The 51,163-nt window shown below is 38.9% G+C and overlaps 3 protein-coding genes across 7 annotated transcripts; all 3 read left to right on the top strand.

Annotated features, from left to right (window-relative positions):
* Positions 1–29,898: 29,898 nt before the first annotated feature.
* Positions 29,899–32,475, top strand: zgc:174906 (uncharacterized protein LOC571548 homolog). The gene is made up of 4 exons (XM_042492289.1): positions 29,899–30,047; positions 31,121–31,448; positions 31,542–31,622; positions 31,709–32,475. Exons 2-4 carry the CDS (start codon positions 31,133–31,135, stop codon positions 31,987–31,989), a joined length of 678 nt encoding a protein of 225 aa, XP_042348223.1. The 5' UTR covers positions 29,899–30,047; positions 31,121–31,132; the 3' UTR covers positions 31,990–32,475.
* Positions 32,476–32,852: 377 nt separating this feature from the next.
* csad (cysteine sulfinic acid decarboxylase) lies at positions 32,853–38,851 on the top strand. Of its 4 annotated transcripts, none has more exons than XM_042491573.1 (15): positions 32,853–32,964; positions 33,698–33,772; positions 33,864–34,003; positions 34,087–34,213; positions 34,292–34,382; positions 35,853–36,075; positions 36,167–36,246; positions 36,555–36,609; positions 36,795–36,911; positions 36,989–37,053; positions 37,160–37,241; positions 37,337–37,536; positions 37,924–37,975; positions 38,239–38,328; positions 38,503–38,851. In XM_042491573.1, the coding sequence occupies exons 2-15, from the start codon at positions 33,748–33,750 to the stop codon at positions 38,674–38,676; spliced, it is 1,521 nt and encodes a 506-aa protein (XP_042347507.1). In that variant the 5' UTR covers positions 32,853–32,964; positions 33,698–33,747; the 3' UTR covers positions 38,677–38,851. The 4 variants fall into 4 exon arrangements, with proteins under 4 accessions (XP_042347507.1, XP_042347506.1, XP_042347509.1 ...); XM_042491572.1 differs by having other exon boundaries at positions 33,861–34,003; XM_042491575.1 differs by lacking the exon at positions 33,698–33,772.
* A 766-nt stretch (positions 38,852–39,617) lies between these two features.
* Positions 39,618–46,483, top strand: znf740b (zinc finger protein 740b). Of its 2 annotated transcripts, XM_042491271.1 has the most exons (7): positions 39,618–39,704; positions 41,750–41,900; positions 42,079–42,312; positions 43,772–43,900; positions 43,978–44,110; positions 44,630–44,748; positions 44,891–46,482. In XM_042491271.1, the coding sequence occupies exons 2-7, from the start codon at positions 41,856–41,858 to the stop codon at positions 45,035–45,037; spliced, it is 807 nt and encodes a 268-aa protein (XP_042347205.1). In that variant the 5' UTR covers positions 39,618–39,704; positions 41,750–41,855; the 3' UTR covers positions 45,038–46,482. The 2 variants fall into 2 exon arrangements, with proteins under 2 accessions (XP_042347205.1, XP_042347206.1); XM_042491272.1 differs by lacking the exon at positions 41,750–41,900 and having other exon boundaries at positions 44,891–46,483.
* The last annotated feature ends 4,680 nt before the right edge of the window (positions 46,484–51,163 follow it).

Below are 51,163 nucleotides of genomic sequence, written 5' to 3'. Positions count from 1 at the left end.
ATATTCAAAAAGCATTTGAGGGGCTTGAAGTATTCCTTTAAAACCTGTAAATAGCTCTAGAAATCAAACACAACATGACAGACTGAGTGTATCCTTATTCACTAAATAAATTTTTTTTTTTTTAAATCATAACTTAGCAACTTAATAAAATCAGCACATTACCTGTGTTTTTATTTTCTATTGTACTCAACTTTAAGTACCTGTTACTGAGAAATTCTGCAATGTTAACAAGTTGTTTTGGCGTCTAAAAGACAGGCCTGCATTTTTTAAAAATAAACAATGAATTGGAAAAAAAAAAACTCTTTGGATTATTGTACCAGAGACAGTTGGAGGCAGAAAAACCAGACTGTCATCATCACACATAGTTCACAGTTAGTCCCATAAAACTGTTTTCCCCTCAGGTTTCACTCCCACACAAACACCACATATAGAGCTCTGAAGCCCTGTACTGACACAACATGTCTCAACTGCTAAAATGTATTCATGGAAGGTGTTACTAATTATCGGAGATACAAATTCATTTGTTTTTCGTTTAGCGACTTTTATTCCATTTCACTGCTTTTATGTTTTGTTTTTTGTTTCCAGTTGACTTCATTCCAGTGTACTCCCTTTTTTCACTTTTTCTCTTGTCCATTTTCTCAGTTCAACAATGTTTTTCCAATCTCCTTTCTTAATCCACCCTCACGCCTTTCCCCATCTCTGTCTTTTAGCTCTGCAACTCTAATTAACTGGGCTGTCTGGAAGACATTTACTGTTAAATGAGTCCTGTGTCCTCTTCCTATTAGATCTGTAGGTTTGTGCGCTTCTGTGCCTGTGTTTATGATTCTGTATGTGCATGTGTATATTTGTATACTGCATATACATCCCTCCATGTTTGTATTCTGTGCTGTGTACGCATATTTGCTTGCATGCGTTCATCTCACCCTGGGTGCAGGCCAGAGGCGCTGATTGCCATTTGACCGCGGGGCTATTTTAAGGCCCAGTTTAATTTGTGGTGATTGATTGTGATAATTAATTTGCCGTAGGTAGATGATTGTGGTAATTAATTTGCTGCAGCTTGATGATTAAGGGTTGTTGGTGTCCCGTTGTGACCAGCACTGTTTAGCCGATTAGCTTCTTTGCTGCCACACTCATTTATTGTTAGAGTACACCCCTCCTCACAGCTGTAGCTGAGGCCCACATTCTCCCAAAGCATGTGACCTCAACAAGAAAAACTTTGGGCTAACTAGTCTGGGGATGTAACGGTTACAGATTATCATGATAATCAAAGTAAATCTCCCTGATGAGTAGTAATACCATTTAAATTTTAATAAACATGATGACCATGTGTGATTACAGTGCTTAGGAATCATAGTAAATACTTTTTATAATACAAGGAGAAATTTGTTCATGTTTCATATTCCATTTTTTATTTCAAAAAGTTTTTTAATGTAAAAAGTTACGTAGAGGGTTCTTTCATCAATTTGTATCACTGAATTTATGCCAATTTAAAAGGCTGTGTAATATAGGGCTGAATGTCTTTAAGATAGTACAGTTATTTTTATAATGAAGACTTTTTTCTCCGGCACAAAAAGGGGGGAGGGAATAACAAAAACAAAAGAAACATTGGCCAAATTGTTATTTTTAAACATCAGTATGGTGCGTCCCCAGTAATCTCAACTCACAAATGCACAAACATTACTTAGAAGTTAGAACACATGAATCAAATGTGCACACTGGGAAAATAACATTTGTTTTAATCTGTTTTCCATAAAGTCTTCAATATATTCTTTCAATATATTTTATTCCTATATTTCAACACAGGCTCTCAGAGATCTGCACAGCGAGATAGCAGAAATATTACTATTTCTATCCTTCATTTGCCTGCTATTCCCCATAGTCTCTGCAGGATTGGTGAGGTGGAGAGCTACTCCATCCAACCAAATGAGACTTGCTGCTCAAATGAGAACGAATGGCTTTTCTAACAGCGATATTATTAAACACACAGCACTGGTGTTTCAAACGCATTAGTGGGACTGATATGAAGTTGTTCGGCTGACTGGCGGAAACAATGAACTCTGGCTAACGTTATTAATCGGAATCATAAATCTATTTCTCATCTGGTCTATCAAATAATGAGGTAGAGGAAACCAAGCAAGGTTTCCCATTAAACCGTGGAATGCCACACAATAGCGTAGATGTTCACACAGACACACTATTTTGCCCACATGCACATACACACATTCACACAGCACACAAAAAAGAACGAGTAAAATGGAAAGCAAAATGGGAAACAGTGGAGGGGAATAGTTTTTTCGACATCTTCCTGCAAGAAATTCATTTATGCATGGCCCAAGATGGACTCGGGTTTATTGGTTTCTTTATTCTGAAATGGAATTCAATGCGGAGCAAAGGAGAAGAATGGAGAGAGTGGGACCTCTCTATTTGCATCAGGAAGCAGTGTGAGACACATTTAAAATGCCGTAATGAAATTAGAGCAGGGATTTTGATTATCAGTCTTTTCGGGCTGCAAGTAAAACATCTCCAACAACAAATTAATCATTAACAAGAGGGGTAAAAGAAGAAAACCCAATTTATCAGACTTACAAGCACCGCAATGCTCTATAAGTACAAGTGCATTCACAAATACTGCTGTTTGTGGTTTGTACTTGTGTGCGTTTGACTAGTCCCAATCTGTGTGAGCTCTCATGCTGAAACAGTCCAATGCATATCCAAATGAGACCTACATGGCCTGAGTGTGTGTGCTGTCAATGTGTATGTGTGTATGTGTGTGTGTGTGTGTGTGTGTGTGTGTGTGTGTGTGTGTACACTGTAAACTGTTATACAGGAAAAACACCCCAGAATCAACCCATTTTTTTTTCATTAATTTAATACATAAATGTTTTGGATTCATTTAAATTAATTCAACTTTTTTTTGTTTTTATTTCGCTTTAGTTGTTTTTTTCTCTTCCTTTTTATTATTTATGTTTTTTTCTTTAATATGTTTATTTTGTCTCTTATACATGAATGTACATTTATTATTATCATTATTATTATTATTACTTTAATTGCTCAACCCACAGGTTAGAGGGGGGTTGTGGAGGGTGGGCTAGGGTGGGTAGAGGAATGAAGGCATAATTGTATCATGAACTGTCAAATGTCCATTTCTGTTAAATAAAACACAAAAGATATGTATTCATAAACATGACTTTAAATGATGAGTTGAATTTATGCACTGCTAGTAGTTCCCCCAACTCAAGTCACTAAGTTTATCCGTGGCATTTTAGCAGACCTCCCAGCATACATTGTTTGAGAGTTAAAACTGTCCTCAGGCCATCTGTTTTTGTTTGAAGAGCACATACATGATGGACATTTGCCGTGTGTCTTTAATACATATTAAGATAAGTGATGGTTGTTTCGTTTCATAATAATTAATTCTAGCTGAAGATGAGGGTACTGGATTCAGGCGTTACCCCCTTACACGACACCAAAATGAAACGCAAATCTGTCTCTAATGTTTACCTTAATGTCAGAAGTTTATTGTTTCTATTTCGCTTTTTCCAGTTCAGTAAATTCACATTTGCGGCAGGGAAACTTACAGTCTGAATTTGAACCAGCTTCAAATGATTTACAGTGGAGGTGAAATAAAAGTCATGAGAGACAAGCGGTATAGGGAATAAATCCGTGCAACAGGAAATATCATTTTCTCTAAAAATGATTAAACACTCTGTATTAAAGCTGAATGAAAATTCAGTGCTCACTGAAGGAGAAACAGAAAACCTGCGAGTCATTTAGGCTTCTATCTTTTCTATCATTCCGGCCTTGAAGCTACTCAAAATGCATGAACTGATATGACGGACTGACTGAATGTAAATTTCACTTTGTCTCTGTCCACGTGTCAAATACTTTTATCACTTATCTATTTTTTGTACTTCTCCTACTTTACATACAGCTGAGCACATAAAGTGTGGCGTTGTAGCCCCACTCTGACAGGTATGGTGATACTGCTTGGCCATTTGTCCTTCCAGGACTTTGTTTTAGATAAAGATGTTGCTCTGTAACTGCCGGGCAGAATATCGATAATACACGTCTCAGAAATATGCACATACATTTTTTGATGAAAATGACTTTGGTGACCCCTTGACCTTTCATCTAGCACCACCATTTGGTAAAAAAGACTAACAGCCATGGTAGAGGCTCTGTAAGAGTGTACTTAGCCTAAATGCTATGGCAACACGTTTATAATGACAATTGGGAAAGTAAAGCTACATGGATCAAGTTTGATTTACTGATTCAGTGATCAATGATCCAATATTACCAATGCAAAGCAAGAACATTGATACATATCCCAATTTTTAAGATACACCTTTATTTCACAATTCTCATGGCAGTCTGTGACACCGTTTCCATCCAAGCCAACACCCTTCTTAAACATTAAAAACTGTGCTTGCAGCCTCACACCCGGAAGCAGCAGCCGTGAAAACGATGACAATGTTAGCCATGTTTAGCATGACAACATTCACTAATTAGCACAAAACAAAACACAGCTGAGGCTGTCAGGAATGCTGTTAGTTTTGCATGTATTACCTATTGATCTTTCCTCTTGTATAACAATAAGGCCAAAATGTTCACGTGTACATGCACAAAAGAAACAATCTAATGGGTGGATCACCATGAAGTTAACGGAGGGTGGTGAACCATTTCCATTTTGGATACTATTTGCCATCCTCAGGCCAAAATGCCAATATTATGCAGAAAATACTGTATTTCATGGTCCTATTAGCAGATTAACCTTTCAAAGCATATTTGCGTCCTGAAGGGCATACATCTGATTTAGCTCAAACAACCAATATGGCTTCTCCTGAAACAGTCAAAATGTAAATGGATAATTGCACTTATGATTATTATTATTATTATTATTTTCATCATCATCACTATTATTATTATTGTTATTATTATTGAGAAAGTGGGGCACTGATAATGTCATTATATGCAATACGCCTGCCCAATGAAAATGCAGGCTCACATGTGTTTTAATACAACAATCTTGCAAAAAAAAAAATGCTCATTATAAATGCAACATCATTGCTTAAGTCTAATTAATCATAACATATAGCAACAAGCATTATTTCTTCAAACACATAAAGTCTTCACAGGTCTGTGTTTATATGTTTTGTGTTAGGTTTTTGAATCGCAGAGGTTGCTAGAAAATCAAAGCCGGCATCACTTTAAATATAAATCCCCTCACCTGTGTTTGAGAATTCAGCACAAGTCGATATGATATTTGCCACCTTTATGAAGCTCCTCAGCAAAATGATTATGCCAAAATTGGACCTGCATATTAAACAGACCCTGGATTCTGGATTAGCATTTCATTTGAGTGAACTTTATGTGCAAATGCCATTTCCCTTTGTTTCATAGCAGAGGTTTTCACTGATTCAAGTGAAAAATGTCAGATTTCCCTGACTTATGTGTGTGAAATACCATCTGTTCACTGTCTATGTGAAGAGCGCTAAAATCAATTCAGGTCTATGTTAAAAAATAAAATTACAAGATACAGCTGCATGCAACACACATGCATGGTTAAATGGATACATACACACTCGCGCACACATGCCTCCCATGACTTGATGAGGTTGTTATGATTAATAGAGGTGAAAATCACTTGCAATATAAGAGGCCCATTTGACTCCCCTAACTCCTTCAACACACACATATCACATGCAGAGCGCTCAGCCCTTGGTGCTTAATGGAGCCCTCATATGGGTTATTGATCGGGCAGACCACAGCGAGATTAATTTATTCTTCCAATCAAGCTTTAATTAATAGCAGGACACTGGTGAGACCTCCATTAAAAGTCGTGGTCATCACTCACAGCAGGAACATAGAGGAAACCAATAATCAAAACATGGCTGATGCTCCCTTGTCCCATATTCAGGGCCTCAGTGCACTCCATTTTTAAGGTGATGTATGTTACAAAGACATAAACTACATAAGTCTGAAATTCTTGCTTATTTTGTTAAAAGAGTTTACTTGTACTTTCACTTTCAATACAGTAATGCAGAAAGAGGGGAAGGGCGGGGAGGCACGATGGAGACGGTTGGGGAAAACAGACAGCTAAGAGGTCGAAATGTGAAAGCTGCAAGATTTGCCAGACTGCATTCAGCAGACGATAAATCTCTCATGTTGCTGCCCATGCTCAGAATGATTATCCTAAAAGTGGATACTGGACCTCTCCCTGAAGTTAGTGCCATTAGCAGGCAGGAAGTAAATACTTAGACATGCAGAGAGAGAGAGAAAGAAAGAGAGAGAGAGAGGGAGAGAGAAAAGCTTCCTCTTGCTGAGAAGGGCCTTTATTCCTAAATGTGTATGGCGGGAGGAAGAGAGGATGAGAGGAGGGAGAACTTCACAATTAGCGTTCATAATGAGATCAGGGTTATCAGACGGCTCGCTGGTCACGGATGATGAAAAGAACACTAATTCAGTTTGTCTCTTCCTCTGTTCCGCTGGCCCTCGCTGCTTGCTAAGGGATGGCGAGAGAGAGAAAGGAGGAAGGGTGGGGAAATGTCCGTGTTAAGAATAACTCCTATCAGACATGTGCTAAATCATCTCTGCAGTGTAATTTCATTGCTTACACTGGTTACAATAACTGCAAGCTTAAGAGAGCAGAAGCCATCGTGGAAATCTCGCCTATCTGCAGCTCTTTGCTGAGGTTTTTGACTACACAATGAACCTGTTGTTTTAATTAGATAGATAGATAGATAGATAGATAGATAGATAGATAGATAACTCACTACTAGAGTTAGTGTTGTTGTTTACTAACTCAAGAAATATTAGATCATTTTTGTTGTGTTTTTACTGAATATTCTAAGGCAAACTTTTACATTTATGTTGACATATAAAAATTGCAGTTTTATGTTCTTGAAATTAATAATGTAATATTTTTTGTATTTTGTTTTTCATATCATCAAAAACATTGTTATCACAAAATTCCCTGCAATATTTTGATGTTATTTTAGGGCCACATTGCCCAGCCCTAATGTCTGCATTTTTTTTTTTTTTTAATTTCTTGTTCTCTTGTTTCCTGTTTACTCTCTTATTCACCTGCTGCCTATAAATACCTCAAAGCCTGCCCTGACTGCACCTCAGTTGGAGCTAAATGAGTGTAAACAGCCCTCACTGGGCCAGAGACGGATGAGTGGCGTCGCCGAGGGAAGAGGCCGAGAGATGGATGCAGACACAGACAGAGGAGAAGACAGAAGAGGGGACTTCCACACTCTCCTCTCTATAGAGTTCCTCGTGATAAACGGCCTCAGTACAGCCCGCCATGAGCTAAAGCTAGACAGCAGGCCCAACACAGACGAAAACACAGACATGAAAATACTAAGCATTAGCACATGCAAACACACACACAAGTAGGCAGAGGCGTAGAGCCTGTTTACACAAATCTTAACATAGCCCTTTGGTGATCCAAGTGAACAGAGCTAAATATAAGTGACCAACAAGATGCATTGTGATCCATTCACTGAAAACAACTGCAATGGTGGTCCAGGACACATTGGACCACATATCATTGGTAGCACAAAGACGTCCTGATCATAGACTAAATAACGGATGTGGCGACCGTCATGTCACTCATCGCTTTGTTGCCTGCAGTTTTGAAGTTCAGCATTTCAGTTATTGCTAGTTTTTCTGGAGCTAAAAGTAAATGTATGTGGTGGAGAAGATGGAGCTGTGGAGGAACAAGCGGTGGGTTTAACTCACAGACTGCACTGACTGGTAGCGACGACTCGTAGACAGCTTATCACTCGAACGGCCCCACACTTAACTTTGGCCCTTAATAGAATGTAAACTGGTGAGTTATTAAAAAATTCCCCCCTGTACAGTGATAATGAAAGTGAAAACAGCTATAGACATCAAAACTATTTTTGGCTGTGAACATGTTTATTTCTGCTGTAAAGTTTGGCATTTTAACATGGGGGTCTATGGGGATTGACTCTGTTTTGTATCCAGCCTCAAGGGGCCGATAGAGGGACTACAGATGGTGGCATCTTGGTCCTGATGCCTCCCTGACAAGGACTACGTCGTCAATGCAGGATGTGGCGGTTGTTTTGGTGAAAGCACCGTAACACTCTCAAGGTTTGAAATTCATTTTTTTGTCCAACTGCCACAGTGGTTGATGGATTTCAAAATCTACCAGCCACTTCAAAGATTACCATCAGGGGTTTTTGGGGCTGTTAAGTATAGCAAATCTAATAGCAACTTGCATATTTTACCAGCTTTTGTCTGGTGGCTGGTGTGCTGGTGTTAATTTCCATCGTTGGATCTGTAACTTGACCATTTATCATCAAGTTGGACAAAGTGGTGTGTGACCATCCATTGTTTTTCCCTTAGAGGAGACACGTTAAATTCTGCTGACAGCAATATCTCCAGCTGTGCCGACACAACATAATAACTGTGAGCGGAGCCCTCCGACCTTCTGGTGATGTCGGCGGTAACAAAATCCAAACATAAGTGGTCAGCTGGAGACGCGTGATGAACAAAGGTGTGAGCAGCAATGTGTCTCAGCTGTCCACTTGTGTGCGGATCACAGAAATGCATGTTAATACCAGATTTAAACAGGCTCATGGTGATTTATATACCCTCTTCATGTCCCGAAGTAGACAGGATATCTACTTGGTGTATTTCCTGTTTCGGAGAGGTTTTTTTTGCCACGCCCTACACCCACGATCCCATTCTCATCGATGCACCTCATCAATGGAGCCTAATCATTAAGACTGATTGGGAGACATCTCAGTGTGAAAGGACTCCAACACAACCCATCTATCACTAACACACACAGAAACGCACACGCACACATACATGCAGACACGAATACACACCAACATGTGCACACACAAACATACACACACACACAGGCTTCATCCATCAAGCCCTGTGGCTGGTCTATCTGAGGTCTCAGTGATTAGTTGTCCTGCCCGGCTGAATTATGATGTTAATAAGTCACCATTAGTTCTTGTGTCCATAGCTACTTCACACATGTGAGTGAGAGCACACACAGACACACACACAAATGCACCAACCCAAATCATTCAGCTGTATCTTCTTGTTGGTCTAGCCCTCTACAATAGAGTGAATTACACCCCTGCTGACTTTAAATTATTTCTTGCACTACAAAAAGCTTTTGAGAAATAAACTAAATTAATATTAGCAATCAGGTCAAAGGTGAAACTGAAGCAAAATTATTCATGATAAATCTTGATGCTAACAAAATCACTTTGTAATACAATTTTATAACAATAAAGACCTTTTTTTACACTTGTCCTAGTGAGAAAAGCACTTGTAATTTATAACATTCATAATAATGTTTATGTTTTAGCAACGAAAATATGGCACCAAGTCAACAGAAGTAAAGAGGATCAATAGGCATATATATGCCATTGTAGATGTTTTTTTTCTCTTTTGGACTAACTCAAATCTAAAAATATTGCTGACATTGATATCAGCTTACTGTTATTGTGTGTATTGTTCTTATCTTTATTTAAAAACGTATTTATTGGTTATTGATTGATTATTGGTTTCCTCTAACTTATTCATTGAGTAAAGTCACTGAGGTGAAAAAACGTTGGACCAAATAAAGAACAATGTCACTGTCCATGGTACTAAAACAAAAAGGGAAAACTCAAAGTCCTACAACCAAACCCAAATGCAAATACTTAGACACACAAAAATGCCAACATAAAATAGCACACAACACATTCTGATTTGATCCCCAAATTATCTCAATCCCCTGTGTGTACAGGGTGTTTTAATAAGTTCTATGAATCTGTCACTGAGGGAAAATCACTTGCATTTAGGTCTACTAATGGCAGGGTTGCCAACATACCTCAAACATGCAAATACAGAGCTGAGAGCCTACAGAATTATTTAAATGAATTATGAATACAACCACTCAATGAGAGCCCTGTGCAGCAGTTAGACTCTTGCCAAGGTCTAATCAAAATAACTCATCAGCACCAGCTGAGTCTGCACAGCACCACACATTCAACAGGTAACAAGCTCAGCCTCCAATTCAGCAATGGCACAAACACAGCATAAAACAAAAAATGGTTAATTACACGGGCTACATAATGTCTATTATCAATCTTCTGTTATGGCAACATAAAAGTCCTCCTTGGCCCTTTCCATGATACTTTTCAGATCATATCATGTATGATGAATAAAAGCTTCACCTCTTACATTTTTGGGTAATGAAAATAAAGGTATTTTCAATTAGACTGTAGTGAAGAGTTGCTTTAATTTTTCATGATAGATGACAACAATAGCTTTGTATGCACATGCAATACCAAGCTCTGACGGCATTCAACTCTCTGATGATGACCAGCAAAAACCCCACTCCACAGTACACAAAATACACCATAAGCATGTAAGTGCACATCATATTCATTGATGTAAGAGCGATCCGAAGGGAAACAAGTAGGAATGCAGAAATAATATCTGCAGGTCATCTGTATCAGCCTGGCTTTAAAATGAAATATTTCAATTAGCCAACTGATTTCTGCCACCATCAGAAACTGATGTTATTATTATTATTATTATTATTATTATTGACAAAGTGAACATGTACAAAACACCAACCCTAAGTCAAAGTATTTTTCTCATTTTGCCCAATGAATAGATATGACATTCACTGAAAAACATTGTATTTTATGTCTCCATCTGCTGGTAGGCCATCATGATAAGAGTATGCATAATGTGATTTTTATTCCACTACAGATGAGACTTGATTATCACTAAAATTAGGCAGGCAAAAAAATATCAGCATCAGTTATCAGCCAAATGAGTTGTTATATATATCAGTATTTCGGCAAGAAATCCAATATCGTGCATCCCTAGAAACAAGTATTAATCTAATTCATATTTCTCGGCAGCATGACTTAAAGACAAGAAGCAGCCACCACCCTCAAGTGCAAGTCTACAAACACTAAATTGCAATAAACTAAAACACTGATGTAAAATATGCTACGTTGGATTTAAATTTGCTTTCATAGGCCTACTACCCAAAACACCTGTAAACAGCATTGCATTTAACAGGTTTGACTTCTACGAATCTGTCACACTAAGACAGTCACAAATGTTTGGTGTCAGGTAGGTAGCCAACATCGGTTGTGCAAATACAAAGCCAGAACTTGAATAATGAGAATATAGAAATAAAAGTGTAACTATGATCAAAGTCTGACCACAACAAGCTCCTCAGCAGATTATATACAATTTCAACAGAGACACATTCAACAAGTCACACCAAACACTGCCAAGGGTCCAGCATGGGCACGGCGGCCAACTCAAGCACAATACAGCAAACACATCTTAATGAAGAGAAGTATGACTTTCACTTACAGTTAGTAGAGCTGTATTCATCCGCCTTATGTAATGGCTTTGTCCAAGTCCCACATCTCGGCCTCAGCTTCACCAGTTTAACCTTAAATCAATTAAATGTCAAAATTTCGGTGAGAGATAGCAGCCTTAGCTAACACGTCCAAACATGTTTTATGTGGCCAATGTTTTAAATTTTGTGGAAGCGGACAATTTTTTACTTCTGACATGACTTAGCTTTCCTCCACACCCTGTTACCGGTGGGAAAGAGCGGCTACATTTTCGCAAACATATATCGCTACGATGCTGCACAGTCACACAAATCAATTTGTCAGATATAAACAATATTTCGACGCAGACCTACCGCGGGGGGGGGGGGGGGGGGTTTCCCCTCGTCTCCAAAAATCCTCCCTTGTCCGTCGAGAATTTGTGATGAAAACTTTTACCAGTGTTTGTTTATTTCAATGTTATCAGTACAAAAACACTTGCTAAGCCAAGGGCTGCCGATGCACGCGCAAAAGATATCCAAACTCTTCCTGTTATTCGTCATTAGTGGCAACACGTGTTCACGTGCATTTCCGCTACTTACAACCAATAAAGTTTTAACTGGAGGGAGAAAAGAAAAGTGTCCCGAGCTGAAAAAAAATGCACGGACTTCCTGATATTACATACCTTTTAGATTGAATTACTTCCGTCCGTGTTTCCCGAGTAAGGGACTGTTTCTTATTTATGAAAGGCAATGATGCAAAAAAGGGGAGGCACTTGAATATTTTTTTTAAGCATTGTTTTTTTATTTGGCTTAGGTGAGGAACATTCAACTTTAGATGGACACGTTTTTTGTTTATTTTAAATAGTCAGAACTCCACAGCCCACACAGTAGCTGCACCTACCACAGCTGTCCACTATGTGCACGGGCAGCATCACTTGAGAAGACGGACGGACAAAACCTGTCACGAGCACATGAAACAATACAGAATGACGTCAGGTTGAAATGGCAACAATGAAATTTGAGGAGCATAAGGGTGCCTATATGAGGTGGGCAGAAATGGAGGTGGATGGGTTAAACAAACTCAAAAACTTTTTCCCCTAATCCTAAACGGGGCAAGCATTTGCTTTTGCTGACGTTGCAGCGTTGGTTGCCATGTGCTGTAGTTGCCTAAACATGACTATGTGCAGCGTATTCCCACCATGTGCTTGTGTTGATATCAGCATCCCAGAACATACAGAGTAGATGCAGAAGGACACATTGAACGTAATATTTATACATGGAAGTCCACTGCAAAACTGCAATATGTGATGACTTGGGATGAGAATGTGTTGGCTTTTCCACCCAGTCATTCTGGGAGGCTCAGGGGACAATATTTGCACGCTCCAAGGAGGGTCATAGTCTTAAAAACAAAAAAAAAAGTTGCACATCAGCCACCCTAAAATCTGATAAATAAAGCACAGTCCCTTACTTCTTTAGTGTGTCTCTTGCACTGACACTAGCACCCCAAATAATGATTCACAGAAACAGGATAAAACATTTCCATAATCTTTCACTGTCTCAGCATCTCCTTTTTTTCCTCATGAGCCACCACTGCATTTACTTAAAATTCTTCTCTAAGCTGGAATCCACATGGATTTAACTAAAATATTCATATTTTAGTCAGAAAAGGTTTTCATTTAGCCCACTATGTCCTGGCTACTTAGAGATGACTGCAAAGCTATCAGTGCTGCACACGAGTCTTGACATACAATTATCTTTTTTAATTTGACTTGTTCTGTCCATTGTAAAGCTGTCAGAAAAGATATCATCTTAACTGCAGCCCTAAGCAGCAGAAATGGATAACTGATGCTCTTTTAACATGTAGGCTAGTCTGAGGGCTTGCATAGCCTAATGACAACAAACCTCCCAGGACCTTCAGATCAATCTGTGTGTTTGCTCCTGTACATATGTAGAAATCAGTTGCCATTAGATCCTGACTGCTAAATAGTTTGAGCTCATCATAGGCATATTGAGACAAGGGGCTCCTGGGTACACATATGCAAAGGGCCCTACCACCTTGTGGCCTCTTTTGTTGGTTTGTTTGTTTTTTGCATCCCTTTGTAGTCATTTTGTGTCTTTTTGTGATCATTCTGTGTCTCTTTTGAATCATTTTGTGTCTCTGAGATCAGTACATGGTTATTTGTGTCATATTGGGGGCCCCTGACACTATGGGCCCCTGGGCCTCTGCCCTGTAGGCCGGTTCAGTAATCCATTCATGGAGCTGATATTGTGGCCAATTTTAGCATATTGCAGATATATTTGTATATGTCAGCTGGTGTAACAATACAATGCAGTTACAAGTTTAAAATGGGATGTTATGTGTTTATGGTTAAAAACAATTAATATTGCTCAATACATTGTTACCATTTCCTAAACTCAAATGGTCTACATTGTATATTGGCCTCAAAAATCTAGTATCATTCTGACTATAATCAATCAATCATGTGGTAGCAAATATCCACCCCTCTTCTTGCTGCTAATTTGTCATATGTTTTATCCTCTTTGTTTTTTGAAAACATACATGACTGGTGTGACTGTGATCCCTTAAAAAAATCTAACAACGAAAGTCTCCATTAAACTATTAAACTTCAAGGTGAGAATATCGCACTGTTAGGCCGCCTCGTTCTGTATAAAACGGCTGTGAAAATAGGAGGGGGGGGACAGAGTTCTGAGCAGAGGACCAGATCAGCTGCCACATCAGCAGGATGGTTATTAATTATGCCGCTGTTATTTAGAATTATATTTGTTGTTCAGAAAGCATTGCCAACGCCTTTGTTATATGTCACAATAGAGGGCAATATTGTTATGTCACTCTTCATGCCCATCATGCCTTTTTTGCCTCCACTATGCGGCATGCTGTCCTCAAATCACACACGAGCAGCATGATGCTGCTGTGTTTGGTTCTGTGTAAAAATGCAAAAGGCAGCATAAATAAAGGATTTCATAGCTGCCATATAGCGCGATCTCTGTGTAAAAATGGCTTAACACTCTATTAAAAAATTATTTTGATACATTCACACTTTATTATGTGTGCGGACAGTAACATCTAATTTCTCTTCACATCATCTTCATTGGTTATATTTCTTCAGCAAGTGTTCATCCCTGGAAGACATTTCATCACTGAACTTTGATGAACTTTGATGAATACCTACTGTCCAAGTCAATAACATTTTGGCCAGACATTGGTCAGCTCAATACCAACCATATCTTAGCTCGGGCTCAGTCGATATTAGAGCAAGATGGAGGGACAGAAACGGCAGGAATAGATAGATTTGGCCATTAGGGGCTGTAAAATATGCAGGTATGGTCTAGGTCTTCGAATTAAATAATTGATTAGGATGGGTCGATAGTGATATGTAGCCTATCATTGTTGTTTGATAAGCTATAGTACCATCTGAAGATAGTCCTAGAGAAATTCTATAGGTAAAGGTAGACTATTGATCAGCACATATCTTAAAGAAGGCGGCTCTGATGACAACAAAATATGTGGAAGTGAAATATTCATTAAATCAATAGGGACTCCCCATATGCACCATTCTGTCTAATCAAATTCCTAATTACTTACCTGGCACATACTATAAGCCTTGTTTAAGCTAAATTAAGACATATAGTTTCGGTGCTTTCTTGTTTTGGTGCAGAGAAACTGTTTAGTTGCACATAAATACATAAGTACACCTGGGATGCTCTATAAGCACATCTCTTTTTGTTGCAAATTAAAGTGTTTCAAAGTTGCACATCATAAATAAATAAATAAAAATATGGTCCATAGCCATTCAAGTCTGTGTTTCCAGTTTTGTCAGTATTCTTCAAAGCCTCTAAACTTTTCTCTCAGTTTCAGGTTTGCATACACAGGCCTTTTTGAGCAGATGCCTGGATAATAGACACTGCTACAAACACTACTTGAATTAATTGCAACATATTGCTTTTTAAGTGGAGATTCATATCATCTCTTTTGCTTCTCCATACCCAAGGGTCATTACGTAGCAAAGTAATGCATGAAAAATATTACAGAAAATATGTCCTGGTGGTGGTTTGTAGGAAGCAAATTCCATGCAGGGCTTTAGGGGGACCATCTGCTCTTGAGTTCCAACATAATGACCAGCTTATGAAAGCTCTGTCCTAAAATTTGGCTCAATGTACCGTATGTAGCAGCAGACAATGAGCTGTCTGCCATCTGGGAATCAAAACAAGTATGCTCTCCAACGCACACACTCGCTGCGTTGGAAATGATCTGAAGAGGTTCTTCAAACAGCCATGCAACATACTGGGAAAGGCATGTGCTTCGGACAGATCTATGCCTTTGGTTCTCATATTTGGCACCATAAAGAAGAAACTGGTTTGCTTGTTTTCACTTGTCAGGCAGTGTGCAACATTAAAATATTTGCATGTGTGTATAGTTTTCTCATCTGACATCAGACAAGCCCTTACTTTGCTCTGCTCCTCTATCACTCATACACACTCTCATGGGAAAATTTCAACTCAGCGGAGCCTGAATATGTTTGAGTTTAAGCAAGGTGTTGAAATTTCACCAAAGCTGTGAAGCCTGGGTGAAATGGGATTGTCACTCTAAAGTAAGCTGGGATCATGTTATTCTGCTTTGATACAGTTTTGGTGAGTTCAGCCGACATGTGCACAGATATGTTCGCACAAACACACAGAGAGGATGCACACACAAAGCTGAATTTCCCAGTGCGCTGAAGTGTGAGGAGGTAAACATTATGCAGCTTCAGTTTCTCCCCGGCACACAGAATTAGCTGAGGTTAATGTATGCACCTCAGCTTAGAAAGAAAATGGAGCATACTGTGTGTGTGTGTGTGTGTGTGTTTGTGTGTGTGTGTGTGTGTGTGTGTGTGTGTGTGTGTGTAGAGGAGCACGGCGGGGTTGACCATTTTCTCCTCTTCTGTAACTTCATTAAAGAAATATAAAATGGCAGGCCATTAGGGCAAACGCATTCGGCAGTCTCTTATTGAGAGATGCTTTTAGAAAAATCTAATTCACCACAAATTGTATGGCACTCCAGCGTGCGCGCGCGCACACACACACACACACACACACTAATCTTCCACATATGACTGTGAGCTCAGTGAGGGCTGCAGGAGGAGGAGATGGGTGGCACCACATTTCCACAGTGATAAAGTGGTGCCTCAAACATGGCCGTCTGTTTGCCCTGCCCTCTTATTAAACACAAAGAAAGAGAACAAGGAAGCAGGAAACCAACAGAGATTGCACAAACAAACAAATTTGAACTTCACACTCATTTTTTCTTTCCTCCTCCTCTCCATGCTCTCACCTCTCTGTTCTCAGTGTGCACCTCCATCTCTCTCCTCCTCTGTATGAGTTATTAGGGATGAGAGGAAGTCATTCTCTGTGTGTGGTTATTAGTATTGATCTGAGCGCTGTTCAACAGCCGTTTCCTGCTGATTTCCTCTCGTTCGTTCTCCCTCCCTTTCTTACTTTATATCCTCTAATAGTCCTCCAACCTACCCCACCCCCATCCCATGCATCTTAGCTCTGAAGCTGCTCTACAGGGAAGTTTTAACATAGTTCTTTGTCTGCTGCGTCTGACTGATTTACTGGATATTGTGGCCTTAATGCTGCTACACACACTCGTGGACATACAACTTACAACAACTTACAACATACAACTGACCAGAGAAACAATAAATTTACATTCAAGCTCAGGCCAGAGTATTTTATCAATAAAGCCACACACATCCACGTCATCCCTGCCGTTTTCACACCTTGCAGTCGCTCACTCACTCACTCACTCACTCACTCACTCACTCACTCACTCACTCACTCACTCACTCACACACACACACACACACACACACCTATTATTGAAACCATCACTACTTACTCTTTACATGGAGGTATGTAATACTCTGCTTGGTTTGTTGCTGCTGAGTCTGTTGTTTACAGATTTACAGTAAATAGAATAACATCTCAAGGATTGACAGATAAAAGGCAATAAATCATCTAATTGCCACCTAATTTAGATGAATCAAACAATGTCAGCTTTAATCAGCCTTTCTGCAATTACAAACACTAATCCATCTGAATGCACTGCTCACACACACAAGCACACATATGCAAATATACACTCTGCAAGTAAAAAAGCCCAGTGTGTGTAACTCATCTGAAGGTGTGCTGGTGGAAAGCTCATGCTCAGTGTCTCTTAATTATTAATGGAGCATTTAAATAACACAGGTTGAGGCATGTGTATTATTTATAGTATTAATGTCAGCTCTCACCCCACACAGTTAATCCTGCCAACATCATCTGCCATGAGATGCAGGCACACAAAACACACACTCACATACACAAATGTGCTCACATGTGAACCACGTCAAATACACACACAGATTGAGGACTGACTAACAGCCTGATTCATGGGCATAGCAGCAAATTTTGGGCCCTATGGCTAAGCAGTCTCTGTAAACCTCCCTCCCTTGATCTCTGTCTCCCTCATGTACCTTTTTTATTTATTCTTTTTTCACAAAGTCAGTTTGCTTCCTTTTCTCTTTCTTCCCTTTTTCGGAACCTTAATCTCCCTTTTTAGGGTACCAGGTCAACTGACACGGTATAGTCACAGGTATTTATCGCCTCCAGCTCCGATCGGCAGTGATGGAACCACAACACCTGGGTGAACGCACTAATTTTAGCCCCATAACTGGTAAAATGCAATAATGTGCCACCACTAAATACTGTCTGTTTCCACCAAAGCAGCACTCAAACATCAATCCAAATCAGTCTGCACTGAGTTTGAAAGAGACTGAGAAAGAAAGTAATTTATAAAAAGTTAAAGCATTTTCTTAGGTCTTTCACCGGCCTGTCCTTGTCATTGAACGTGACACATCCAAAACAAACAAACAAACAAACCGAGCACACACATATACACACACACAGAAAGGCACATTCGTCTGCTGCAGAGTCATGTACACAGTTCTGCTCTACTGACCATGGGAAAGCAGTCTATATCCTATTTTAAGCGGGTCAACCTGTGAAAAAAAACCTATGTACACTCCCAAATTTTGATGGAAAAGGGCTATTACTTGGCTTTAGCTGCCTTTAGAGTGGAATCCCAGTGCAGGGGCAGACAAAGCCATTTTGTGCCTTTAAGGGGGGAGAGGGACCTCATAGAGCTTTCACTATTTTTGAAATAAAAAGTTCAGTCTTTCAACCTATTTGGTTTCTTCACTAATTACTTAGAAATCTTTATTTTTTTAATTGAAAAAAAAAACAGGCTTCTCAAGCACTCCCCGCCCACTGGGACCCTGATTAATCAGTCCCATTTTTCTCCCAGCTACTCTGCGCCTGACCAGATTAGATAATATCACTCACGTGTTTGTGTGGTGACTATAGGCTTACCTCCTTTTTGCTTTAGGTAAACAATCGACACTGACCTCTTCACAGTTAAATGTGGATAAGAGTCACTAAACAATATCAATTTCTATCCCTATTTACCAATGTTAGATTGTAACTCCAACCTCAACCTTTAGCTGTAACCTTAATCCTGCCGCCAATCCAATGGATCGTTATCTTTAGCATATTTAGTGCTATTGGCATGTCCTTCCTCTGTGACCATGTCTATTAGTCTTGGCTAATAGAGCAGCCATCTGTAATGAAGACACACTACATAGTTCCTAATGGCTTGCGGAAGGGATGTAAACAAGGTCGAATGTATAACCAAAATAGCTCACCATCACATTGAGATGAAAATGACAGAAAACCATCATCACAGTCTGACAATAACTCGGCTCGCAGCAGCAAGAACTAACAAAGCTATTTGTACAAGGAAAAGGGGAGCAGGAGGGCGGTTCTACAGGGAAATCATTTTGCCAGGTATGTTATCTACAGTTCAACTTGGCTTGTCCTCTGTTGTTGAGAGGCAGAACACAGTGAGTGTTTTCTCCCAAGCTTTGTGCTGCTCAGTGACCAGGAGGACACCATTTTTAAAAAAGTACAGTTTATATATAGAGGCCAGTATCTGAGGGACAGAAGCAAGGACAGTCACTCCAACAGAACACACTAACAGTCACACAACAAGACAGGGACCTATACAGAAGAGTGTCAAACACAGGCCGTGTCTAAATACTTCGTACTACAGTATAGTATTAGAATAGAAGTTCTGCGTTTTGTGCAATTAATTCAGTCATAACGAACTTAAAGAGTAATTAAATTACTTTTTTGTTTGTTTGCTTCTGCCTTTCCCAAGGTCATTTAAGTGAACTTGAAGTGTGAAGCTGATGGTCCCTAATACATCAAAACTGCCCCATAATTCTTTGTGCTCACTCGTAGTACATCCTGGATGAAGGACATTTTTGATCAATAAGACTGAAAGCAATCAGTGGGAGGAGAGGAAAGAAAAAATGAGAAAATTTAGATTACATTTTCATTCCATGATGAAATATGATAAAATGTGATTTTGGCAAATGGTCTCTTATACCTTGATTTGAAAGTCAAACTTATACCATCACATTACATTACATTACATTACATATTATGGCATTCTAGTTCCTGCATATTGCGTTCAAGTAGGCTCAGTCGTCAGTAAATACAGACAAACACATACAAAAACACACGAACATGAATGTGTTCTATTCAGTAAAGGACTCTGAATATTTCTGCTACAATATTTTGCAGCCCTTGAAAATCATCATGCTTCACGGCAGCAACGCTCTAGATTGACGACAAACCTGTATAAGAGCCTCTTGTGTTCACTTCAGAGCAAAATGCTGAGTTACATATCTGCCTCTCATTTGTACTGATTCTGCCTCTCTCCCTCCCCCTCTCTGTGAATATGAATGATATTCAGTTGCACATTAATCCGCCCTGGATATTAATTACAGTCTCCATTAACATTTAATAAATACTTCCCAGGTGGGCTTGCTGCTGAGTGAACTGAGAGCCTTATCAAATATTAGGCCTTTAATTGGCCTTTCACTCCAATGAATGGCTTTTTAATTAGCGTGCAGTTATCATCCCTCCACCAACCACAGGGCCAGGCTGATCAGCACGCGCAGATGTGCCAGTTTTGCTGAGCGAGGGCATCTTAATGACCTGAGGTAGGCCACTCGTTGCATAATATTCCATTCCTGTGGCCAAGGAAGGAATAGTGCAATCTGTGGGTTGCAGGCCACAGCCAGACACTAAGTGATTGTCTGGTTATAGTATGGAGATCTATTGGGATGGCAGGGATACAGTTTTTCAGTGAGATATGTGTGGGGTGAAAAAGTAACTGCTACAACGTAACCAATAAATTTTCATTGTTTTATTCACTTTTTTAAAGTTATTTAAAAATACTCTGTCATGGACATTTTCTTCAATCATTTATTGTCATTACTGCTCAGCTTCTGGAACATATCCAAGCATGCGCTGAAAAGAAATTTAGGAACCACCCTGGACTGAGTGCCAGCCTTCAGCTAAGAAACTGACACTCACTACAGAAACTTATGCATTTACTTTTTGAGTTAACAAGGTTATTATCTCAATATTCTGAGAAAAGTTTTCTCGTTAATTCAGAACAGCAAAAAAAGATTTTTTTTCCAGAAACTTTTCTCAGAATTTTGAGATAAAAATGTTGTTAATTCAGAGCAGAATTCATTTTCCTTAAGTGAATGCATTCAGTCCACCCACAACATGCATCTGCAATGTGGAAGAAAACTTGACATGTGAAAAACAAGCAAACATAGAGTGTGTCAGGATATTCTAACTGTGACACATAATAGAACATCTGTGTTTCTCCTTAATTGGTTTCCTTATTCATGAATGAAACATCAGATGTACTTGAGTTTTTATTCCTTGGGTCCCACCAACTCTCTTACACAAAATTGCCATTTGTATGTCAATTTGTCATGCCATGTCACCTTGAATTCATGAAGTCATATGCTCCAGTACTTTCCCAACACATTTTCACTGACACCTTGTGATTTAAAACTGAACTGAAAGTGAAACTTATCTGTGCTCCTTTGCAGGCCAGACTCCAATACTGCACAAATGCATGTATTTGGGAAGTACTCTGCTCAGACTGGATAAATGAGACTCAGATGAGATGCAGAGACTGCATGAGTTGTGTGAGAGTTTGTGAACAGGTTTTGAAAGAGGTTTGGTCCCCAATCAACCAATAAATCAATATATTCACGATTGTCAGTGGATTCATGTGAGAAAAAGTTTTCTTCATGAATCCACGGTTACATGAGTAACTGAATTACAAATGATCATTTGGTGGGTGAAGTATTCCTCTAGAAAAGCAACTTTATTTGTTATTTTAGAGACTTTCAGCCATTCTAACAAATAATTACTGAGACAAACACAAACTCAGATTTACAGATATTGAATTTTGTCACAAAATACCAGCAATCAGCAACTTGGTCTAAAAATATGTGCATCAGCATCTGTCGTCAAAAATCAATACTGCTATAAAGTGAGGGCATTTAAAATAAATACTGAGACAATAAATACTCCACTATATCTGATTAGAAATAATGTATTAGAGCTCTCTTTGTCTTCAAGGCTTTCAAGCAAAGCTTTTACTATTAAATCAGTAAGGAGACTTCCTGCCCCCTGGAGAAGTTGGGTGTGATGCTACAGTCAAGTATGAATCACTGCCATATCTGGACTACCACCAATTATTATACACACACATATACTCAGGCACAAATACACATTCACACCAATATGCCGCGAAAACACAGCAGGAGAGAGTGACGGCTGTCACAAACACTTAAAATCACACAGACAGAGACACCACCTCGGAGCGCTGGTGTACGCACACACCACTTTCACTCATATGCTAATCACTCCAAGTCATCTCCACTGTCGACTACTGCTTTAATTAGCTAAGTGGGGTTTGTTAAAAAAAAGCATAAGTGAGAAACACACCCCGCTTATATCCAGTGGACTTCGTTAAACCAGTCAGAATTTGCTGTTTTCTAGCACTAATGGGGTTATTAGGATGTGGTAAGTGCAACAGAAAAGAGTGTCTGCAGGTAATGGTGGTAGCTGACAGGAAGACAATATACTCAGTCAAATCATTTTTATGACAGCCAAGAAACTAACCGCATGGGATTTGATTCTGTCGCAAACAGTTTTTTCTATATTGATCAGATCAATGATGTTCATGAGATTCTTGTTACTGATGAACGCTGAGGATAATTCGAGCCTTGAATAGTATTGGTACATTCACTTGATGGAACAAGAGGAAATATAGCTCAAGGCAACTCAGTTGTTGGTTCAATAATGATTCCATTCTATTCTCTGTATTTGCTTTATTCTTGCATAAGATTCTATGAGTGCTCCAACATGACATCTATAAATAATAAAATGAATATTTCTGTGTACTTTTTTACTGGAGCCCAAATAACGTTACTAATTAAAGAAAGTCTGGATATGTTAATGAGTTCTTTATGTGTGCATTGTGTAACTAGAAACTTCTTTTTTTGTTTTAGTTTTCTGTTTCCAGACACACATCATTAATCATTAGGAAGCTAAACATCATGCAGTGTTCAGCTACAAACACAAGCACACAATACCTCAATACTTTAATCTGTGTTCACACTTTTAAAGGAATACTTCGCCCAGAAAATGATTATTTGTATATCAATGACGCACCCTATATTACATTGAATTAATGAAGAAAACTTTGCTTTTCTCGCATGCCTCAATGTTGAACAGAGAATCAAAAAAATGACTTACAGTCTTCATGGATTGAAGTGGTGTCACTGGAGTCCCTTTATTTATCCAGTCACATGCTCAGTACTTCCCAAACACATGCATATTTGCTATAAATTTACTATTTAAAACACTCAGACCCCTATAACTTAAAGTCATCGAGAATTTTCAGTTTTTTGGATTCTTTGTTAACTGTGGAAGCATGTGAGAAAAAGTACGTATTCCTTATGAATTTAACGCAGTACAGGGTGAGTAATTGATTTCCAAATGGTCAGTTTGTGGGTGAAGTATTTAAAGTAACCAGCACGCATAAACAGAAAATACAACCTCCAACACATGAGGATTGTGTCATATTTCCAGTACTATGACCTGAATATGGGCTCAGGTGCACTTTTAAACCAGGGTGACTGTGTTCAGTACAGTAGCTGCACACAGATCAGTAACAACTGTATCTGGAAACCTCTCGCAACCAATCTATTTACACTTCTAAGTCTGCCAAATACGGTAATCAACTACATGCACAAACTTTGCAACTTTAGGGAGACACAAACGGTGAACAAACCATGCTATGAAAACACATTAAGTGATATTAAATAGTTTGAACACAGAAGGCACAATTTGGGAATGCTCATTCTCACCGATGAAAACGCTCATACTGTAACCTGATGTCTTGAACTAGCATTAATGTCCTCCATGCATAGCAGGGATATGCAATACAAGTTTCATGTATGAGATGAACGAGCAGTCAGCCCCAGAAAAGACAGACTGGTTTAAACAGGGATGAATTGTAATCTGGTTTATGTGTAAAAATGATCATTTCATCATTCGGGGCAGCTCTTCCATGTAACTTTGAAACAGGCCAGTGTTGTCATTAATGTTCATGTCACTGTAAATCCACAAGGACCCTAAATGCATTGGAAGATGTTCGCTAATGTTCACGTAGGTGTCACACAGGTGAGATGTCCTCTGTGAATATAACAGTCCAGACTCACTCTAGTTCTTACGCAGAGGTAACAGAGTTTAGAACAAAGCAGAGCAAACCATAAGGCCAGCAGAAGGTGGATCCATTTTGCAGCTGTGTTTCTTTCGGGAGCTCAGGAAACCTGGCTCGTCCTCTTTTGATGCACTTACAGGCGTCAAGTTGTGTCCAAAAACAGACATGCTGCTGGATTGAGGGAGGTCTGAGCTTTGTGGTGGAAATTATCCAAAAATGTGCTTAAATGAGGAGCGAAGTGAGCTGAAAGCTTCAAATGATACTTTAGAATGATAAGAGCTCCCTCTACAGGCCCAATCACACTGCAGTAGACACACACGCATCAGTTTACTGTCTCCCCCTTTTGTTCACTTTGTTCCTTTTTATTTGATGTGTTGATGCAGATATGAACGGCTGATGGATCCTGTAAGAAAGTGTCTCAACACAACACTGACTGGTGACGTCATTGAATTACAGCAGGTATGACATACTGACATCAACTTGGCACCTTTTTCACCCTGAGTCCAGAGACTTCAACTGGGATGATCTCACAGTCTCCTGCTTACACACACACACACACACGCACACACACACACACACACACACACACACTCTCTCTCTCTGTCTCTCTCTCTCTCTCTCTCCCTTTTCTCCCGCACTCATCCATTTTCTCCAGCAGGTCCTCGGTGGCTTTAATGCAGTCTGAGAATGTGTCTGTCAGTCAGACTCACTGTCTTTTCCATTCATTAGAGTTAAAGGAAGGGAAATGCCTTTGTGTTTGCCATTTTTCCGTTTCTTCTCTAAAGTAGGAGTGCTGAGAAGCACACACACACGGACACACATACACACTTAAATTATTTACACTTCTATCAGCGTTAATGGACCCGTCAATTACATTACGTGCTCAACCTATAAGTCCTCCGCAAACTGTCTGCTTCCCATAACGAATAACAGCTTCATATATATTTAATCTGAAAGAATGTGCATGACATGCTGAATGATAATGTATGGTCATGCTGCAATTTTATCATCTTACAGCCTTCTTTCCTCTAAAAGTAAGGATAATGTTATCTCAGATGGCATTACTTGGGTGCTCTGACTCGAGCCTTACTGAAATCTCCTTTTTCCTCCTTTGTTCATTTCAGCACTTTACTCCTATTCTTCCCTCAGAATATTACATTTAGCCTCTTTTAGCAGGAAACTGAACATTTCCACCCATAAAATGTGTCCATTCTAACAGCTGCTTCCCTTTTACAACTTTCTTCCTGACAGTTCTTTTATTTTTTTATTTTTTTCATTGTTTTTTTTTTTTTTAGTTTAATTTATTTATTATTTAGATTCTGTTTAGTTTTAATTAGTTTCCAGAGTAGGACTGTGCATTTCAGCTTAATTTTTAATTTATTTTTAGTGTTTTCATCTTTAGTTTAGTTTTTTATTAGTTTCAGTATCTGTTTTAACTTTTTCCTTAGCCTTATATTAGGGGTAGTAGTATAGTAGTATAGTTACAGAGAGGGAGTTGGGTATACTCTCCTATATATTCCAGTGTTTGTTTGGATGGTAGATTGGTATAGTGCCGAGGTGGGTATACCCCGTATACCTGAGTATACCCTCCAAAACCACTGATTAGGGGTATTTATCATGAACAAGATTTTAACAGGAACACCACCTAAATTAAGAATACCAGTCTGTTATTTCCATGGCCTGGGAAAGTTCAGTCGATATTTGTGAACATGAGCTACTCTCTCATAGTGACAGAAACCAGAGAGGCAAGTCTCAAACTTCTGATGTCATCAAATATCAAGTCTGGAGCCGCTCTGATTTTGTGGACCTGGAATGTTTGTTTTCTTTTTGATAGACAAATGATGTTCATTCGTATGTTGTGTTCTCAGTTCTGACACAGAAAATGTCTCCATATGCTCAGAACATTCTCCTGATTGCTCTCAGTGTCCCCTATAACATCTTTCCCAATTCACTGTTTATGGAGCAGCTCCGGACTATACTTGATGGTATCACAAACCTGAGTTTTAGCACTCTAGTTTGGAGAGTTGTGCATGTTTACTGACATTCTGATCTGAAACCATAGGAACAACATGTATGAATTTTGAAAAGTAGGTATTACAATACATACACAACACTTTGAAGGGCATTGACTCACAGTCATGTAGACATCCCAGTCTCAATAAGCATATGCACCAACACCTCTGCATGCTTGTTGTTTTGACCAATCTGACCAAATTGGCAAAGACTTAAGATATTTCCTGTAGACTTGTTTTTATTTCATTTTCTGTTTTGTAAGTAGACTGTACAACATAGTTTCAGTGAGCTTGAATTTTTTTTTTACTGAAGTCTAATTTTTATTTGTATTTCAGTTGTTTTAATTTTTGTGGGTTTTTTTCACCACATGATTATTGTGGGGGAAAGAGTTCATGATAACCATATTATCAATATATATATAGAAAATGAATAAATGAATGAATAAACAATAATAATTATTAAATGTTTTGTCTCTTGATCGTTTCCAAAATATGAGTGTAGCGCTTTGGAGGGAATTATCAATGGAAAGAAAGGAAAATTAAATTTAAGAGGCAATGGATTTTGTGAATGATATTATCATGTGAATAACTAACATCATATCAGTATTTTCATTTTAAATATCACAGTTATAATTATTGTTTGTATGTTGTTACACCTATATTTCACATGTAGTTTATTTTTAGTTAATAATAACCTAGCTACCTGATGTCTGTCTCTTCACTGGTGTCACCTCTCTCTTCTGCTCTCTGACCTGCTGCCCTGCTCCCGTGCTCTTTCCTCCTTTCACTCTGGTCTTTCATATATAATGCATGTTAAACAAACAGACATGTCAGAGTCACTCAAATGGATAGCTGTCCCCTCACTGCTGCTCCATTCACTCTGAGAGTGTATGTGTGTGGGGGTCACGTCTCAAAGGCCTCTGTGTGCAGCACAGGTCCAGCTGCACTACAGCAAATACAGACTGTACATCTTACAGGGGAGAGTCTGTTTATATAAAAAGATGAAAACTGTTTCATCACATAAAGTGATAACTAGCTCTGAGAGCAGAGCTTTTGAGCAGAATCATAGAAAATATGGGCTCAAGTCAGTCAGTCTCAAGGAAATATTAGAAAGGAGTTGCATCTAAAGCTATTTGTAAAGTGGGTGCTTATTCAAAGGAGAAAAGTCTCTTTTATCAAGGATTTTACTGCTGCTTTCTTGTAAAGGAATTCTGTTTATGTGCATGTTTGTTTCTTTGGATAAAAGTCCCTGCTCGTGTATTGTGAACATGTGCACAAAGTAATGTTTGATCCATACAAATGTAGACCCAACTCCATTTTTGTCCATTGTGGTTCAGAGTGCTAAAGACTGTCAGTAAGAGCGATTATCCTTGTCTGTTACTTTACATGTAAATCTAATTTATCTGTTAAGGCGTGGAGGGGATAAGCTGCTGCGCTGGCTCACACTTAAATTGCATACATGCATAAATAAATGCGTGCACGTGCACACAAACACACACACACACACACACACACACACACACACACTTGTACAAAATCCCAATTTTCCAGGTGCAGAGGTCTGTAGAATGGAGCCAGAGCCACTCATAAGGAAACTGCATTATTCCCTATCAGCACTGTGGAGCGTCCAAGCCATTATACCATCCACCACTAGCATGCACATACAAATGCAGTTTACCACTTGACAGAGAGCGCGATGGGGCCTGAAAAGCACAAGGGTATGAGCAGGATTGTGCTCGATCAGCGGCAGATTAAGTTCATTTTCATACTCTGTACAGAATATGCTCTATTTGTGTTGCAGTGATTTAATGCAAAATGACTAAGTGCACATTTTACAGGCACATTATACAGCATTTGGAGTTGAAAGCTCACCAGAGTGTCAACATGTGTATATTTTCTTAGATCAGTAGATCATTGTGTTTTAGCTCTCTTCACAATGTGTCTTCTCAAGATCAAGTCTGAACATAATGCATATTTATAGCATAATAAAGTCGTTAGGAGTACATAAAGGTAGATGAATTGTGCATTCCTCTCTTATGCAGCAGTTTCACCTGGGTGGTGCGAATAAACAATAAGAATAAATGATAGTTCTCTCCACTCTTTCCACCCACTGTAGGCTGAGAGAAAACTGGATTTATTCAGACAGCTAATGCACACAGTGACTCAGAGTGTATACTGTGTGTGGATGAAATGGGCTCGAGAGGCTTTTCCTCTCACACAAAGCAAATATCTCTTCAGGAATATGATATTGATTTGTCATTTCCCACAGCTGAAGCTAAATAAACAAGCGAAGAACACTTGTGACCAGTGGTGGTTGATAATTGTTGTCCGGTGACAGTCAGATACGCTGAACTCATATGTACTGTATATTCTGCATCATTCACACGGCTATGTATGCAGCTGTCAACATACACGCATAGCCTGTTTGGCATTCATTCAGCCAATCTTTTCTGCTCAAACAAAACAATCAAATATTTATTCCCATGTTTACAGCATTCCACTTCCGCGGTATGAACAACAGCACATTTGTCAGAGTCGACATGACTGTTTGAGCTACTTGTTTTGAGGAAGAGCACCCAGAAGAAAAGAGGCTATTTCGTTTACAGTTGAACAATTTAAATGAATAATAACAATAGCGTTTTCCTCCTGGAATTTAAATTCATCTCAGCAAAACAGCATTACACACACATTTCATTATTCTCTTCTCCTTTAACTTATTTTTGGATTGTGATACTTGTATCAATTTATAACAATATTATATTGCTACTACATCGGGATGTTTTTGTACTTTTGAGAATGATTAAAATTAAATGCTATACCATAGCATTTCTCTTTTATTTCTTTTACAGATACTAGAGATACTTCGTTTTAATGTTTAGAGTTTGTACATTATAGTATATGTACCTATACTCATGGATGAATTACCTAATAAGCCTACGGGGCACAGGCCCAGGGGCCCAAAATGTACAGGGAACCCCTGGCCTTAACTTGCAAAATGCACTTGCAATGACCATTAAAGACCACAAGGACTTGCCAAGGAACTGCAAATGAAAATGAAATTTAAAAAAAAAATGTGCATAACAACCACAAGAGACACAAAACTCCAAGGACATACAAGATGACCACAAAGACTTATACAATGACCAGAAAAGTTACAAATTTACTTCAAAGGGACCCAAATGTATACAAACACAAAAAACGCATAGAGACATGTAATGACTACGAGTAATTGCAAAACTGCCAGACAAGACACAAAAGTACCTCAAAACCAAAAAAGACCAAAAATTACCTCCAAACTACCAAAAAAGACACAAAACTAACTAAAAGAGACCAATAGGAGTGCAAAAAGATACCAAACAACCACAAAATGACTAAAAAAAAGACACAAATTACCTCACAGAGATACAAAGCAACCACAAGGAGACACAAAATCCCCGCAAAGAGATCTCAAACCATCACAAAGTCTGTGTGTCGTACTCCTGTCTATGAGAGGTGGAGGGGCCCTTTGCATATCTATTCCCAGGGGCCAATTATCTCATAATCTCCCCATGCCTTTACCTAAATACTTGTAGTATATACAGTATATATTGCTCGAGAGGTACTTTACGAATAGTTTAATTGGATGTAGGTACTGTTTGTATGATAAAGTATTATTTAATATTATCCTATATTATCTTATCCTTAACGAAACACTGTTTTATTTATGAAGTTAAACTAAAATACCTCTCTCACTACCAAGTGCAATGCGTAATCATTTCCACCAGATGTCATCAAACCCTCAGAGCCACGGCAGAATACTGCAGTTCAATCATCCATCCGCTAGATGGAAGCACGCTGTAATGTGATGCATTGGGCTGCAGTCTGTCGGCTGAGCAGCGGGAGAAGAGAAGTCCGATGCATGCTATCCAAAACATGTAAACAGAGGTCTGCAAAAGGTTGTTTAAGTTTACCCGCGTTTTTTCAATGACCCCAGCTGCTACAACAAATGGTAAGACTGTTATGGGAGTGAAGCTGGATGAAAATAGATGCTTTGCATGATGAATGCAGGTACTCGGACAACAGGAAGTCCAGACATGCAGATATTCAGCATGGGACTGCTGCTCACACATTAATAGTTTTAATGTGTGAGTTACATAGTTTTAATTCAGTAACATAGTAATATTGTTAAGGTATTTTTTTGCTGTATATATTGCATATACGCCTATTTTAGATCTTGTTGCATGTTGCAGACTAGTCCGTCTGCACTGAACTTCAATAGATAATAATGTATTACTTATAACACTTGACATTCTTCATTCCCAACTCTTACTTTTACTAACAATCTGTAATTAACAACGTATTTAAGACTTCTCACGTATCCACATTTATATTTTATATTATGTATGAGTGGCTGCTTTTTGGTCATTAACAAATTACTGGAGGAACTTGCTCCAGTTGCATTATGAATGTTAAATAGACGTCTGTATGTAATTGCATTATCTCAACGGTCCTGGTAATCACTAAAAAAGTCCCTCGGGAATATTTTGTAGCCGTGAAGGTGAGTCTTACAGGTATTATGCAGGTATTATACAGGACAATGAATTGACTTTTTCATGTTGACATAATTTTAAAAAACTTCAAAGTGTTTGATGGGTCATTTCTCACAAATATATGCATTATAAAAAGTGCAAAATGCTATATCTTTTAAAGGTTTAAATCCCATCTTTTAAGCTGGATCATCATCTCTATTCAGATGTAAGCCACAGAAGAACAAGATCCCCCAAAAAGTTCAATGTGCCTAACCAGCAACAAGGGAATTAATAGACAAAAATACTTTCGATGGCCTGTTATTACCTATTGATAATATACAATAATCAAAGACAGTAAAGCTGTTGTTGCATAAAGAAGTACACCATAACCTCATTGTGAGAATTTAAATGGAAAATAGACATCTTGAGGACTAAATACAGCTGAGATTTGTTGAACTGCCATACTCTGTTCAATATTTGTTTTAGCAGTTATTTCAGATTTGGTCTGTGCTTCCGTTAAAATAACTTTTCATTACCATATTTTCTTTTTTAGTGACATTCAGTCATGGCTGAGGAACCACCACCAGAAATACAGCTACTACGAAGCCAGAAGGTCAAGCTGATAGAAATTCTAAGCGCCGATGCCGACTTTGTCCTGCAGCATGCAGACTCTTGCTGTCTGCTGTCTGTTCACGGCTACCAGCAGGTGAAATCTCGCCGTGTTCCTTGTGAGAAGGTGACAGACCTGCTGGATCACATCATCCAGAGAGGTCCTGAAGCAGCACGTGGGCTGCTGGAACTGCTGAATGACCCAGCACTGCAGGAAACCTTCCCAATGCTTCGCTTTTTAAAGGATCTGCAAATCAATACACTGTCCTCAGGTAGGGCAAAGACTGTGTAGTAATTTTAACAATCCTACTATGAAGCACTGTTATATTTCCATGTTAAATATAACAGTTTTCTCTTTCTACTAGAAAAAAAAGAAATATCAAGAAAGAGAGAGACAGCGCCTGACTTACAAGAGGTCATTCCATCCAAACAGATCTGCACCAAAGGTGGGTCACACTGCACTCAAAACTGTTCCCTTTAAAACACTGCAGACACCATCACCTACTTTATCTGCCTCTGTGTCATTGCACAGGCACTTGCTTAGTTAAGGAGAAGCAGCTGATGACCTTGGCTCGTACCATTGGCAGATCTTGGAAGGAGATTGGCAGACTGGCTCTGGCCGTGCCCAGTGTGAAGCTGGAACAGATTGAAGAGGACCATCCACTCCATGTGGAAAGAGTGTTTGCCATGCTCCGATACTGGAGCACCCGCCAGAGGGAAAAAGCCACTGCTGCTCACCTGCACATGTTGCTTAGTCAGGGAGACTGGGCACTGCCACCTGAGAGCATTGACTTCCTATTGGAGGCTGACTGAGGCCTCCACTGTCTGCTACTGTTTGAGACTTAAACCTGTCAAGAAAAAAAACAACACTTGAAGACTTAAGTACTTTACAGACTTGTCCCACAGTGCCATTTAGGACCACTGAGACCTTAAGATTTTGCATAAAAGTATATAGTGTATTCTACTATGTTGGTCTATTCTTTACATACCACATGTATTGTTTGTGTCTCCATCCTGGAAGAGGGATCCTTCCTCTGTTGTTCTTCCTGAGGTTTCTTCCATTGTTTTCCCTGTTATATATACACACACACAGCATATTTTACTTGAAATCATTAAGTTGTTTAAATAGTAATTTTAAACTTTTTAAGATATGTCCAATCTCGAAAAATCGTGACAGTTTTACTAGAGTTGTTGTCTGCTCCCTCCATCTGTCTTTTGATATAAATTGTCATAAAACTCAATCTGAACTGTCTTCCGTCAGTTTTATCCCACATTGACATTCCAATAAAATCATACATGTTAAATACCATCAGTGTCAGACTTAGTCTTTTCAAATACATCAAGGGCTACATTTACTACAGCATTCATTACAATAATAAACTGAGTTTTAATTTTCTGTTGAATGTCTGTATTAAGGTGAAACAGAACAACAGGGTTAGGGGTTCACCATAAAATTTAAGTATCACACACCTATTTCTTGCATTCTGGAGAAATTTTCTGCATGAATTTATGATGTTAATGTCATTATGTTATTATTATAAGGGCATATGCACATTTTAAATACTGACGGAGTCGTGTCCCCTGCATCCCCCCGAAATCTACACCCATGCAGCACAGCACTTGTTGCCATGGCTGCGACCCGATTTTACTCAGTCCTCCGCACAGCCTCATTGCACCGCACCGGGAGCGTTTCAGCAGCGGAGACTATTGCCCGCCTGATTTCGCAGACTTGCAGATTTTGTTGAAATGGTCATTTTTCCTTGAAATTTGTACCTCTACAATAAGCGAGTAAGTAGGCTAACTAGTTAAACGTGTCTTGTTTGGTTTACTGTATGCTTTACCCACAGACAGTTCGTACGGTTACAAGTTATGAATGACAAGGAACAAGTACTTGTGGGTGTGTTTTCGTAAGGCTATTAAAAATACATTCATTCGTATAATAATATTATATCTATTTTACATACAGTGTCTGTTGACAGGAAAACTCGATCTGCTCTGTGAAATGTGCAGAGCCCTTGGAGTCGCAACAGTTATGCTATGCATGTTCGCCATTGACATACATATCTCGTGCTACTAGTTTAAATACAGGCTACTTTATACTTGGAGTGCCTGTTCAGACAGCGACTCTTGTTGTCATGCAAAGGAGGCAGACAAGCAGAGTCTGCTCAACAGCTACACTGAATGAACTCATTGTATAACAGTTGTTGCCTTCAAGAGTTTTACTCTGTAAAATTCAGAGTTAATCTGATACTCTTTAAAATCATGTTTTTAACAGGTTGAGATCCAATGAGTTGAGCTTCCTGTTAAGATCTTGTTTTATTCATTGAAAAATTCACGTGTGAATTGATTAAACCAGTTGACTGGTTGATTTTTTTGGGAAAGAAACTCATAAATCTTAGGTAACTATATTCCAGAAACATTGAGTAACTTACTCTGGGACAAAGGTTGACTGCCCAACACTCCTACTGTACCCCACCCTGCCTTTTGCTTTGTAGTCATTTTCTACTGTCTGCCTTGTCAGCACAGACACATAAAAGGGTAGAGATTTGCCAACTTTTCAAAAGTGTGGATATGGCAAATACACTCGCATTCTCATGTAAGTACACTGTGCAATGCATTTCTATTTTTGTTTCTAACTCCAAGCTTTTAGAAGTATTTGTTTATGCTTTTAACTGTTTTATCAGCAGCAGATATGCAGGAACCAACTGGTCACCATGACCTGAATGAGCCACTTATCGACCACTCAGAGGGCCAACACTTCTTGAATGAAGCCTTCAAAATTATAATCGAAGAGGTGCTCTGCAAGGGCACAGACATCAAGCAGAAGGTCGTGAAGCATTAAATCACAACGGTGTTAGATTACAGTGAGTGCTTTGAACAAAATTCATGATCCATGTGTTTTTCTTTCAGGTTTGTGAGTGGAAGGAGCCGGAGGAGCTGGCTGTGCTGCTAGATCTGGAGCTAAGGGCGACGGGGGAGCCACAACATAGGCTCCTACAGAGAGTAAAAGATGTTGCCAAGTACAGCATCAAGACAAGTAAGACTGCCAGAGACTCGTCGGGACATTTACATAGGTTGACCCTTTTTTTCATGGTAAAACTTTTGTTTCTTTCAGGTCACCCACGTTTTTTTAATCAGCAGTTTGCAGGAGTGGACTATCATGCCTTGGCTGGACGATTTGTAACGGAGGCACTCAACACTAACCTGTAAGAATCATAATAAATAACTAAAGCATATAAGCACAGACTTGCACAAGGGATGGATAAATAAGTCTGTAAAATTCTGATGCAAGTTGATACAAGAAACAAGGTAATGTGACTGTGTTTGGAAGTGATGAAAGAAGTAAAAGTAGCGATAACCTGTAACACTAGTCGGCACAGAAAGAACAGCAAGGTAAGAGCAAACTGAAACATCTTTTAACAGGCAGAAACCAGTAAGCACAAGGAAAGCTGGCACGTTTAACACAATCTGGCAAAGGACTGGCGGAAGTGGGCTATAATTTATAGCACACTTCCGCCTTTTTTTTTTTTTTTTTTTTTTTTTTTTTTTTTTTTTTTTTTTATATATATATACATACATATATATGTGTGTGTAGATATATATACACTACTGTGGTAATAATTAGGGAAATGGGAAGCAGGTGAGTGAGGGGGAGGAGCTAGTTGGGTGGTGAAATTGGCGTGAAAGGGGTTATCAGAGGGCAGATGGGAGCGGCCAGTTCTCAAATGACTGGGCAGTTAGTGACATGGAAAATGAAAAGGCTGAATGACTCACAGATCAGGAGGGATTCGAGACATAACCACTCTAAAAACATTCTGTTATAAGTCCTGCATTTGACATGTTATTTAAGTAAAAGTGAAAAAGTATTACAACAAAAAAAATGTTGTGATAGTATTAAAAGTGAAAAGCTATCATATTGGATATGGTATATTTGTACATAAAATCGGTATGATACATTCAGATCATTCATAAAGCAGCAAACAACTTGTTATGTGAAGACAGCGTAGAGTAATGCTGACCAGAATGATGTCATGCTACCTTTGTATGCGTTGTAATCTGAGTTTCTTTGTCCTGCATGTGTAGGCTCATCACAGTGTCTTTGCATATGCACATATGGCATTTAGCACTGATACCGGGATGCTGTGGTTGTGGAAGCGTGGCTCCCAGCCTCTAGCTCCCCCTGGTTAAGGTTGAAGCCACCTTTTTGTAGTGGCTAAACAGTGAAACAACTTCTGGGTCCATGACTTAATGACACTGGGCCCAAATAGACTTTTTTCCATAGACCTACACTGTGGAAGAGACATCTATATATCAGTAGATGCCTTTTTTAGCATCACAACCCCTGCAAAATGTCTCATTTCTCTATCTGGATTTGATCCTTCATTTTATCCCCATTCAAGTTAGCGGAGGGCTAAGCCGGAAGTTTGCCGCTCTGGCAGCTGTAGTTTCTATTGTGCTTGCTCAATGGGCCCAACAATATGGAAGATCAGTGTCCAATGCTGTATCTAATTGTGATTATACATCCATTACAGAGCCCCTCTAAGTACAGTGCTTGAGTTAAGTAATTACTTCCATTACTAGTGTTAGGCCAGTGTTTATACAACTCTGTGGTCATTTTTTTTGTATAAAAAAATGTGCAAACAACCCTAAAAGTACATGTTGTGTGTCATATGCAGCTTCACCTATGAGGTGGCCCCGGTGTTTGTGCTGATGGAGATGGAGGTCTTGAGAGGGCTGCGGCAGCTGGTTGGCTGGACACAAGGTGATGGTCTTTTCTGTCCTGGTGGGTCTACTTCTAACATGTATGCCATGAACCTCGCACGCTACAGACTCTTTCCTGAGGTCAAAAGCCAGGGGCTGTGGGGTCTCCCGCGACTTTCCGTCTTTACATCTCCAGAGGTCAGGAATGGCTGTAAAATACTACATGACATCGTGGGGACTGAAACTGTATTAGAGGATCACACTGTATTTTTTTATTTTGTCTCTCCAGAGCCACTACTCTGTGAAGAAAGGGGCTGCTTTTCTGGGTATTGGGACAGACAACGTCATCATGGTGAACGTAGATGATGGGTAATGTATTTTTCAGTAAAGGAGTGGAAATAATTGATAAATAAATGTATACTTTAGGTTAAACGGTTAATTATGCAGAGAGCTGGTTTCATCCACTGGGGCTATTTGTAACTTGTCTCAATTTTATAGAATTATAAATTAATTTTGAATTTATAATTAGAAATTGAATTTAATTTGAAGACATAATCTAAGGCTCTGGGAATATGCAAGCGTATTATTCCATTTTTTAACATTTTATTGACTAATCTATACAATTAAAATGCTAACTTTCTCTTTGCTCTTTTTGCATGCTTACTAATGCACTGTAGAGGCCATATGATTCCAGAGGACCTTGATGAAAAGATACAACAAGCAAAATCTCAGGTAAATTTACTGATTCTAGTTACTACTCAGATTTACAGTATCACATACAATATGTTGCATTTCTGGAACCACTTATATTGGTTTAATCTACGAGATACAAGTACCTTTAAAACATTTGGTGCATCATACAAGTCAGAAAGCACCAAATGCAAGAGAGCTGTGTTCACTTTCAGTTTGTTTTTCAGGGTGCAGTGCCTTTCCTTGTAAGCTGCACAGCAGGGACCACAGTGCAGGGTGCGTTTGACCCACTGGACCGCATAGCTGATGTCTGTGCAAAACACAAGCTCTGGATGCATGTTGATGTAAGTCCTCTTAGGGAAGACAAATCTGTCAAATGTCAGAACATGCAGAGTTTTGACTGTTTTGTCATGTGTTTCAGGCTGCCTGGGGAGGGAGCGTGCTCTTTTCCAAGCAACACAGACATCTGATGAAAGGAGCTGACAGGTATCAGTATGCATGCCAGTATAGGCAGGTATAATTACATATAAAATATAGAGACAGAACATAGCTAACGGTGTTTGTGTTTTTATGTGTCTCTGTGTGTGACAAGAGCAAACTCAGTAGCCTGGAATCCACACAAGATGCTGGTGGCCGGCCTGCAGTGCTCTGTCTTGCTGCTACAAGATACCACGGTTTGAGATTACAGCATAAGCTGTTACATATTATAATGTTTTTTTTAAAAAACTTCTGAACTTTTTAAAAAAAAATCACTTCTGCTTCTCCTCAGAACTTATTACGGAAGTGCCACAGCGCCAACGCCACATACCTCTTCCAGCAAGACAAATTCTATGATGTGAATCTGGACGTCGGGGATAAGTCAGTACAGTGCAGCCGCAAGGTCGACTGTCTGAAGTTATGGTTGATGTGGAAAGCTGTTGGCTCCACTGGCTTGGCCGAGCGTGTAGACAAAGCTTTTGTTCATGTAAGGTAGGCATGCAGCTGTAGCACAGCATGAGCCTGACGTATGTCAAGTCAGTAAAATAATCTAATCTTTACGATAAAAAGCTCACTTATCTGTTTCCCTTTTTTTGCGTGCCAAAATTTTTTACCCATTTATCACTGAGTTGGTTATTTAGATGTTGATTTTCCTAAATGTAAATATCAAGAAATAAGGAACATTTGCGTGCATCTTCTTCAACAGGTTAAGATAGTTGTGGGATTCTTTTGGCATATAATCCCCTAATTTGTTTTATCTTGAATCCACTCCAACAAATCAGGAACATTATCATTAAAATCTTCGTTTTTCTTTACAAAACTGTTAGCTGAGTTGTTAACCAGGCCAACTGACAGTAAAATTTAACATCTCTCCTGCAGGTATCTGGTAGAGCAGATGAAGAAAAGAGAAGGATTTCATCTTTTGCGTGAGGTATGGAAACAATATACTGACAAAAATGAATTTTTATCTCCCAGCAAATTCAATTTTGATTTATTTTGTGTCAATCCACACAATCCAAAGGTAATCTGTAGGTGAAATGTAACTTCTGCATATCCCAAGTTTTACACATTTGACATGCATTAAAGGAAGTAGCACAGGGTAAGCCATAGTGTCCTGCCTCTACAGCAGCTTGGGAGTTTGATGCTTTTTATGCCAATAATAACTTGTTATTGTGTGTTTGTCTCCATGCACAGCCAGAGTTTGTGAATGTATGCTTCTGGTTTATACCACCCAGTATGAGAGGGAAGGAAGGAACTCCAGATTACCAAGACAGATTGGCAAAAGTAAGTGCCTAAGTCTGTATGACATCAATGGAGTGGAATCACTCTTCTGTTGCACACACAAATTAAGCGCTTCAAATTCTTAATTATTTGTTTAAAAAAAAACATCTGCAGGCTACCATCTGATTCTAACAGTTAACTGTGTGTGTGTGTGTGTGTGTGTGTGTGTGATAATAGGTGGCTCCAGTCATCAAGGAACGCATGATGAAACAAGGCACTATGATGGTTGGCTACCAACCTTTGGGAAACAAGGTCAACTTTTTCCGCGTGACTGTTTTCTCTCCACTGATTACACAAAATGACATGAACTTCTTCCTTGATGAAATTGAAAGACTTGGAAATGACTTGTGATGAAACAATACAATGTATAAGATGTGTACCCCTTCTCTATCTAGATTTTGGAGGTTATGCACAAAGCCTGCCATTGTGTCGCAAATTATAGCAAATAATCTAACTGTAACGATTTAGAGATGTGACTTGTTTGATTTAGAAAGCTTTCAAGATGTGACAAGAGATACTAAACTCTGACATCTGAGGATCAATAAACAAATAGTGACTCCTTAAATGTCAAGAACTTAGATTTTGTTTGTGGCATTTGTTTGTTTTGAGTAAATTTAACAGATGTTCTGAAATCAGTTCACCAAATCTTTCTGAAATAATTTATGCAGAGTTACAGAATTTTTACCCTACCAATTTTTGGGGACATGACCAGTTCTATTTTACTTTTTGTCCACCTTACTCATAGACTTTATGATCAGTTTATCAGCTTTATTTGGTTCTATAGCTACAACTAACAATTATTTACATTAATGTTCTGTTCTAGTAAACATTAGTGAAAATTGAAAAACACCTGTAACAGTTTCCATTTTCCAAGGTGATGACTTAGAAGTTTCAGATATAATAGATTCCACATACTGCAAAAAATGACAGACTAAAATTAGACACTAAGGATTTTTTAAGGTAGACAGCATTTTAAAATCATGCAGAGGACGGATCGAATTGTTTAATATTCTTATTCTTATTATTCACATGTTCCAAACGCCGCTTTAGTAAAGTAAATAAAATGTATTAAATAACTTATAAACAGGGGGAGGATTTGGCAAATTAACATTTGTGTTTATCAAATTTACCAAGCAAGATCATGAGGTTTATCAAAAGATTTAACGAATTAGCATTGCTTTACGTCTCTGACCCACTCCCTCACAGTTATGGCCGCAAATGTAGGTCAATCCGCTTCAGTCACGTGACAGGGCGTCTGGCCAATTACCGCTCTCCCTGCGGAGAACTTCCGGTGGCGTTTCCTGTCAGTGTTTGTAAACTGAGAAAAAATTGGAAGTGCGACAAGAATTAATAACCAACAAAACTCTAAAAAACGAAAGGTAAGCTGCCGCTTTTCCAACACGTTTGACTCGCGGCCCTTAAAGCGTTTTATGATCTGCTCCTCGTGCTTTTCTAACGGTTGCAGCCGGTGCGGGACGCGTTTTTTAGCGGTCGGCGCGGAGCCCGCACGCCCTGCCTGCCTGGCTGTTGTTGTGTTGTCTGGGTCGGGGGGTGGGAGCTCAGTCATACAAGAGTTGCCCCAAAACCCAACTACTGGTTAGCTAGCAGCTTAGCCTTTTCTGTTTCATTCAGCAGAGACTCTCAGCATGCTTCCCACGGTCAAACCTACAGTCTAAATATCTTCATATATCCAAATATAAACTGCCTCTCCTGTGTGCTCCAGATTAAGTCCCGTTTGATGAATAAAGCTCATTTCTCCAGACATGATCTCTTTTACAACAGGGACTCCAACGTCTGCAGGACAAGTCGCTCATGCTCATCATTTTAAAAATCATGTTTGTTTCTGCAAGATCAAAACCCACCTACAGATGATTCATCCAAATCATTTTCAATCAAAGATATATGCATTTAATGAATGCAAATTGCAGTTTATGTTTACTTCAAAGCCTATAAACATTACTTGTATAGGTAGCTATCTGAATTCACTTTCTGTTTGATGTTAACACATTATACAACATTAGTTATAATGCCCCTTGTGGCACATTCTCTCTTAGTCAATTAGGACCTATGTGCATTGTGGTTTTATATTAGTTTGCCTCGCGGGAAGGGAATTAATATGTTTTCAGCAAATCATTTGCTTACAGTGTCAATTATGAACCATTCCCTGCTGAGTTTGTGGTCATTCTCTTTAACCTTGAGGTCAACTCGGTACTTGTTCTTATTCCAAATACCACAGCATGAGAGGAATATTTCTGCCACAGTTCTCCACCTTGTGATATTACTGAGCAAGAATACTTTCCATAGTTTTGTTTACTTGACATGTTTTGTAGGAAAAATAAGGCAAGGGTGAGCCCTAGTTACCAAAGTCGTCATAAAGTTTTCTTTTTTTAAAAACAAGTTTAACATAATTTCTTTAGCCAGTCATATTAAGCATTAAAAGTGCAATTTTACTATCTAGAGGGCGAATGAAGTAAGTATTTCCTTTGGTCTTTCAGTCCTTAAATCACCCCTCTGCACTGAATGTTTAACTGAAACAAATGACTATTTAAAACATAATTTCTCAAAAACACACAGAACGAGTGTTATAGCACTACACATTTCTGTTTTAAATAGTAAAAACATGGAAGACGAGGAAATTAATCATTACAAATTTTTATGTTGTTTGTAGATTTTTACACTGTAGCCATTAATTCCAAGGAAACATGTTTATGGTGTTTGGCCGGATCATGCTATGCTGTAGAACTGCACCACAGGTCATTGAGTACAAATGTTGATGGCATCTGCAACCTCAGCGCCAGATTTCACTGGCAGAAATCCAGTGCACTGCAGTGATTAACTGGCTACTGAACTATTTTACACCTCAGTGATTGGTCAGTTGGTTTGTGGTAAGAAGAATGACAAAAGCAGATGTAGCTTTCTTAGATCTAAATCTTTCATCAAGAATATGATTTAAAGTATCAGTTTCACTGTCATTTAAGGACACACTAGAGCTTCAGTCAGTCTAGAAAACGTAACATCGTTTCATCTATTCCATTTTAAGATGCCTTAACAATTTATTTTGAGGTAGATAAAATTTAACTGTACACTTATTTTTGATGCACTTTTTTCAGTGTCACCTCATGCATGAAGCATTTCTTTGATTAATGTATGATGCCTACAAAGATTTATTTTTTATTTGTTTTTATTTCTCTCATTAGACATCATTATTTTCTTGACTGTTGTGCTTTCTCTCAACCATGGAAGCATGACATGCACCAAAACACTGGGGCTCTCCTGCTGATAAACTGCACATATTGATGCTGGATCTAAATTTCCGGTCATATACTCAGATTTGTGAGATATATTAGATCGATTCTGGATTTCCAGGTCCTGATTCCAGCATGTAAAAAATGTTGGCCTTATGTTGTCATGCCTCTACTTTCAGGCTTTGGCCCCTGATGATTTGGGTGTTTGTGGTCTCTTCTGTTACCCCTCATCCTAAGTGAAGCCCCCTCTGTTCCCCCAAACACACACGCATTCAAACCACGGCGATGACACACCATTCCAACAACTCTGTTCGAGACCATATGAAGTGGGTCAGTGGAAGTCTCCTCATCTCCAGAATCACCATCATGTTTTTAGTTTGTATTCCCAATCCTGATGCCACTGCATGTCTCTGTTACTCACCTCCCTCTCCTTCTCTGTGGCTCCGTGTCTCTGTGAGGAGTCCTGCAGGCTCCTCTTTTTGCTCTGACCTGTTGTTTGTGTTGCCAGGCTGGGTTGCTGGGCTGTGAGGCGGTGCTGTCCAGCATGGCCCTGATGCAAGCCAACAACATCCCAGGCCAGAAGAGGATGATGTCATCCTTGGGTCAAGGGCACAGGGCCAGTCCTGAGAGCCACCAGACCCACTCGCAGCACAGTCACAACCACCATGGACACCAGGTTCACCATGGACAACCCCACCACAGCCACATGGGCCAGCCTTCAACTGGGAGCTGTCCGCCCCTGGTAAGACAGAGAGGACACTGAAACTGGACATGGTCTCACTGAAAGTCTGTTTTTAACCTTGGCTGTCATGAACAGAGTTTGTCTGTAGTTTTCTATGAACAGATGTTGTGGAAGTGAGGGTAAAATTAAACTTCAGGGCTGAAATTGGGTAGCTCTAATTCCAGGGTTCCTGTGGATCCTTAAAAAGTCTTAAAAGGTGTTATATATATATATATATCCTTTATTTAACCAGGTAAAAGACTCATTGAGATTTAAAATCTCTTTTCTAAGAGTGACCTGTGTTGAATTAATTGATCTAAAATAGGGCCTTAATTGGTATTAAAATGTCTTAAATTAATATCTCAAAAGATTTAAAAATGCGTTGTCATTGGGAGTAGGTTTTTATGACTTGCCTTTTTTTCTGACATTGCCTTGTAAAATCTCAGTTTAATTGGTAACATCTATTTTTATTTTTTAAAAATAATTTACCTAAATCCTATTCTTAAACTCTTCATGTTGTATATTAGAAATCACCAGTAAATGCCTGGTATTTCCTAATTCTAATCAGATCAAACTTTTTCACTGGACCAAAAATGTAATGTTTCATGTTATAGTAAATGTTTGGACAAAATTGTTCTTAACTCTATGTAAAAAAGGTTGGTTCATGGGTTTTGTTTTGTTTGGGGTTTTTTTTTTCACTTTTGGTAATTGTAAAACTGGTCTTAAATTTAATCCCAAGTGGCACTAAAAAGTCTTAAGAAGTATTAAATTTAATGTTCCTTCAGCTGTAGGAACCCTGTAATTCTGCGGTGAAGGTCAAAAGAAACGTCTCAGAGTGTCATGATGTGATAATATATGATTACTTTAAATATATACTGTGCAGGAATTATCAATTACTGTTGATAAACACAACAGTCAAACTTGGCCTCTCCTCCCTGCACTGCTTGCATGTACACCGAAAGCTACTGTATTATTATGAGAACATTATATTTGCTGTAAAGAAAAAGCCAATTCAAGCCAACAGAGCGAACTTCGGACACCTAACCGTCCAACAGAAAACAGGCCAACTCTTCAGTGCTCGCCAGCAAAAGTGAAAGCCAACCCTAGGTTCACTCGATTTGAAACAAGCTTTATGCGCTTGGTTTTTCACATCACTATTTTTCAGCTCTGTATCCACAATTTTCATAGCTTCCTCTTGGAAGCATGCTGCTACTTTTTTATTAAGTCCCGACCTCACCTGCGCACTGTTATTGACTAAAAGCTACACACACCTGCCCAAATGTTGCAGCTTGTAAACATCCCAACCACAAAAAAGAAAATACAGGCAGATGGCAGAGACTAAAAATACACGGCCACACACTGTTACTTGAGCATAAATGATGATCGAGAGCTTGCATGTTTTGTACCACAAACAAGCTGTCTCAGTGGCAAACTGCTTGGTGCAGTTGAGTTCATCTGCTACCATTACTTTCTCCAAAAGCTGATCCGAAAAGATGGAGATTATCACTCATCAAGACTGATGGATGGAAAGGATGCAAACCAGAACATGCAACCCAAGAAGAAGCACAAAAAATCAGGGTCATCCAGCAAAGTAAAAGAGAAAGTTGAGGTAAGGATTGTTACAAGTTACAAAGATCTACTCTTGATGTTTAGTTAACTTTCAACTAATTTTGTCATTGTCGTTAGCATCTACTTTCACCAATGGATATGGACGATGATGACAGCTCCTTGAAAGTCCAGAAGAACTTCATCTGTGACCACTGCTATGGAGCTTTCAGGAGTAGCTACCACCTTAAACGACACATACTTACACATACAGGTGAGAAGTTCCAGCTCACGTTTTTACTTCACTTTAGTGGTTCGATATGCAAAACATGGTGGTGTAATCAGTAGTGAGGCCACTATTCAGCCAGTGGAGCATCTCTCCTTCGCTGGCTGGATTAAACCAATTATAAATTATTATTTGAAGAACTAAACTGGGTACATACACATTTTTAAAAGTGAAAACATATTGCTTTTGGAGCAGCTGATGCAAAGACAATCAGATTGCTTTCGGTTTTCCTATAGAACCAAGCAACTAATAACAACACAGGGCACGCTGAATTTTGTTTTCCACAGTCACTTTGGTTGTTGCACTGTCTGTTATTTCTGCTACTGGGATATTAACTGCAAAGAATTTAAGCTTAGTTTCCACTAAGTAGTCTGGACCTGTTCAGTTCGATACACATTAGAACCGTTATTTTTGCATTTCATTTCAAAAACTGCAGTTAGTCCATGGATCAAGAAAGAATCGTAACTCCTAAATACTGATTAATGAACTGTCTGTGGATGTTAACAGGAGAGAAGCCATTCGCTTGTGACGCATGTGACATGCGGTTCATTCAGCGTTACCACCTGGACAGACACAAGAGGGTGCACAGCGGAGAGAAGCCGTACCAGTGTGATCGCTGCCATCAGGTCAGTAAGCTGTTATTTCAGTGAAGCTTAAAAGCTTTACATGTGCTTTTAAATTTCTGCATATAAGATCTTACAGCATTAAACAAATCCATCAGTCTTTTCGCAAATCCTGACTGAAACACACGTCTTTCTTTGGCTGCAGAACTTCTCACGGACAGACAGGCTGCTGAGACATCGACGTCTATGTACAGTTGGGATGTGCAAAGAGGAAAGCTACTCGCAGGACGCATCTGCCCATCCAGCATCCTGGAGCCCCTTACAGCCTTCCAACAACCGTCTGACTGTGTGACCCTCAGAGAGATCCCCAGAGAGACCCTACAGACAGCAGCAGTCTGAGGCTCGATAACGTCGCTCATTGGAGCTCACTAGTACTGTACCCTGAAAACAGCCCAGCTTAAACACATCCGAACTTTACCCTGCTCCTGCTGGTTCTTCCACAGAGCTTGATAAAGGATTTTTGTAGTTTTTTTTAATCTAATGTTCTACCCATAATACAGGCAAAAGGAGAAGGACTAATTCACAATTTTGGACAACTGGTCTTGGTATCATGGCAGTACCTGAATGCAGACATCTCCTTTTATCTGCAAGGTTGCAGGATTCTTTTTGGTATTGCTGCCGAGGGGTTGCAAATCATTTTGACTGCACTGACTGTCAGTGTACAATGCAGCACCTCTTAGGTATCTTGTTCAACCTGCAAACCCCAGTGCTGCCCTCTACTACAAATGGACAATTCACTAAAGGACACACATACACAGCTGTGTAGCTTTTTGGTGATGCATTTTTCTCACTTAAGTTCCTAATGCTACTAATAATGTACCAGCTACTGCTCATAAGCAAAAGGCCACAGCAACACATCTGAAATTAACTTTAATATAATTTTTGATAATAGATTTAAACATGAAAGAGGCTTATTTCAGAGTAAAATGCAAACTGGTAATCCATTTTCACCTCATATAAAAGATCGCCTTTTTTACAACATACAAGTCTTCAATGGATCTAAAACTATTTTCTTACCTGCTACTGTCCAGTTGTTATTTTAGAATAACTGCAGATTTAACTCTGTTGGTTATGTGTACAAACAGGTTGAAAAACACTAAAAGTTAACTAGGAGCTCCTTACTTGTCAAAGTTTCAACTAATCTTGATATTAGTTAAGTTGTGTAGCGATGCTGTTGGCTCATATATTCAGTGTTCTACCTTGTTTTAAAGGGGGTTTGTCCTGACTGTTAGTAGGTTACACTGTTGAAATACAGTAGAAGGCTGACAGGTTTTGTAGGAAGATATCTTTTGATGCTCTTGAACAAAGATAGTGAGCTTTTTTTTTTTATACAAAAACTGGACGTAGGAACCACCTTTCCGTTGCTGGATTATGTGCTTCTGTAATAATCCCTTCAGTATAAAGGGCATGTGTTTACTGTCTCTTTGTTCCTAAAAAACACTGTCAGTCTTATTTTTTTTTCCTACTCAGCGTTAATAGATTTTTCTGACTTTGAAAGATGTCCGTCCTTTCAAAACTATTTTGGAGAAACTGATTTTAGCGTCTTATCTGAAATCACAACATTTACCTGTAAGTTTGTGAGAGTACTTAAGCACATAATTAAGATTAAAACTGCAGCTGGTTGATTAAAAATAACTTTTCTCCCTATATCCACAGTAGTACATGAGAAAGATAATCTTTGAAAAACATCATGTCCCTCCGCTTCCTAGTAGTGCCTCTAATGGCATTTGCAAGAATCACTGCACATAACCAGTAACAGCCAATCAGAGCCGAGCAGTCTTTAACGCAGCTGTCAATCATGTCAATCATTGCTCATGAATTGATGATTGACAGCTGTGTTAGAAACTCCTCGGCTTTAATTGGTTGCTTTTGTTCAGCCGCAGTAAATTCTAACAAATGCCTTTGGAAGCACTATGAGGAGGAGGAACATGATTTTTTTCATAGAATTTGTCTTGTGTGCTGCGATGTAAATGTAGTAACCATTTTTGCAAATATGACAAAAAGTTATTTCCATAAAGTTACCAACTGTAGCTTTGAAACGAGCCCAAGATACTAATTATTTTCACCGGATGTATTGGGGAAATTTGGTGCTGACAAGTCAAATTCAGTGCTCATGATAATACATGCCCAGATCAATTCAAACTGTTGTAAGTGTAGTTTGATTTCGAGAGCTTGTCTCCATCTTGACCTGACTGAATGTGATCTGAGCACAGTGCCATGTCTTTTCATCTCCAGTTTAACCCTGAGCATCTTCAGTGAAGATTGACAGGGGGTAAAAGGTCCATGTTGTGTTTTGTAGCTACATTATATTGTGTTCAGGCCTCTGTGTGATGAAATCAGACTGTAAACACTGGACTGAAGATATTAGCTCAGTTGTGGAGGATTGTATTGTAGACTTCTGTCGCTGTCAGACTTTAGATTGTGTGAAAGGAGTTCGGGGCCCATCGCTGATTCGCCTACTTTTTATGAAGTTAATATATATTTAAATTGTATTAGGGGTAGAAAATAGTATGTATGGGACCTACACTTCAGAAGAAAATCAAAGTATTTACAAAGCTATAATCTTAGTCTGATGATTTTTTATGACAGCGGAAAATGGTCATCCTTCAACTTGCTATTAGGAGTAAAGTAAAAGCTGCCACTCTTGCCGTTTTTAGTATAGCAGCCATGATTAGTCAGCATATTTTTTTATTTTTCTTTTGCATGTATTTGTTGGAGGATTTTGTATACATCTTGTTTAGGTAAAAAAGATTTTCTTTTTTAAATGTGAGCCCCACCTTTTTTGTCATTTCAGAGGTGAAGTTGAATCAATTTTGACTAAATCAAACTGTAGTGAATGGAGTTTTAGGGCCCCAAGTCTCAATAAAGCTGTTACATTTTTTTAAACAAATGAATGTTGTTGATATTCGCTGCAAAACTGGTTATAAAGTTATAGATTTGTCCCTTTAATTGGTTTTCTAAAGGGCAATCTTGGAGGATTTCAGTCAGAATTAATTTACTCTGAGGACATTGCAACATGAAGTGTTCATAAATTGTTGTGACTAAGTTCAATTGTTTTCCACTTTGGTCACATAAAATGAGAAATTGAATTTCCTGTCTTCAAATAGAACATTATTTACTGAATCTTCCAGACTAGACTGCAGAGCTGTTTAAAAATATGTAATGCACCAATCTTGTCAGCAGATGGCATCAATGACCAGATGAGTGCCAACTTATTCTCTGTTATAGTGATTAAGGTACATTTAAAAAAATGTTTTCCCATATTGGTGGTTATTAATGGGGGAGATGAGTAAAAACATCACTTTATATACTGAATTTTAAGGTAGAAGTATGTAAGCCAATGATTCATCATACAAGATGAAAGTATTTACACTTTCTTTTTTAAATTCAGGTTGCAAGTTAAACCTGTTTAAATCACTGAATTAATCTACATCTTAGAATAAACAGATGTTCCTTTGAGAGGCTAAAAGGCTTGTCAAAGTAGCAATTTATTCATACATATCGATTCAGAATATTTGATAACACTATTAATACCCTTTTTTTTGCAGTAACAGTACACAGGTTCCAGCTGCACTTTCTCTCTCTCTCGTTATTGTTTAATACAGGACTTCTGCATCATGAATCATGAAAAAAAGTTGACATGTTTTATCCTAAATTTTATTTTAAATTTTAATTTTATCAAGGTCAAATTTTCTCCATATCGAAAATGGTATTGAATATCGCTATTTTTAAAGGTATTGTACTAAAGTAAGCACTTCCAATATGGGGCGTCTGCGGGTCCTTTAAAAGTCTCTAATTAATTTTTATAATTTCTAAGGTCTTAACTGTCACAAATATTTAATCTCATTTAACTCAACCATCTTTTTTGTCAAAATGAGACAAGCCATTATGCATGAAAGTCCACATTTCTGATGTTGCAAATATTTTAACCTACCAGTGACCCTAATGGCTTTTTTTTAACTTTATACTTGCATTTACCTGTTGGCAAAACATAGATTAATATAACTCACTCTTAATATATTATGACATAAAACCCTCCTCTGCACTGGGCTACTTAACTATAGCTTTATACTTAAAAGAAATACTTGAATAAGAAAAAAGAATATTTGTCCAAACATCAGTCTTAAATTTGATTAAAAATATCCTGGAAAGGTCTTAGAAAGAATCATATTTAAGTTTCCGACACCTGTAGACAGCCTGCAGTATTCTGACAACACAAGATGCTAACACGTGTTCACTGAATTACGGGCGAAAATATTCAGTTAGTCACCATAATTTAATCAACTAGCACAACTACACATAGTAATACAGTTTTATCAGTTTGGTTGGTTATATACACAGCTGTGTCTGCACCACAAGAGGGAGGTGTATCCTAGGCTACTCTCGGTTCACAGCCTTCGTTGAGTAAGAAACAGATGGTATTTGCATTGTGCAAAGCCAAGTGCTTTGTAGTTTTCAGAGGGCATTTTGTTTTCCGTAAATTCGAGACAACAGATGATCATTACACCTCTTGCCAACAAATCAGTGACACCATGGTCTGGAGGTTTTTGGAAAATATGTGACCCTGATTTGATGTTGCCACTACTTGAAACTTGCAAATAAGTAAAAATTCCTGTAAAAGTAGTTTCCATTCACATTTGATGATTTTGCAAATCCAACTTGATTAGAAAACTTGGTAAAAATATACACAGCGTTCAGTCCTGTTTACAGACATATGGCTTTCTTGTAAGAAGTGTTATTGTCAAACTGGGTCATCAAACAGACATAACTGTCTGTGTTAAGAGCTGATAGCCACATTCTTCAGCGTGCAGGGAAAAATTTCTTCCAGCACATTGCCCCGTCATTCTATCTGCGTCGGTATTGCCACATCAGTCGTACGTTAGGAAGTGCAGATCATACCCTTTGGCACCTTCCTCGTTGCTATTGACCAGTTCTTTAATTAAAGCATTAGGATAGGCTGGATGAGATCAGCCTGAAGGCTGCTGGGAGTGTGCGCCTTCCCCCATGGGAGACATCCCCTCCCTCTGCAGCCTGATTTACAGCACCCACAGGCCCCTGGCACTTAACAATGGACCTCCTTAAGTGAGGTAGATGGGGAGGAGACCAGAGAGGGGAAGATAACACTCCATCTTCATACACATAGTGCTGAAATCATCTAGGTTCGAAATCATCTCCGCGAGACAGACTGATCATGGAGTCAGTCCAGAGGTAAAGTGTAGGAGTGCTGCCTTGTGCACAGTCTGGCTTACTCCATCAGGGAGGAGAGCTCTGTTTAAGAGTGATAGCCAGCTCTCTGCATGCTCACCTCTCTTGTCAGAGGGATAAAAAAATAGGTCCTCCAAACAGAAATTTTCCCAACAACCAGTAAATCTCAGCTGACTGTGCATACTGTGTTCTGTAAACATGTGGGTGGTTCAGGGGTTTACAAAAACAAGCGCTCGGCAGCAGAAACGTTCCGTCTCCTACAAATGTTTGGATGCCCCCTGATCAAATACATCACAGGCTCGCGGCGGATGATTGAAACCCTCCCAACAATAGCTCCTGCTATCTCCCTCTCCCCAAGGTGTGGGAGAGCCTTTTCATCTCAGGCTTTGATTAATAAAGGAATCGCTGGTTGGTTGAAAGCAGCGATCTGCCCCCCCCTCCTCTGAACATCCATCATGCCTGTGACAGCCCACCTCTCTGTGTTAATTAGCAGTGATATTTAAGCTGTCTGAGGTGTTCCATGGCCGTCAGCGCAGCGGTTGTGCTACTCATCATTAAGATTTCAATTCCCCTGTCCGGGTTACTCCCATTTTCCTGGACACCTCAGTGAACACATCCTCAAACATTCACACAGAGGCCAAGTGTTAACAGCAAGTGGCAATCAAGACATGACGATAAATGAGAAAAAAAACAGCTGGTTTTCTCTAAATAAAAAACAGAAATGAAAATAAATAAATAAATAATTGAACATAACCCTGTTGGGGCCCTCAGTTTCTTTTTTATATGCATTTTAATGTTAACCCAACTGTGTCAGCGTAACTATAAAAGCATCAGTTTGACTTATCACTTTAGCTCAATAACTATTTGATATTATATGAAAGAATTGGCAATAAATCTCAAGTTCTCGTCAAACAATGGGCCGTGAAATTGTGAATGCATTACTTATTAATGATTACCAAATATTGTAATATTCTTTAATACTGGGGGCTATTATTCAGAAATAAATTATGTATGTAGCTAAATCCTGGTCTGCCTTATAACCAAAAGGCATCCTGCACCAGTATGAGAACTTCAGTGATACAAATTTAAAGTATAGTTGGGTTAAGTGAACAGCAGCCATTTCACACCAATCTGAGATGGACAAAACGGCATCCAAAGTTTTTACAAAGTTGGCGTATAGGGTGAGAGGGTGTTAATGTTAGTGTTACCAAAA

Source organism: Plectropomus leopardus, chromosome 8, assembly GCF_008729295.1.
Source record: "Plectropomus leopardus isolate mb chromosome 8, YSFRI_Pleo_2.0, whole genome shotgun sequence".
Lineage (NCBI taxonomy): Eukaryota > Metazoa > Chordata > Actinopteri > Perciformes > Serranidae > Plectropomus > Plectropomus leopardus.
This window is presented reverse-complemented; position numbering and strand designations above follow the sequence as displayed.

What these genes read in the sequence shown, in the direction of transcription:
- zgc:174906 (XM_042492289.1), top strand. Translation starts at nt 31,133, where the DNA reads ATGGCTGAGGAACCACCACCAGAAATACAGCTACTACGAAGCCAGAAG. An exon ending in AATCAATACACTGTCCTCAG is followed by an intron (nt 31,449 to 31,541) that starts GTAGGGCAAAGA and finishes TCTTTCTACTAG; the next exon opens with AAAAAAAAGAAATATCAAGA. An exon ending in CAAACAGATCTGCACCAAAG is followed by an intron (nt 31,623 to 31,708) that starts GTGGGTCACACT and finishes GTCATTGCACAG; the next exon opens with GCACTTGCTTAGTTAAGGAG.
- znf740b (XM_042491271.1), top strand. Translation starts at nt 41,856, where the DNA reads ATGACACACCATTCCAACAACTCTGTTCGAGACCATATGAAGTGG. An exon ending in TTCGAGACCATATGAAGTGG is followed by an intron (nt 41,901 to 42,078) that starts GTCAGTGGAAGT and finishes TTGTGTTGCCAG; the next exon opens with GCTGGGTTGCTGGGCTGTGA. An exon ending in CTGGGAGCTGTCCGCCCCTG is followed by an intron (nt 42,313 to 43,771) that starts GTAAGACAGAGA and finishes TTTCTCCAAAAG; the next exon opens with CTGATCCGAAAAGATGGAGA.
- csad (XM_042491572.1), top strand. Translation starts at nt 33,748, where the DNA reads ATGGCAAATACACTCGCATTCTCAT. An exon ending in GAGGCACTCAACACTAACCT is followed by an intron (nt 34,383 to 35,852) that starts GTAAGAATCATA and finishes TGTCATATGCAG; the next exon opens with CTTCACCTATGAGGTGGCCC. An exon ending in TACAACAAGCAAAATCTCAG is followed by an intron (nt 36,610 to 36,794) that starts GTAAATTTACTG and finishes TTTGTTTTTCAG; the next exon opens with GGTGCAGTGCCTTTCCTTGT.